Below are 66,330 nucleotides of genomic sequence, written 5' to 3'. Positions count from 1 at the left end.
ACCCGAGCTGATCTGAATGAGAGCGGGCTCAGAGGTCAATGAAAACTCCCAGCAGAACCTGCGAGGCGCGGATCGAGACCGAAAGTCCGCTCTTAACCGGTTGCATGCTGGGGAGTGTAGTTCTCACCCCGCGCGGCCGCCTCGTCGCTTTCCGGCCCCGTTAGGCGACAGCAGCATCGCCTCTGGCCGGCGTTCCACACGGGAATGTGGACGCTAGAGAACGCCTTCCGGGCCACTGCAGGCCAGGCGGAGCCCGGCCTTGCAGTACTGTGGGTCCCTCTCTTCCGCCCGGGCTTCCATGCCCCGATTTTATAACGAGGGGCAACTTAATGACCCACTGACGGCGGTCCCCTCCGAACGAACATCAGGGCCCAATCCCCGAGCGCTTAACGCTCACCGCAAGCCGGCGGTTCAAGACCCTGCGGGCTGAGCCGACCACAAACTGCTGCCCACACGAGACTAGGACCCTGCGATACAGTGTTCTTGGCTCACCGACATTTTAGCTCATCCTCTGTTTTCTGGGAATCAGTTCCTTCTCTCCCACCCTTTCTGAGGCGATTGGGAGCTTCTAGAGAACAATACCATAAATATAATAATAGCGAACACATGCGGCGCTTATGTGCCAGACACTCTTCCAAGTGTTTATCAATATTTTTTTTAAAGGTTGACTAAAGAGTTGAGGGTGATTTTTACTATGATTAGGACCATCTTCAATAGTGAAACGGAGCTAAAAAAAAAAAAAAAGCATAATTTAACCAAGTCCTTTTTCCCATTTGCTTAGGTGTGCCCTCCAAAGTCCTAGCGCAGCAGGAGGGGGAGGGAAGAACCTCACTGTGAACTAGGAGGTCTGAGTTCTTATCTGCTTCTGCTTTAAGACACGTCAAGTTCCGCTCTTCATGCCGTCCCTACTGAGAGCCTGCCATTTTGCTAGACCAGAACAGACAGGGTCAATATTTTAGTGGGAAATGCTGGAATGCCCTCCTCACAGCCATACCCACTTCACTCAGCTAACACCCATGCTCCCCAAGAAAGCTATATACTCAGATACCCTGACTGATATATTCCCTTGTTATTATCCACCTTCCAGGCGCCATGTGATTACTTTTGTTTCTCTGATTATTTGGTCAAGATGAGTCCACTCAAATGAATATAACCTCAAAAGGGTAAGGATTCTGTCATTCCTTTTCTCTACTATGGTACCACCAGTGTCTGCCGGGTTCAGGGAACCCCTCAGTGCATGAAGGGTGAATACATGGTGCAAAGAAAAAGTGTGAATGCTTTGAGAGTGTTTAAGAAAGGAATCTGAGCTGGCCTGGTTTGTCAAGAATTTTTAGTTTATTGATTTTCAGGGAGAGAGGAAAGAGAGTGAGAGAAACATTGGTTTGTTGTTCCACTGATTCATGCCGTCATTGGCTGATTCTTGTAAGTACCCTGACTGAGGATAGAACCTACAACCTTGGTGTATGGGGAGGATACTCGAACCAAGTGAGCTACCTGGCCAGGCAGGATAAATCTTTAGGATGGGGAGGAAAAAGTGCTCTGAGGCTAGGAGTGCCCTGTGTGTGACAGGGAGCAAGTGGGAGAAGAGGAGCTAGGGGAGGGTCCAAAGTCTGGAGTGAGGAAAGAGGGGCAGGCCCCTTCTTCCCTGAGAAGGAAGAAACTGAAAGAATACAAGGGAAAGGAGCCAGCAGGGGTAACGGAGTCAGGTAGTGATAATTAACTACATGCCATAGTTCTCTAAATGGGTGCTTAGAGTCACTTACAACACAAAGCAAGAATAGCAGGATCTGTATGTAGCTATGACCAATGATCTGGAAGCCCCTTCCCCCTTGCTGACTCCACCGAAAATTCCCCTCCTCTCTCCTGGAGTCCTAGGAAACCTTAAACAAAGAAATCACGTGCCCATTGCTTAGATACTGTAAATCTCATTCGGGGAGCCCATGTTTTAGAGCTACAAGTCCCACGCGCTCTGCTGGCTTTAATAAATTCTTCCTTCATTAATAAAGTTATCTAAGTATCTATCCTCTGTCGGGCCACTTCCTGCTATACAGTAGGGGCTATACAGTAGACCCACATTCTGGAACTTGAACTTTATCTCTCAAGGGCAATGGGAAACAATTGAAAGGCTTACATTTACATTTAAAAAATATAACCCTCTCTGGCCAGGTTGGTCAGTTGGTTAGACAATTTTAGGGTGCACCAAGGTTGTGGCTTTGAACCCCAGTCAGGGCACATACAAGAATGAACCAGTGAATGCATAAATAAGTAGAACAAAATCGATGTTCCTCTTTCTTTCCCTTCCTCTCTCTTTAAAATCAATAAATAAAAAAATTTAAGAAAATATTAACATTAAAAAATAATAGCCTGCCTGACCAGGCGGTGGCGCAGTGGAAAGAGCGCTGGACTGGAATGCAGAGGACCCGGGTTCGAGACCCCGAGGTCGCCAGCTTGAGTGCGGGCTCATCTGGTTTGAAGAAAAAGCTCACCAGCTTGAACCCAAGGTCGCTGGCTCCAGCAAGGGGTTACTCGGTCTGCTGAAGGCCCGCGGTCAAGGCACGTATGAGAGAGCAACCAATGAACAACTAAGGTGTTGCAATGCTCAATGAAAAACTAATGATTGATGCTTCTCATCTCTCTCTGTTCCTGTCTGTCTGTCCCTGTCTATCCCTCTCTCTGACTCTCTCTCTGTCTCTGTAAAAAAAAAAAAAAAAAAAAAAAAATTAAAAAAAAAAAAATAATAGCCTGACCCATGGTGGTGCAGTGGATAAAGTGTTGACCTGGAATGCTGAGGTTGCCTGTTCAAAACCCCGGGCTTTCCTGGTCAAGGCACACATGGGAGTTGATGCTTCCTGCTCCTCCCCCTGTTCTCTCTATCTCTTTCCTTTCTCTCTCTCTCTCTCTAAAAATGAATAAATAAATAATAATAATAAAAATAATAAAATAGCCTGACCTGTGGTGGTATAGTGGATACAGTATTGACCTAGAATGCTGAGGTTGTGGGTTTGAAACCCCAGGCTTGCCTGGTCAAGGCACATACATAGTAGAAGCAACTACTATGAGTTGATGCTTCTTGCTCTCCACCTCCTTTCTCTTTCTCTTTCTCTTTCCTCTCTAAAATGAATAAAATCTTAAATTTATCACCCAGATTCATGTTGTGAAGTTTTGCCTGCATGTAGTCAAGAACCCACATACTACTGGCTGGCGCTGGGGCCAGGTCCCCTGTCTGGTAACAAAACAACCTTGCCCTGGCTGGGGATCAACATCCCTGTTCTTGTCTACTCATTCAACAAGTGTTTATTCATATCTCATTGGGACAAACCCAATGCTCGAAATAAAACCCCACAATTCCTACCTTCAAGGGGCTCACCTCTGCCAGATACTATCTCTCAGAACACTCCTTATAATAATGACAGTGCTGTCATTTGTGCCGGGGTTGATGGGACTGGAGGAGGGGCAGGAGATAGAGACTGGGAAGGCTGGAGGGGAGGGAGAGGGGGAACATTCCAAAGGAGATTAAAGCTACTGATGCTTGAAGGCTTCCCTTCCTGGAAAAGGGGAATTTAGGGTGAGCTGAGATGGGGTGCTTTGTAAGGAGAGGAAAGAACCCAGAGAAGCCAGGTAGCGAGAACAGCACTTTCTGGGAACCACTTCTGAGTCCTAGAATGGGCACATGAGAGTGGTTGTGAGGGACCCTAGTGGGAGAAAGGGGACAGTTCTTTTTTTTTTTTTTTTTTTAAGACTTTATTTATTTTAAAGAGAAGAGAGAGAGAGACAGAGAGAGAAGGGGGAGGAGTAAGAAACATCAACTCCCATATGTGCCTTGACCAGGCAAACCCAAGGGTTTGAATGGGCGACCTCAGCGTTCCAGGTTGACACTTTATCCACTGTGCCACCACAGGTCAGGTGAGGGGTCGGTTCTTGAAGGACTTCGAACTTCCTGAAGGGTTTGGCCTTATCCTGCAGATAGTAGAGGGTGTGGAGAATGGGTGATAATAGGATCAGAATTGCCTCCTGGTAGGTGGAGGAGGAGCGGGCAAGCCTGAGGAGGGGCCATACAAGTAATCCTGGGGGGAGAAAGCCTGAGCTGAGGTGGGGGGGCGGGGCGGGGGCTCAGCAATGGCAGTAAGAGAATGACTTTGGGAGTCCTGAGGAGGCAGAGCTGATTGGATTTTGGTTACAGAGTGTCAGCTGGGGATAGGGAGAGGGAGCAGTCTAGAAAGATTCCAAGGTAATGATTTAAGTACCTGAGTGGATGGTACCATGATTTCAGCAATAGGCCTCACAGTTCTTGGAGGAATTTAATGAACTCAGTTTTGTGCTTGTGTTCTGTCTGGGGTTGGCACTCAGGAGAAAGATCTGGGGTTCATTAGCCTGAGGGTGGTAATGTCCTCTGAGTGTATGCAGAGAGTGTTTTAGGAGACTGGGTCTGGGAGCACCAGCACTGAAGCCTGGAAGTAGCAGAGGCCCATGAAGGTGGCACGGCAGGAGGCCTAATGAGAGGAGTGCCAGCCAGACCTGCACTGAAGGAAGTCACCAAAGTTGGCCCAATGAAGGTCATGTTGAATGGGAGGTGAGGAAGTAGCCACAGGTAGGCTGTGGGGAGGCAAGAGATAGCACAGAAGGTACAATATAGGCCCTGGCCACTTGGCTGAGCATAGGAGGCATCGACCAGGCATGTACAAGTCCCAGGTTCGATTCCCGGTCAGGGCACACAGGAGAAGCGCCCATCTGCTGCTTCTGCACCCCTCTCCCTTCTTTCTCTCTCTCCTTATTCTTCTTATCCTGCAGCCATGGACTGAATGGTTTGAGCAAGTTGGTCCGGGCTCTGAGGATGGCTCCATTGCCTCCACCTCAGGCACTGAAATAGCTCTGTTTGGAGCAATGGAGCAGCGGTGCCAGATGGGCAGAGCATCACCTGGTAGAGCGCTTGCCAGGTGGATCCCGGTCAGGGCATATGCGGGAGTCAATCTCTCTGCCTCCCTGCCTCTCATTTAATAAAAAAAAAAAAAAAAAAGAAAAAAGTTGCTTTAAAAATGAAGGTATGGTACAGTTCATAAGTGAGCCAAAAAGCACTTAAACAAATATTCAGTCTGACCAGGCGGTGGTGCAGTGAATAGAGCGTCGGACTGGGACACGGAGGACCCAGGTTCGAGACCCTGAGCTCGCCAGCTTGAGCGCGGGCTCATCTGGTTTCAGCAAAAGCTCGCCAGCTTGGACCCAAGGTTGCTGGCTCCAGCAAGGGGTTACTGGATCTGCTGAAGGCCCGCGGTCAAGCCACATATGAGAAAGCAATCAACGAACAACTAAGTGTTGCAACACGCAATGAAAAACTAATGATTGATGCTTCTCATCTCTCTCCGTTCCTGTCTGTCTGTCCCTGTCTATCCCTCTGACTCACTCTCTGTCTCTGTAATAAGTAAATAAATAAATAAAAATAAAAATAAAAACAAAACAACTAAAGAACCTCAATGAAGATTTGATGTTTCTCATCTCTCTCCCTTTCTGTCTGTCTGTTCGTCTCTCTGACTCTGTCTCTGCCACAAAAAAAAAAAAAAATAATAAAATATTCAGCCTGACCTGTGGTGGTGCAGTGGATAAAGATGGGGTGACCTGGAAATGCTGAGGTTGCTGGTTTAAAACCCTGGGCTCATCTGGTCAAGGCACATATGGGACTTGATGCTTCCTGCTCCTCCCCCCTTCTCTCTCTTCCCTAAAATGAGTGAATAAATAAATAATTGAATAAAATTAAAAAATTAAATAAAAAATAATAATAAAATATTCATTTTGGCCCCAAGCAGAGAACAATCCAAAGGCCAATCAACAATAGAATGGGTAAGTAGAGGTTCATTGTTTCACAGAGCAGTAAAAAGAAAACATTATGAATGAGTCTCACAATTGATGTTGAGCATAAGCCAGACACAAAAGAATACATACTACTTGATTCTGTTGATATGTTTTAAAAATGAAAAGACTGCTATTTAATTGTTGGTGATAGGCCTGACCTGTGGTGGCGCAGTGGATAAAGCATCGACCTGGAAATGCTGAGGTTGCTGGTTTGAAAATCTGGGCTTGCCTGGTCAAGGCACATATGGGAGTTGATGCTTCCAGCTCCTCCCCCCTTCTCTGTCTCTCTGACTCTCCTTTCTCTCTCTCTTCATCTCCTCTCTAAAATGAATAAATAAAAAATTTTAAAAATTTACATCAAATGTAATTGTTGGTGATAGAAGTTGGGCCACGAGGAAGACTTTTGTGAACTTGTCACATTCTTTAATTTTTCTTTTTCTTTTTTTTTTTAACAAAGTCTATTTAGAAAGTTGCAGAGGCCAGAGGTGGTGAAAGTGAGCCAGCTGGGCTCCCTAGGCTCAGGAAACAAGTCACAGAGGCCAAAGAAGGGCCCTTGGAGCTCAAGAGAGAGAAAGGCAAAGGTAAGGCCCCTTACCTTTGGAGAAGAAGCAGGAAGGGAACGGCACAGGCACTCCAGAGAGGGAGAGAGCACACCAAGTCACCATTTCTTTCTTTTCTTTGACAGAGAGAGGGACAGACAGAGGCAGACAGGCAGGAAAGGAGAGAGATGAGAAGCATCAATTCTTTCTGCAGCACCTTAGCTGTTCATTGATTGCTTTCTCATATGTGCCTTGACCACGGGCCTTCAGCAGACTGAGTAAACCCTTGCTCAAGCCACCAACCTTGAGTCCAAGCTGGTGAGCTTTTTGCTCAAACCAGTTGAGCCCACGCTCAAGCTGGCAACCTTGGGGTCTCGAACTTGGGTCCTTCGCATCCCAGTCTGACGCTCTATCCTCTGTGCCACCACCTGGTCAGGCTGATATATATATTTCAATCAAGTATTTGTTATTAATAATAAAACTGCCCTGGCCAGGTAGCTCAGTTGGTTAGAGCATCACCCTGATAACACCAGAGTTGCAGGTTTGGTCCTGTTGGTCAAATAAGTTTGTGGTGTTTTTTTTTAATCTGGTAAATAGGAATGATTCATCATCAGGACAGCAGTTGGGTACTGGTCACGGGCAGGGGAAAGGAGGGGAGGCAGGAGAGACAAGGCTCTTGTTGGGCATGTGGACATGATACCCAGGGCCCTGCCCACAATGGCAACAGGAAGGAAGGGGTAGGGCTGGGAAGGGAGACAGTAGGTGTTAGGGGTGACTGGGGTGGTCAGATAGGGCTGCCTGGCTCTCACTGCTTGTTTTTGAGCTGATTGGCCAGCCAGTCCAGGTCTTTGTACAGCCCGTCCCCACTGGTGGCACAGGTAGCCTGAATGTACCAGTTGCGATGACCCAGGGAATGCAGGCCCAGCTTGTCTGTGATCTCAGCAGCATTCATAGCACTAGGCAAATCCTGTTTGTTCGCAAAGACAAGGAGCACAGCGTCCCGGAGCTCACCCTCTGCCAGCATCCTCATCAGCTCCTCCCGGGCCTCATTTACTCACTCCCAATCATTGCTGTTGACCACAAATATCAACCCTTGGGTGTTCTGGAAGTAATGTCTCCAGAGAGGCCGAATCTTGTCCTGACCACCCCCATCCCAAACTGTGAAGCTGATGTTCTTGTACTCCACTGTCTCCACGTTGAACCCAGTGGTAGGGATTGTGGTGACGACCTCCCCCAGTTTCAGCTTATACAAGATCGGGGTCTTTCCTGCGGCACCCAGGCCCGCCATCAGGATGTGCATTTCCTTCTTCCCAATCAGGCTCTTGAGAAGATTTCCAAAGATATTACCCATGATCACACCAGCTGCTTTCTGAAGACAGTAGGGGCCAAGTGGGGACAGTGGCAGTCAGGTTTTAGCCTGGTCCTTGGGATGGAGGACTTGATCCTGTTCCGGCTTCCAAGCTCCCCCACTGCAGCCGCCGCTTCCTCCCCCCGCAGGTTCCGCTCGGCTCCCGCTCAGCTCCCTCAGCAGATCTGCTCCCCTGGCCCAGCTCCCTGATTGCCTCCTTCCTTCCTTCTCCAAATAAGTTTTTAAATATGATATATGTTTGCTCACTTATAGTTTGCATTGGGTGTGGGGACAGGCTGTAAGCAGGCAGGGTGGTTATAGCTTAAGCCTTAGTTTTAAGACTAAGCTTTTCCCCACACTCTTGATTGTTGCATGATAGGGGGTGGTGCACTCTCATGAGGAATCCTATTATGCCTCAGATAAGTGACTTTGTATCAGAGACTTCCTTGTTTGTATATTGAATTAAAGATTTTGATTTCTACACTATAAAGTGGGGCAGACCGGGAGTTGCTCTCTCTTGGTTCCTGAGATTAGCTTTAGAGAGGAGAGCAGAGAAAGGCCATGTGGAGAGGAGAAGCAGCCAAGATGGTGGAGTGCTGAAGGGGAAGCCAGTTTGTGCAGAGAGAAGGAGATGGGGAACAGAGGTGAATGAGCTAGAAACCTTTGATTCTGGGAAACTTGGATAAGTCAGTGGCTTTGGGAGCCCTGAATAGAAAGGGAAGTGTTTAAAAAAAAAAGAAAAAAAAGAAAGGGAAGTGTTTCCCACTGTGTGTATTTTTTTTTTTTTTTTTTTTACAGAGACAGAGAAAGTCTGAGAGAGGGATAGATAGGGACAGACAGGAACAGAGAGAGATGAGAAGCATCAATCATCAGCTTTTCGTTGCGACACCTTAGTTGTTCATTGATTGCTTTCTCATATGTGCCTTGACTGTGGGGCTACAGCAGAGCCAGTGACCCCTTGCTCAGCCAGCAACCTCGAGTCCAAGCTGGTGAGCTTTTGTTCAAACCAGATGAGCCTGCGTTCAAGCTGGTGACCTCGGGGTCTCAAACTTGGGTCCTCCACATCCCAGTCCAATGCTCTATAAACTGCGTCACCGCCTGGTCAGGCTCCACTGTGTGAAATTTTTGCCCGCTGGGTGCAATCTAGGATTACAGCAAATGGCCCACCAGTTCTTGGCTCCATTGTTTCATTACCATCTGTCCGAATCTAATAAAAACCTGCATGGGCCAGGCGGCTGTGATGGTAGCTGCGGCTACTGGCTTTACAATCCCAGACAAGATATATATAAAAATCAACCAATAAATGCATAGATGGCTGGAACAACAATTAATGTTTCTTTCTCTCATCCTCCCTCTCTACAGTCAATAAATAAAAAGATTTAGAAAAATGATAATGAAACTGAGACAGGATAATAAGAAGCTTGGAAAATTCCTTGGCAAGTAGATTGGGGAAACTGAGAAAAATACCTGAATAAACTGGCTAAGCAATTTACAAGGAGATACCGAAGATCACCTCCCTAAAGATACCATCTAAACCTCAATTGTATTTGGCTCCAGGCCATAGAGCAGCCCCAGATTGGGTAGCAGTTGTTGCTGCCACCCTGGCCTGGGGCTGGCCCGGGTAGGGGATGAAAAGAACACCTGGAAAAGCTAATGAATCTTCTATTGAAACCCTCTCCTCGACTCCCACTCTTAAAAACCCCTCAAAACAGCCTGACCAGGTGGTGGTGCAGTGGATAGAGTGTCGGACTGGGATGTGGAGGAGGTCGCCAGCTTGAGCATGGGATCATCTGGTTTGAGCAAGGCTCATCAGCTTAACCCCAAGGTCGCTGGCTCGAGCAAGGGGTCACTTGGTCTGCTGTAGCCCCGGGTCAAGGCACATATGAGAAATCAATCAATGAACAACTAAGGAGCTGCAAAGAAGAATTGATGTTTCTCATCTCTCTTTCTTCTTCTCTGTCTGTCCCTCTCTCTCTGACTCTGTCTCTGCCACACACAAAAAAACCCCACCAAGGCCTGACCTGTGGTGGCGCAGTGGATAAAGCGTCGACCTGGAAATGCTGAGGTCGCCGGTTCAAAACCCTGGGCTTGCCTGGTCAAGGCACATATGGGAGTTGATGCTTCCAGCTCCTCCCCCCCTTCTCTCTCTCTCTCTCTCTCTCTCTCTCTCTCTCCCTCTCCTCTCTAAAATGAATAAAAAAAAACCCACCAAAAATAAAACCCCTCTCCTGACCAGGCGGTGGTGCACTGGGTAGAGCATCAGACTGGGATGCGGAAGGACCCAGGTTCGAGACCCCAAGGTCACCAGCTTGGACCCAAGGTCACTGGCTCCAGCAAGTAGTTATTCAGTCTGCTGAAGGCCCCCTTTCTTTTTTTTATTTTTATTTTTTTTATTTATTCATGAGGAGAGAGAGAGAGAGGAGACAGAGAGAAGGGAGGGAGGAGCTGGAAGCATCAACTCCCATATGTGCCTTGACCAGGCAAGCCCAGGTTTTGAACTGGCGACCTCAGCATTTCCAGGTTGATGCTTTATCCACTGCGCCACCACAGGTCAGGCTGAAGGCCCCCTTTCAAGGCACATATGAGAGAGCAATCTATGAACAGCTAAGGTGTCGCAACGTGCAGCGAAAACCTAAATGATTGATGCTTCTCATCTCTCCGTTCCTGTCTGTCTGTCCCTGTCATCCCTCTCTCTGACTCTGTCTCTGTAAAAAATAAAAATAAAAAATTGGGAGTGGGGCCATCAGAACTAAAAGTTTGTATAAAAAAAATAATAAAATAAATAAATAAATAGATAAATAAATAAATAAAACCCCTCAAAACAAAGGACTCAGCATAGTTCCCCCTTTCCTTCAAATTAATCAATATTTTAGTGGTTTTTCTCAGACATATTTTTTTGGTTTACAAATAAGTTTACTTAATTTTAAACGAAGGTTAATATGGTTTTTTAAATACAAAGACAACAAACTTATTAAAAATGATAGGTCTTAGGTTTGCAAGGCCCCCTGTTCTCTGACTTCCCAGTATAGGCTCATTTCGTTCCCATAAATTTTCTAGAGAGCAGAAGCAGCCTGTAGGCTCTCCTGTTGCTTCTTCTATTCTAGGCCTTGTTTTACTGTCCCCAGATTTTTTTTTAATTGTCCCCAGCTTTAATAAACTTACTCTCAATATCACCTGTAATACCTGTGTTGGTCAATAAATAAGTAGGACAACAAATCAATGTTTCTTTCTCCCTCTGTCTCTAAAATCAATAAATAATAATGAAACGACCTTCCCCTGACCCCACTTTGCCCTCCAGCTGTATTCCTTCCCTTTGCAGCAAAACTCTTAAAAACTGTTTGTTGTCTCTAATCTCTCTCCTCCCATTCTCTCTCTCTCTCTTTTTTATTTAACAAAAAAATTGTAGCAGAGACAGAGAGTCAGAGAGAGGGACAGACAGATGGGAAGGGAGAGAAATGAGAAACATCAACTCTTCCTTGTGGTTCATTGATTGATTTCTCACATGTGCCTTGACCAGGGAAGGGCAGGGGGCTACAGCAGACCGAGTGACCCCTTGTTTGAGCCAGCGACCTTGGACTCAAGCTGGTGAGCCTTGCTCAAGCCCAATGAGCCCGGCCTCAAGCTAGCGAGCTCGGGGTCTCAAGCCTGGGTCTTCCACATCCCAGTCTGACGCTCTATCCCCTGCGCCACCACCTGGTCAGGCCCTCCCATTTTCTCTTGAACCCAATCCAATCAAACCTTCACAGAAATGGCCTTTGGCACATTCTTCAGGACCCTAATTTTTTGAATCCAGTAACCAAATCCCACGCCTTGTCTTACTCTGGAGGGCAGCCATCCCTGATAGCGCTAGATACAGTGGGTCACTCCCTTCCAGGAACATTTGCTTGGCTTGGCTTTCAGGATACCGTTCTCCAGGCTTTCCTCCTCTCTCCAGCTGCTCTTACAGAGAGGTCAGAGGAAGCCGTTTGTCTTCCAAGGGTGGAAACCAGACATACAGGGGGAGAGAGAACAGCACTGAGTCTCCTGGATAGGCTCTTCTGGGGCATCGTAGCCTCTTGTTTCCAGAGCAGCATAGAGCCTAGCTCGTAGGGATGAGGACAAACGTTTGTGGAGTGATGGAGGACTAAGAATTCGAAGGTCATCCTGAAGTCAGAGGCGTTAGAAGGGTCACTGAGAAGCCCTTCTTCTTCCTCCTACCCCCTCTCCCCCTTGGATGATGAACTGGACTTATATGGGCTTGGGGTAGTGAGGCAGGTCCCTATAGTCCCTTTTCTCTTTTGAAAAGGTTGAGGGCTTTCCTGCCACTATTCCCCCTGGTGGACATTGGCATAGTACCAGGGAGGCCACCAGAGGGCACTTGTTTCCTAGCAGACTATTCTGGAAAGAATTGAGGAACACTGGGAGAAAAGACAGCTATAACAGAGAGATTTGGGCTGGAAGCTAAGCACATGTGAAAAGCTGATTGCATGGCAGGGCTGTAAAGTACAGTATAAGGAAAAGAAGCTGTACTTTATTTTATTTATTTATTTATTTATTTATTTATTTATTTATTTATTTATTTTACAGGGACAGAGAGAGAGTCAGAGAGGGATAGATAGGGACAGACAGACAGGAACGGAGAGAGATGAGAAGCATCAATCATCAGTTTATCGTTGCGACACCTTAGTTGTTCATTGATTGCTTTCTCATATGTGCCTTGACCAAAATAAGCTGTACTTTATATATTGAATATACATTCAATGATATTGTAATAACTATGTATGGTACCAGGTGGATACTAGAATTATCAGGGTGATCACTTGGTAAATTATATACTGTAGATGTCTAATCACTATGATGTAGACCTGAAACTAAAATAAAAAAGTTATATATAAAAAAGAAAAACAATGTGCCCCAGTTGTTGGGGGTCTGTTTCCAGAGCCTTTTGCAGGGTAGGATATTCTCAGGGCCAGGGGCCCCAAACCTGTGTTATTAGTCTCTGCTGACCCTTTATCTTAAGTGTCAGCTTCTTGACCACTCTTGGTCTTGGTTTTACCCTTCAAGAAAATGGAAGGAATGACCCCTGATCAGTTTACCAGTCAGAGGCATTAGCAAGAGAGAACAAAGCAAGTCGTGTGAATACTCTTCGGAGGTTTGAAACAGAGTGGACTGGAGAAATGCGAGGGGCTGCTGATCCTTGCTGTCCCTTACCCTGGCCCTGTGATAACGTGACACTAATCTCATGTGCACTACTGCAAGTGAGTGCCCAGTGCTGGGTATTCTGTGAGAGGTGAGTGCCCAGCAGGTGGAGGGGATGAGGCCTGAGTTAGGTCAGAGGCAGAGGACAGGGAACGGAAACCCCTGGGGCAATAGGGAGCCAATGTAGGTTCTGGAGCAGGGAGAGGGTTTCATTCCAAAGGGTCAGGTGTTCCTGTGAGGTTTCTTGGGGTCCTCCCTCCGGAAGTCAGAGGTCCTGGAAAGCAAAAGAGTCCTTCTTACACCTTGCTCCTGGGTGCCGTGCCCTCCGCAGAATGTAATGGGAGAAGAGGAAACACTTTGCTGGGGACCAGGAAGTTGCGCCTGTGGTTTCATTGCCCTGTCCGAGTCTCTCTCAATCCCAGGACCTCTGGGAAGTGAAATTGTTCCTGGGGTTCCTTCCCATCCTGGTTGAGTTATAGCCCCTTGCATCAGTCTGGTGTTAGCTGGTTGACAAATACCCACGTTGGGCAAGATGCTGTGTGTGTTTGGGGTGTGGGTGGGAGGGGCTGGGAAATGGAGGGAAAGGGTCTTGGTTTCCGGGTCTTAACCTTTTCAGTCCTGAGCAATGCCTTCCCCAGAAAGAGTTGGGGCTGGACCCCATTCCTATCCTTTGAGCCTAAAACTCAGACTCCAAGGCATGCCCAGGCCTTTTGGGATGTCTGTATGTTCTGTGAAGAGAGGCAAATCTGAGAAGGACTCATTTAACTTAATGAATCCCTACATTCATTTCACAGATGAGGAAACATAGAGAGGCTTGTTGCCAGACCCCTGTTGATGGTCTCCGGGGTGTGGGCTGGACCTCCTTTATTTATTTATTTATTTATTTATTTATTTATTTTATTTATTTATTTTTTATTCATTTTAGAAAGAAGAGAGAGAGAGAGAAGGGGGGAGGAGCAGGAAGCATCAACTCCCATATGTGCCTTGACCAGGCAAGCCCAGGGTTTCAAACCAGCGACCTCAGCATTTCCAGGTCGACGCTTTATCCACTGCGCCACCACAGGTCAGGCCTTTTTTTTTTTTTTAGCGAGAGAGAAAGAGGAACAGACAGGATAGACAAGAAGGGACAGAGATGAGAAGCATCAACTCATAGTTGCAGCACTTTAGTTGTTCAGTGATTGTTTTCTCATATGTGCCTTGACCAAGTGGCTCCAGTCAAGCCAGTGACCCCTCGCTCAATCCAGTGACCTTAGGCTTCAAGCCAGCAACATTTGGGCTCAAGACAGCAACCGTGGAGTCCTGTCTATGACCCCACACTCAACCTGGCGACCCCATGCTCACTGGTGATCCAGCACTCAAGCTGGTGACCTTGGGGTTTTGAATCTGGGTTCTCAGCATCCTGGCCAATGCTCCATCCACTGTGCCACCACCTGGTCAGACTGGACCTCCCTTTTCTGGGCACACTCAGAGCGCTCCCCAGTGGGCTGGGAGCCAGCAGCCACAGGGCGTCTCCTCCCCACCTTCCGTGCGCCCCTGGCCTAGCTGTGTACGCTTGGGTTCTGCTGTCACAGAGTTAGAGAAGGAACAAGGCTCCTTCCTGGAAAGGTATGCTCACCTATTGCCACTGCTTACCTCCTCACTCTGCAGCTTTGCAAACTGAGGTGTAAATTGTCTACTATAAAATTCACAATTTCGTGTAGTTATGTGAGTTGTGACAAATGTATGCAATCATGTAACCACCACCACAATCAAGATATGGAATATTTTCACCTGACCAGGCAGTGGCGCAGTGGATAGAGCGTCGGACTGGGATGCGGAGGACCCAGGTTCAAGACCCCGATGTAGCCAGCTTGAGCGCAGGTTCATCTGGCTTGAGCAAAGCTCACCAGCTTGGACCGAAGGTCGCTGGCTCGAGCAAGGGGTCACTTGGTCTGTTGAAGGCCCGCGGTCAAGGCACATATGAGAAAGCAATCAATGAACAACTAAGGTGTCCCAACGAAAAATTGATGATTGATGCTTCTCATCTCTCTCCGTTTCTGTCTGTCTGTCCCTGTCTATCCCTCTCTCTAACTCTCTCTGTCCCTGTGGAAAAATAAAAAAAGATATGGAACATTTTCATTAGCCCTTATGCCCCTTTGTAATCAGTCCTCTCTTCCTTTAAAAAATTTTTTTAATTGATTTTAGAGATAGAGGTAGGAAAAGTGAGAGAGAAAAAACATCATTTTCTTGTTTCATTTATTTATGCATTCATTGATTGATCCTTGTATGTGCCCTGACCAGGGATTAAACCCACAACCTTGGCACGTCGAGATGACACTCTAACCAACAGAGCTACTTGTCCAGCGCTAATCCTCTCTTCCTAATCCTGGCCCCTGGCAGCCACTGGTCTACTTCCTCTCACTATAGCTTTGCCTTTTCTTTTTTTTTTTTTTTTTATTCATTTTAGAGAGGAGAGAGAGAGAGAGAGAGAGAGAGAGACGGGGGGAGGAGCTGGAAGCATCAACTCCCATATGTGCCTTGACCAGGCAAGCCCAGGGTTTTGAACCGGCGACCTCAGCATTTCCAGGTCGACACTTTATCCACTGAGCCACCACAGGTCAGGCAGCTTTGCCTTTTCTAGAGAGTTCACGTAAATAGAATCATACAATCCTGACCTTTTGCATCAGGAATGAACTTTGGCAGTTCACACTCCCTTATGTTGGTAAAATAGCATTCCAGTAACTTGTGTGGATGGTCCACAGTTTGATGAACCTGCTGATGGACATTTGGGTCCTCCCTGGTTTTGGACTATTACGAATAAAGCTCTTATGCACATTCTTGCATGAGTCTTTATGTGGAAGCATGCTTTCTTTTTCTTTTTTTTAAAGATATTTATTTATTTACAGAGACAGAGAGAGAGTCAGAGAGAGGGATAGATAGGGACAGACAGACAGGAACGGAGAGTTGTTCATTGATTACTTTCATTGTGGATAGAGCGTCAGACTGGGATGCGGAAGACCCAGGTTCGAGACCCTGAGGTCACCAGCTTGAGTGCGGGCTCATCTGGTTTGAGCAAAGCTCACCAGCTTGGACCTAAGGTTGCTGGCTCGAGCAAGGGGTTACTCAGTTTGCTGAAGTCCCGCAGTCAAGGCACATATGAGAGAGCAATCAATGAACAACTAAGGTGTTGCAATGAGCAATGAAAAACTAATGATGCTTCTCATCTCTCTGTCCCTGTCTGTCTGTCTCTGTCTATTCTTCTCTCTGACTCTGTCTCTCTGTCTCTGTAAAAAAAAGATAAAAAGAAGGACTCTGGCAGCCCCGGTGGGCAGAGCTCATCATGATAGCTGGCTGCACAGGGGTTCAGGGGGCCTAGGGCTGGCTGGACGTGGTGGGGCTCTGAAGAGGTAGGAGGGTGCGGTCCAGCCTTGGCTCCTGTGGAGGGAAGTGGGGGTTTTAAGTGCAAAACAGGGTGGAGAAGAGCACCTGGCTCAAGCAGATGGGAGGGGAAATAGAAGGGGATTGGGAAAGGGGGAGCCCCAGGTTGTGGTGGAGGTGGTGACAACGCTCTTGCGCCACCGACTGCAGGATCTTCTGCTGCTCTGTTCTCTTTGTTGGGTTAGTATTGGGCATGGGGGGAGTGCCCAGGGTCCCGCTGACCAGGTCAGGGCAGAGGTACTGCAGCGCAGTCCTGACCTGGCTCTTCTTTCTCTCCTCTTTGCCTCCCTCTCTTCTCTCTCTTTCTGTCTCCAAGCAAACCCCAAGGAGGCCAGCCTGACCGGGCGGTGGTGCAGTGAATAGAGTGTCGGACTGGGATGCGGAAGACTCAGGTTCGAGACCCCGAGGTTGCCAGTTTGAGTGTGAGCTCATCTGGTTTGAGCAAAAGCTCACCAGCTTGGACCCAAGGTCGCTGGCTCAAGCAAGGGGTTACTTGGTCTGCTGCAGGCCCGTGGTCAAGGCACGTATGAGAAGGCGATAGATGAACAATTAAGGTGTTGCAATGCGCAACGAAAAACTAATGATTGATGCTTCTCATCTCTCTCTTCCTGTCTGTATATCCCTCTCTCTGACTCTCTGTCTCTGTAAAAGAAAAAAAAAAAAAAACCAAAGAGGCCAGTCAGATGTACCACTCTGACAGCCGGTTCTTTCTCCTCTTCCTATTGGGCTTCTCAGCTGTGCCTGCAGCAATCTGAGTTAGGTTCATACTCACATGCTGCTGAGAGTGCCTACCAGGGAAGAATTTTTCTTTTAAATGTTCATTTATCTACCTACCTACCTACCTACCTACCTATCTATGTATCTGTTTGTCTATCTATATATTTTAAGAGACAAAAACGTTGATTTATTGTTCCACTTATTTATGCACTCGTTGGTGTATTCTTGTACATGCCCTGACCGGGTTTCAAACCTACAACCTTGCTGTATCAAGATGATATTCTAGCCCTGGCTGTTTGGCTCAGTGGTAGAGCATCAGCCTGGCATGCAGGAGTCCCGGGTTCGATTCCCAGCCAGGGCACACAGGAGAAGCGCCCATCTGCTTCTCCACCCCTCCCCCTCTCCTTCCTCTCTGTCTCTCTCTTCCCCTCCCGCAGCCGAGGCTCCATTGGAGCAAAGTTGGCCCGGGCGCTGAGGATGGCTCTGTGGCCTCTGCCTGAGGCTCTAGAATGGCAGAGCAACGCCCCAAGATGGGCAGAGCATTGCCCCCTGGTGGGCATGTCGGGTGGATCCCAGTCGGGCGCATGTGGGAGTCTGTCTGACTGCCTCCCCATTTCCAACTTTGGAAAAAAAAAAAAAAAGAAATAAAAAGATGATATTCTAACCAACTGAGCTACCGGGCCAGGGCTCCAGTGCCTCTTAATGCAATGAGTTGCAGGAGAGGTGCAGGGCTGGCCAGGGTGGTGTTTGTTGGGGTCAGTGCTGAGGGGCCCAACGAGCCCATTGGAGAGAGCTAGGAAACTTCAGATTCATTCCACTTAGTGGTGCACTCACTGGTCACCTCGCATATATGCCCTCACCTGGGATCAAACCAGCAACCTTGGCATGCTGGGACGACGCTCTATCTACTGAGCAACGTGGTCAGGACTGGAAACTGCAGATTCAGCCAGGGAAATCTCCCAACTGGAGCCAGAGCTCTGGGTCTTGCCATCAACCCTGACTTGGCAAAGGTCTCCCTGCCAAGGTCACATCCTGCCCTGGGCCTCAGTTTCCTCCTCTGCCCAGTGAGGCTCCTGTCATCCTCATAGGAGTGCCGCAAGCTCAGAGGTGGCAGATGCATGGGAATTCTGCACGAAGGACCACACACACAGTTCTCCTCCAGGGACTAGGTGGCCAGTCTGGGTAGACAACATGGCTGTCATGAGGCTGGAGTGGGGGTGGTATGTGTGTGTGCAGGATTGGCCCACAGTGCTGTTACCATGACAGTCCCAGGGGGTAGTGTTAAGGTTGTTGCTGTGGTGACAGAATGGGACCTCGCGGCCTCACTCAGTACTGTTGTCACTGGCAAATTCCTTGGAAGAAAACTTACTTCAGTGAGGTCCCTGTAGGCACACAGGTGACCATCATGGCAGGTGCTCCCTGCCCAGTGGAGAGAGTCCCTGCGTCACCAGCTGCAGGAGCAGCAGGGGGATCCAGTTTGTCTTCTAGTCGCAGCCAAAGGCTCACATCGACACAGCACGGCTCCCACCAGCCCCAGCCCTACGCCACCCACCAGCCCTCCCGGCCTCCCTCCCCTCCAACCCGCAGTCTCAGCTCCCCAGGCTCTTACTGGTGCTGTTGGTTTAAACAAGGAGATAGTTTGAACATGTTGAAGATTTATGTGCAATTTTAATAGATTTGCTTTTTTTCTTTTTATAATCAGTTTATTTATTCATTTATTTGAATTTTTCCAAAGTTAGAAGTGGGGAGGCAGTCAGACCGACTCCCACCGGGATCCACCTGGCATGCCCATGAGGGGGTGATGCTCTACCCATCTTGGGCGTTGCTCCATTGCGGCTGGAACCATTCTAGCACCTGAGGTGGAGGCCATGGAGCCTTCCTCAGCACCTGGGGCCAATCCTGCTCCAATGGAGCCCTGGCTGCAGGAGGGGAAGAGAGAGACAAAGAGGAAGGAGAGAGGGAAAGAAGGGTAGAGAAGCAGATGGGCGCTTCTCCTGTGTGCCCTGACCGGGAATTGAACCTGGAACTTCCACAGGCCAGGCCAATGCTCTACTGCTGAGCCAACTGGCCAGGGCTTTATAATCAGTTTGAGCAGATGTGGGAACATAGCCTAGGATAGTGATGGTGACACCTGGAAGAGAGAGACAGAGAAGGGGAGGCTGAGGACTCAAGGAAGGTCTGGGGTCCCTGGCACTCTGGAGACCAGGCTCCTTCCTCCAAAGTTCCCAGGCCCTGTGACTTCACTCCTCCCTGCAACTCACAGAGCTATATCATATACATTTTGGACAAATAAGTAAATTTAGTCAATTGTTTGAAAGGGTCATTTAGAACATTGATGTTTAGTCATTGACTCAGAGATTTTTTTTTGCCCAGTTGATGTTCTTCAAGTGTCCCTGGTACCCCTTGTGCTGGGTGATGTCCTAGCTGAGCTGTTCTGTCCTGGGTTCCTCTGGAGTTTGGGAATCCCACCCTTTGCAACCTCCAGACTAGCCTACCTGCCCTGCCCTGGCTCCAGACAAGCCCTCAGTGTCCTGCTCTGAGCCCCCACTAAGTCTGTTGAGGACCACTGTCCCCTCCCCTTTGTCACTACTTCCGACACCCCTGCTCATCTCCTCATGTAGCCCCGCTGGTCACCCTGCCTTTGCTCAGGCTGTTTTCCTGGCCCTGCAGCTCTCTTCTTTCTTGGGTTCGGTCCGTCCTTGACCCAGGTTCCTTCCCTGATGCTATGGCCTCTGCTACATTCTCTTACTTCTTTTTATTTATTTTTTTAATTTTTTACAGAGACAGAGAATGAGTCAGAGAGAGGGATAGATAGGGACAGACAGACAGTAACGGAGAGAGATGAGAAGCATCAATCATTAGTTTTTCATTATGTGTTGCAACACCTTAGTTGTTCATTGATTGCTTTCTCATATGTGCCTTGACCATGGGCCTTCAGCAGACTGAGCAACCCCTTGCTGGAGCCAGCGACCTTGGGTTCAAGCTGGGGGGCTTTTGCTCAAACCAGATGAGCCTGTGTTCAAGCTGGCGACCTCGGGGTCTTGAACCTGGGTCCTCTGCATCCCAGTCCGACGCTCTATCCACTGCGCCACTGCCTGGTCAGGCACATTCTCTTACTTCTTATGAGGCAGTGGCAACGCTGGGCATGCCGGCACTGGAGTGGCGACGCCTCCACAGCTGCACTGTCCTCCCGGGGCTGCAGGCCTGCGGGACCAGCCCCGTGAGGTTCCAACGGCAGGTCCACCCTTGCCCCGAGTGATGTAACCTGGCCCTTGGCATCTTATCCTGGCTGTGACAAAAAGGATGGGTGGAGGGTGGGGGCCTGGGACATAGAGGGACATGGAAAAGCATGTCCTGGAGTGGAGGCAGAATGCAGAGAGGGACATTATCCCAGTCATGGCCTCCTCCAGGGCTCTGCAACAAGGGAGCACAGGGGAAGGAGGACACCGACCAGGTTCTGAGCTGGGGCTTTATTGGGTTGGGCCAGAGCAGCCCACAGAGAGCAGTTCAGAAGGGGCTTGAGATGGGGGGGCTGTAGAAAGGGAGTGGTCAGCAGAAGGCAAGCTCTTTCCCCAAGAAAGAGGACAACCATGGCTTCCAAGGGTCTGAGTCAGCCTCCCTGTTTCACATGGCGGACACCCACCTGCACGGACCTGACCCTGGACGGGGCTCAATTCCGGAAGCTGGGAAGCCTGGTCCCTGTGCTGTGGCCCAGGTTGGGAAGGCGAGTCCCCTGGATCCACACTTCTAACTTGCATCAGAGGACCTGTGGAAGCCACTTGGGTCCTGGCTGATTCTAAGCGAAAGGAGTGTGCAGCGTTGGCCCAGGTAGAAGTCTCCTCCAGCCATGTGGGAAGGGGCTCTGAGTGCATGGGATCTGACCCGGAGGAGTGCAGGCCTGGGCAGGTATCACACCCTGGTCTAAGGACTAACAGTGATGCCTACTTCTGTCCCCTTGGGGACCCTGAAGCCAGAAAAAAAAGTAAGGGATCCAGACTGGATCTGAGGGTGGGGTGTTCTGGGCTGACCCTCCTCCCAACCACTATAAAGAGCCCTGATGTGCAAGCCCAGCTTGATCAAGAGCCCACTGGGGCAATACCTGGGCTATGAAACCAGGTTACACACAGGCCCATTTTTCCTTCCTTCTCCGCAGGCGGAGTGCACAGCCAGCTGCATTCATCCGGGCTTCCGCTTCCCGAGGTGCCCTGTCCAAGCCCCCAAGAGTCCCACAGGCCAACAGAGGCAACAGCTACCCCAGGCCTCCTGGCCACATGGCCATTCCCCAGCGGAGCTGGGGCTAGAAATGTCCTCCTGGCCTCTGGGCCCCTCTCTCCCAGCACCAGCCACCCAGCCTGGTGTCTCAACTTGAGCACTGAGCAGGGAGTCATTTGGGGTCAAATCAGAGACTTCCTGCAGGCTGTGGCAGCAAAGAGGAGGAGGTTGCCATGCCTGGTCGGAGGTCAGGGAAGGCTTCACGGGTGGGATGGGGTGCCAAGCAGAGGGGAGAAAGCGCAGGAGGCTCAGGGGGATTGGTGGGGGCCGTGGTGGCCTGCCGCATGGGGCACATGGGGCTGCAGGTGAGGGCGATGGGGAGCAGCAAGACTCCAGGCCCTGCCTGACCAGGCGGTGGCACAGTGGATAGAGCGTCAGACTGGGATGCGGAGGACCCAGGTTCAAGACCCCGAGGTTGCCAGTTCAAGCACAGGCTCATCTGGTTTGAGCAAAAAAGCTCACCAGCTTGGACCCAAGGTCACTGGCTTGAGCAAGGGGTTACTCGGTCTGCTGAAGGCCCGCGGTCAAGGCACATATGAGAAAGGAATCAATGAACAACTAAGGTATCCTAATGAAAAACTAATGATTGATGCTTCTCATCTCTCTCTGTTCCTGTCTGTCTGTCCCTATCTATCCCTCTCTCTGACTCTGTAAAAAAATAAAATAAAAATAAATGTAAAAAAATAAAAAGACCCAGGCCCTGATGCCAGCCTGGGGGGTGGGCTCCTGAGGGCTGGCGGTGAAGTGGCCACATCAGCAGTTTGAAAGAGCCCCTAGGTCATGGCGTGGAAAGTGGGCTGTTGTCGGGGGAGCCCCGAACCCGGAGAAGGTGGAGTCCGGAGCTCGTGGCTGCATGTCCAGGGAAAGATGACGATGGTAGGAGCCGGGGCAGGTGTGGTGGCAAGGTCCGAGGGGAGTGTCCCTGAGGGGAAGAAGGAGCAGGTGGGGTGCTCCCCGGGCGTTCAGCTCAGGGCTTGTGCAGCGGCACCCACCAAAACAGCAGGCCAGGTGGCCTGGGGACAGCCAGCTAGGGCTCTTCACGGGAGTCTTTTTTATTTTTTATTTTTATTTATTTATTTATTTATTTATTTATTTATTTATTTATTTATTTTATTCATTTTAGAGAGGAGAGAGAGAGGGAGAGAGAGAGAGAGAGAGTCAGGGAGAGAGAGAGACAGAGAGAGAGAGAGAGAGAGAGACAGGGGGGAGGAGCTGGAAGCATCAACTCCCATATGTGCCTTAACCAGGCAAGCCCAGGGTTTTGAACCGGAGACCTCAGCATTTCCAGGTTGACGCTTTATCCACTGCGCCACCACAGGTCAGGCCTCTTTTTTATTTTTTATTTTTTTTTAATATTTTTTTTATTCATTTTAGAGAGGAGAGAGAGCGAGAGAGAGGAGAGACAGAGAGAGAGAAGGGGGGGAGGAGCTGGAAGCATCAACTCCCATATGTGCCTTGACCAGGCAAGCCCAGGGTTTCGAACCTGGGTCCTCTGCATCCCATTCTGACGTTCTATCCACTGCACTACCGCCTGGCCAGGCTTCACGGGAGTCTTGAATGCAGAGATACAGACCAGCCGATGTCTGTCCATGATAACTGGTGTCCCCAGGGTGACGTAAGGATTGGGAAGAGAAGCGGCCTAGGATGCCACTCTGCAAGCCCTCCATATTAAGGGAAAAGTCTTGGGAGGAGACTGAGAAGGAGCGACCAGGGGGACAGGAGCAAACGCAGGAGAGCAGCCTTGGGGAGAAGGAGGCGGGGCAGTGTTAGGAGGACAGAGGGTCCCCAGGGCCTGGGTAAAGAAAGACAAGGCTTGAGACTGGCCACTGGACCCAGCACGGGCTGGCCAGCCTGCAGTGGCTTCGAGTGTGAGAGAGCAAAGAAGTGGGTCGATGTAGTTGTAGACAACCCTCCCTCAGGCTTGGCTGGGGAGGCGTCAGGACAACAGGCCACACTGGGGGTGGAATGAGGACAATTCTAGAATGAAAAGCAGTAGAAAAGAATCCAGGAGAGGGGACAGATGGAACTGAGCCCCTGAACTGACGGGGGGGCTGGGCCTAGACAACAGCATGGAGTAGCCTTGCAAGTCTCCCTCAGGACGGGCTGATGGGTAAGATGGAGGGCAGTCACCACTATTTATTCATCAAACGTGAGTGCCTACTGGGTGGCAGGCAGTGCCTAGAGCTGTGGATTTAGTGGGAGCACAGTACACTATGTTGATTCCTGAGGAGGCCGCAGTGGGGAGAAAGATGTAGGACAGGTGCCTGGCTCCCTTCCTTTCCTGGCGACACAATTTTCTTGAGCAACCTTGGCTAAAACCACCGAGGGGCCCGAGAGGTCAAGGCATTGTCAGGGCGGTGGAGAAACCATTTCTTCACCTTGCACACGAGGCAGGTCTTGCCTACGGTCCAGCAAGCCCCGTGAGGCAACAGCGGAGCTGAGGCAAGCCGCAGCCCACAGCCTGGCAGGTGGCCAGAGATAGGGCGGGTTGGGAAGGTTCCTGGCCAGGCCTTTGAAACGGGCCCAGGCTGGGCATAAAAGAGGGTCCTGAAGGCTGGGAGGAGGCAGGCTTGGGGACCATGGAGATCCAGAGGGTCAGCCTCTCCTGGGGGCGTTGGTCACTGTTGCTGCTGCTGCTGGGCCTGGCAGTGCCTCCAGCCGCTGCCCAGGCCCTCAGCTACCAAGAGGCTGTGCTCCGCGCTGTGGACGGCTTCAATAAGAGGTCCTCAGAAGATAGTCTCTACCGCCTTCTGGAGCTAGACCAGCTGCCCCCGGGAGTGAGTGAGGGTGGGGTGCTGGGGAGCGGGGCTCTGCCCCCATCAGGCTTGGCCACACTGCCACCCCCTTTTCTCATGCTGGACCTCCTATCGGAAAGGCGCTTCTCCCCTTTGGTGGGATCCCACCTGTTATAGGAAACCTTCCCTGATGACAGCCCCTGCCTTAGAAGCAGTGCGGTGCAAACAGGTGCCCTCTGCACCCGCATTCGGGCTTCAGGGATTTCTGGGCATTCCAGGGACAAGAAAGGGGTCATTGGGTCTAGGATGTGACTCCTCTGCTCTAAGTTTCCTCTGCACTCTGTTGTGTCCCGAACACGGGAGGGCTCTGCTCAGCCTTGAGGTTCCAGTGGCGACGATTTTCCTCCAGCAGGCCCCTGATTTCCCTTGGATCCCTTAGAGCTTGTCTGAGGTCCGCAGGCTCTCTGTGCTCCGGGAGGGCAGGGGCGGCTCTGTCGCTCACCTCTGCACCCCCACGCCAGACCCAGCGCCAGGGTCCAACTAGGGGCTATTGAAAGGCTGTTCTTTTGGTGGGGGGTGGGCAGGGGAGCCGATCAGAGAGGGCAAGCAGGGGCCCAATCCTGGTCTCCCTACTTTCTCTCATGGCCAGGATGACGACCCAAACACCCCAAAGATTGTGAGCTTTGCAGTGAAAGAGACTGTGTGCTCCAAGACAACGCGGCGGCCACCTGAGCAGTGTAACTTCAAGGAGAATGGGGTGAGGCTCGGGGCCTGGTGTTGGGATGCTTCCCAAGATGCTGAACCAGAGGCCTCTGGGGAACGTTTCCAGACACTGGGGTGAGGCTGGAAGGATACAGCATGGAGGTTCCAGTTTGACCCCAAGCCTCTCTTTTTTAGCTGGTGAAGCAGTGTATAGGGACAGTCTTCCTGGACCGGGATAATGGCTACTTTGACATCAGCTGCGACGAGGTGAGTGGCCCCTTCTGAGTTGTAGAAGCTGATGGTGAGTAGTGCATAGAACAGACACGGACCAATTAGCCACTGCCCCATTTAGGGCAGAGAAAGCCCCTCCTACCCTGAGCTCCTTCCTCAGCCAGAGCCCCAAGTCTCCAGGACTGGCTCTGCAGCCCCTTAGAGCAGTGCTTCTCAGAGTGTGGTCCTCCGCTGGAAACTTGTTGAAATGCAGGTTCCCAGGCCCCACTCAGACCTGCGGTCTCAGGCCCTGGGATGGGACCTGGCAATTTGTATTAAACAAGCCTTCCAGAAAGTTCTGACCCCTGCTGAAGTTTGAGAGCCACTGACTTAGCCACTGACAGTTATGGGCTTTTAGCCCATGCACTGTCATAGCTGTGCTGGGCTGTGTGACCTTGGGAAGCCACAAGCCATCTCGGGACCTGTTTTCTTGTCTGTTTATGGGTGCAGGGACTCATAAGAGTCCTAAGGTCGTAGCCAGAGGGTGAACTAGAGCCTCAAAGCTCCCAGGGTGGCCCAGGCAGGGGGTTGTCTGGGTGGGGAGGGGTCTTGACATTGGGTCCAGCCCCCACAAGGAGTCTGATTCCTCCTGGTGCACAGCTCCAGAATGTCATATTCGGCGATCTGGGCAGCAGGCTGGGCCAACTCATCCAGAAAGGCAAGCAGAAGATTGGGCGGATCATCCAGAGAATCAAGGATTTTTTTTCGAATATCAGGCCCAGGGAAGAAGAGTCCTAAGGGTCTGTTTTGCCCTGCCTGGCTCCCACTTCTGGACTCTGAAAAATAAATTCTTGTGAAAGCAATTTTTTCCAGGCTTCAATTTCACTTGTCTTGGCTTCTCCACTTACCACAGTGGGTTCTGGGGGGCTGTGTATGTGCACACCACACGCACATGGGTGGGCAAAACACAGGGGGCGGGGCAGCTGCTTCATCCAGGAGCGCATGGTGCGAGGCAGCGGGCCAAGAGGTCCAGGACAGCGTCTCCATTCTCCGGGCGGCTCCCCAAGGCCTCATCCCTCCCGCCCTCCTCACTGAATACCCTGTGGGGACTTACGGAGGTCTCCTCTGTGGGCAGCACTGGTGGGGCTGCTGCTGAGCTGTGCCTGCTCCTACAGGGGCGACAGTGGAGGGAGGGGTCCGGCTTTTTGTTAAACACAGAGACACGGTTCGGTCTCATGGCTGGCTGGGTTCTAAGGTCAGCAGGGTTCTGATGCCCATAAAGTTCCAATTCCCCTTAAAAATCTTCTCTCTGCAAAAGCCCCTCACACCTCTGGCTTTTCCTCTGGCACTGAGACACATCACTCTTTCTTTGGCTGGGCAGCAAATTTAAGTTGTGGTTCGTGTTTAGGAATCAAATGGTACAAAAATGTTGTATCATTAAAAGCAAGAATCTGCCTGACCAGGTGGTGGTACAGTGGATAGAGCGTCAGCCTGGGATGCTGAGGACTCAGGTTCGAGACCCCGAGGTTGTCAGCTTGAGCGTGGGCTCATCCAGCTTGAGTGCGGGATCCCTGGCTTGAGCGTGGGATCATAGACATGACCCCATGGTCACTGGCTTGAGCAAGGGGTCACTGGCTCAGCTAAGTTAAGTCACATGGTCACTGGCTTGAGTGCGGGGTCCCTGGCTTGAGCGTGGGATCATAGACATGACCCCATGGTCACTGGCTTGAGCAAGGGGTCACTGGCCCCCACCAGTTAAGACGTTAAGACACATATGAGAAACTAATCATCAGTATCGTAGCCAATGAGGTTTATCTGAGGTGCAATTATTGCTAATAGAAAGTAATCAATGAGTAACTAAGGTGCTGCAACTACGAGTTTATGTTTCTCATCTCTTTCTTTCTCCCTTCCTGACTGTCTGTCTGTCCCTCTCTCTCATTCTCTTTCTCTCTTGCTAAAAAACAAACAAAAAAAATCCCACCAACAATCTGTCTGACCTGGCAGTGGCACAGTGGATAGAGCATCGGACTGGGATGCAGAGGACCCAGGTTCGAGACCCTGAGGTTGCCAGCTTGAGTGCGGGCTCATCTGATTTGAGCAAAAGCTCACCAGCTTGGACCCAAGGTCACTGGCTCAAGCAAGGGCTCCCTCGGTCTGCTGAAGGCCCACAGTCAAGGCATATATGAGAAAGCAATCAATGAACAACTAAGGTATTGCAATGAAAAACTGATGATTGATGCTTCTCATCTCTCTCTGTTCCTGTCTATCCGTATTTCTCTCTCTGACTCTCTCTCTGTCTCTGTTAAAAAAAAAAAAAAAAAAAAGAATCTGACCTGTGGTGGCACAGTGGATAAAGCGTTGACCTGGAATGCTGGAGTTGCTAGTTCAAAACCCCAGGCTTGCCCAGTCAAGGCACATATGAGAAGCGAGAAGCAACTACTATGAGTGGATGCTTCCTGATCCTTCCCCCTTTTCTCTTTCTCTTCTCTCTAAAATCAATAAATAAAATCTTTAAAAAAAGAGTATTTTAAAAAATAAAGTAAATAAAGACAAGAATCCTACCCATCTACCACCATAGTGCTGCCCCCTTTCCCAGGGCCTTAGCTAAAAGTCACAGAGAGACATCTATTTTCTCTGGAGGTCGCATAGCAGGGAAAGAATGAGCTTAGAGATAAAGGTTTGTGTTTCCCCAGTAGGTAAGCATCTTGGACCTGTAAGTGCTGATTCGGGGTGAAGGAATTACAATATGGTTGGTAAAGGACGGAGATAAGACTCAGTTACAGCCTCAGGTCTAGCTGCAGTAGAATGAGTTGATTCCTCACTAATAGGGCTGTGGCTGAGCCAGATTACCAGGCTCTGAGTTACATATGCTGAACTCCCTGTAGGGCACATGCACAGCCAAGCATGACCACAGGAGGGCAGCCTTGGACAAGTTTTTTGCCGGCCTCACACCCTGTCAGCCACATTCGTACTGGGACTGTTGCTGCCCCGGGGGCGAAACCAGAGAGTTCCTCACCCCATTTCTCTCGGCTCCTCCCAGGAGCTCCTTTGCTGAGGAAGTGCAGGGAGCCCTTCTGGCAATATGCAAATTTAGACCCTGAAAAAAGTTCCATCTTCTTGGTGAATGCTTGACAACGGGTGACAGAAACCAATGAGCAAATCCCCATCCTCCTAGGCCTCTGTGGGACGCAAGAGGACCTCCAGCTAGATTGGGGCCAGCTGTCCACAGTGGTGACCAGCTCAGCACCCCATTCTTGGGTTGGCTTTCTCTTTCCTGTTTTACTCTCCTAGTCCCCACACTCCTGTGTTCTGAGATCCTAGCCCCTCTTGCCTCTCAGGAATTTTATATTAGTGACTATAAGTTATATTTATTGTAAACCAATCCCTCTCTGACTCCACTTCCTTAGCATTTATGTGTGTTCTAATTATTATTCTGAAAAAACTCTTCTGATGCCATTTTATGTGCATCTACTGTGTCTCTTTTTTTAAAAAAAAATTAGTGCAGGGAGGGGAGAGAGAGAGAGAGAGAGAGAGAAAGAGAGAGAGAGAGAGAAAGAATGGTGGAGGAGCAGGAAGCATCAACTCCCATACATGCCTCGACCTTGCCTTGACTGGGCAAGCCCGAGGTTTCATACTGGTGACCTCAGCGTCCCAGGTCAACGCTTTATTCACCACGCCACCACAGGTCAGGTTGCATCTACTGCATCTCTTCTTTAACAAATTTGGAAGTAATCCCCATTTATCCACTTTTTCCTCTTGCCCCACACCCTTCTCAACCCTCTGCAGTCTTGTTTCTGTCCTCACCACTTCGTGAACATTATGTTGACAACACCAATGATCTTTTTTTCAAGATTTGTTGATTTTACAGAGAGAGGAGGGGAGAGCAAGAAGTATCAGCACATAGTTGCTTCATTTTAGTTGTTCATTGCTTGTTTGTCACATGTGCCCTGACCAGGCAAGCCCAGGGTTTTCAACTGGCGATCCCAGCATTCCAGGTCAACACTCCATCCACTGCACCACCACAGGCCAGGCAGATTTTATTCTTTTCTAATCCCCCTTTTCCCCTCAGTCTTTATCTTTCTTGCAGCCCCAGCAGAATTAGATTACTTTTTTCTTTCCTTTTACATTATATATATATATATAAATTGATTGATTTTACAGAAAGAGGAGGGTGGGGGAGCAAGAATTACCAATTTATAGTTGTTTCAGTTTAGTTGTCCATTGATTGCTCATCATATGTGCCTTGATTGGCAAGCCCAGGGTTTTGAACCAGCCACCTTAGCATTCCAGGTCGATGCTCCATCCACTGCGCCACCACAGGCCAGGCTAGATTACTTTTCTTACTCAAACCTTCCACTAGACTCTCTTGACTGTTTTCCAGCTTCCATAGTCACCATCAGCTTTCTGTGAGATACTTCACAACTACCTCCCAGTGCTCTCCCACTTCCCTGTCTTACCATTGAACCTACACTTTGAGAACAGACACGGACTGTGGACCTGAACGTGCAGTTGGACGTGAAAAATAGCCTTTGGTACTTATTCCCGAATCTTCAATTTGTATTTCAAACCTTGATCTCTGATCCCAACTTAGCCCTTAAACCGTACTTTGAATCTCAACCTGGCCTTTGGCCTTGGACATTGACATAATCCTTGGATTTGGACCTCGGAACTAGACATCAGATCTCAATGATGTACTGGGACGGTCCTGAATCCTGGACCGAACCTTAGACATGGTCGGTCTTTGCTTATAAATATGGATTTGGACCTTAACTGCAAATATGGATCTTGAACCTGAACTTCTAATAGGACTTGGACTTCATACCTGGACCCTGGATCTGGACATGAACTTGTCCTGAACTTTGACCTAGCTCTAGACATTGAACCCGCAACTTAGACATGAATTCGACCTGCAACTTTGTACCTGACATGAGACGTGGCCATTGGATCTGGACTGGGACCTGGACCATTACTATACCTTGAACCTGGAATTTCGACCTGGACCTTCCTGTTCTATTTCTTCATTTCCTTTATTGGCTTGTGCTAATATTTTTATTATTATTATTATTATTATTTACAGAGAGTCAGGGAAAGAGGGAGACACAGAGACAGGAACATCAAGCTGTTCCTGTATGTGTCCTGACCGGGGATTGAACTGGCAACCTCTGTGCTTTGGGACAATGCTCCAACCAACTGAGCTATCCGGCCAGGGCACAAATATTTGTTTTATAAGTTCTATATCATTTTAAGGCCCCTCACTATTCCCAGTGTTGTAGATTGTCATGGTTATAACCCCAGTGATTACAGTATCCATGCCTTTAGCAGGCCACTACCAATTGGATTCTGTGCTTGGCCATGTGACTCGCTTTGGCCAATGGGATATTAGCAAACATGACACAAGCAGAAGCTTCATAAGCTTGTGAATGGGGGCCTGTCTTCTTAGAACCCTGAAACAACCATGCCATGAAGAAGCTCAAGATAAAAGACTATGTTGGGCCCAGTTGCTGAATGCAGCCACATGAGTGAGTCCAAGTGAGATCAGCAGAATCACCCAGCCAATCGACACATAATAAATCATTATTCTTTTAAGCCACTGAATGTAAAAAATTTTTAATTGATTTTAGCAAGAGAGGAGGGGGAGAGAGACAGAGAGAGAGACAAGAACATCAATCTGTTCCTGAATGTGCCCTGATCAGGGATCAAACCAGCAACCTCTGTGCTTCGGGACAATGCTCTAACCAACTGAGCTATCCAGCTAAGGCATTAAGCCAAAAAATTTTGAGGTGACTCATCATGCAGCAATTGACAACTGTCACCCTCAGCTACAACAAAGGCAAGACTACCTTTAGTGGCTTTGTGCACCTCAGAAAAAAAGTGAATCATATGCCTCTACCGGGAAGACACACCTTTGTTCAAATCAAAGCTGCCCGTTCCTCCAGGACGGAGCCCTGTGTCAGATGCACAGCATGGATCTGAGCCCACACTGAGCTCTGTTGCCGGGTGCCTTTACGCACAACCTAAGCTGCACACTGTGCGTGTGTGAACCTCCTGGGAGATCCCTACACACTTCTTTGTTCGGGTAGCACAGGGCGGAACTCGGTTTCAGGACAGGTTTAATCACTCCAGTGAAGAGTGGAGAGAAGGCACACAGGGCAGTTCTCCCAGCAGTGAGGATTCAGAATACTGCCTGCATTGTGGAAGAAGGCCAACTGTGGCTCATTCAGAGTCATTGCAGAGTCAGTTAGGCAAGCTCGTCCTTGAAAAAGGATGAATAGTTTTCAGGGAAAAAAGAGGAACTATCATCCCTCTGAACCACCCAAGAACATTCCGGTGAAGAGGTAGATAGAGTTAGATCCTGAAGGCGGTGCCGGTGAGGAGCCAGGCCCTCGGATAGGTGGTGGTGCCTCGCAGAGAGGGCGCCATGAGCCCTCCCTGGTCCTGGGAGGATGCTCTGGACAGGAAGGCTAACAATGCCACCAGCCTTCACAGACTGACAGGCCTGCCTCAGGCCGCGCAGTGGACGCCCCGTCCAGACTGGAGCGCACAGGGCCGCCGCGCAGCTGGGGCTCCTCCTCCTCATACCAGCGCTGCTCACTGAAGTCAGGGAAGAAGGCTGCAATCTCTCTCCTGGCTGAAGTCACAGAGTCTGTAAGAGGAGGTAGGATAGAGAAAGGATCCTAGCAGGGAGTGCAGAATGGGGGCAAGAGGCAGTGGAATCATGTGCAGAATCTGGGCCTCTACTGCTCCTGTCTGCTCCTCAGTCTTGGGGCCTCACCTGGCCCATAAAGATGGCACAAAAGGCCAGAAGCACATTCTGGAAAAAAAGCTCACTGGAAGGAGCTCAATGCCACCATCTGGCCTGCCCACCCACTCAAACCATCCCCCCTTATTTGTGGCTATGGACACAGACTCACCGGAGCCATGGGTGGTGTTGCGGGTGTCAGTGAGGCCAAAACTCCCACGAATTGAATCTGGGGCCACGTGGCGTGCTCGAAACACTCTGGTGGGTCCCATCAGCGTCCTCCAGAGCTGAATGGCATCCCTGTGGGCAAGGATGTAGGCTCGGATTGGCCCACTGTGAACAAAGGAGTGTGTGTCAGGACTCTGGCTATCGGGCCCGGAGGGCACGCTGTAAGCAGGATACGGATACAGGTGCACTGGACACCCTGAGAGTTTCCTTGCCTTTCTAGCTGGCTACCAATGCTGCTTCAAATAGGTGACAGAGAGCTGCTGCTGATGTCCAAGAAAGCCACAGAGATCAGTGGAGTTGCTAGGCAGCATTCAACAATACTCTTCTACAGCCACTTGATCAGTAACTACCAGGGGTCAGGTGGCCCCAGCTCAGTGCTGGCTTGACCAGAGCCCCAAGTCCATGTTTCTTCAGACACTGGATACTCATTACAACTTTAAAAGAGTGCCGAATGAGACCTGACCTGTGGTGGCGCAGTGGGATAAAGCGTCGACCTGGAACACTGAGGTTGCCGGTTCGAAACCTTGGGCTTGCCTGGTCAAGGCACATATGGGAGTTGATGCTTCCTGCTCCTCCCCCTTCTCTCTCTCTCTCTCCCCTCTATCTAAAAATCAATAAATAAAATATTAAAAAATAAATAAATAAAAGAGTGACGAATGAAATTAATGAATCTATTTAGAGGGAGAGATGTCTCAGTAGATAAACATGCTGAAACCAAAATGAGAAGTACCTGGCCATGAACTCCACCAGCCGCTGATAGAAAAATCGCCCTGCAAAGAGAGAGTACCTTCGTCAAGACACTGGTGCCCGAGAGAAACTTCCATACTTCTGCCTCCTAACGTGGAATAAAAACTGTTTTAGAGCAAAGAACAAGGACCTTGGAGTCTGATATACCTGGGTCTGAGTCCAGGCTCTGCCACTTACAACCTGTGCAATTCTGGGTGAGTCATTAACTTCCTAACTCAGTTTCCTAATCTCTATACTGGGGACATAGCAATACGTACTTCACAGGGCTGTTGGGAAAGTTACATGAAACCATTAGCATTAGGACAATGTCTGACCAAGTAAACAGTCACTAAATTTTAACCTCTGATATTATGAGGATATAAAACTAAGTTTCTGGTTGGGACTGTGAAATAGAACCTTCCTAGAAAGTGTTAAAAACAAACGAAAACCCTGATAATCATGAAAACTTTGTGTAGAGACTTTAGACTGGCTATAATTTACAGTTGGTAGTAGACAGCATGCCCTCATGTGTCCAAGTAAAATCTCTCTTGCACGCCTCTTGGGGCAGAGAAGCCTCCCATTCAGAAGGCTGTGGATCCTACCTTCATGCTCTTGGTAGAACCTCTGGCAATCTTCTTTTCTCCACACAAGCTCTCTCATTCGTACAATAAGGAACTTGTTACTCAGAATCTGCTGATGAACAGCCTGGATAACACCACCGCCAAGATAAAAATCAGTCAGAAGGGCTGTTTGAATGAGCAGGACACTCAGGCTGACCAAAAGAATAACGAAAATGCTTTGGAGCCCAGGACTTGAGGGTCTACCCATCGGTGGGTCAGAAGGGTAGAAGGTGGGTGAGGTAGAGACCCTCGGTCACACAACCAGAGAGTGAGCCTTGGTGAGAAGGGCAGGAAGTGCCGTGTCTGTCCCTCCATTCCGACAGCCCCTTGAGCTCAAGCCCAGAGGACCCACCACGAAGACCATCATAAAAGTCTCTTGATAGTGGTCCTGCCTTGCATTTCTCCCACTCTCTGTATCATCACACTTAATAAGTCAAAATCATCACAATTTAGGTCACACTCCGGTCAGAGGCTTTCACATAGTTCCTATTCTTTTTTTTTTTAATTTTATTTATTTATTCATTTTTAGAGGGGAGAGAGACAGAGAGGGGGAGACAGGAGAGCAAGACAGCGAGAGAGAAGGGGGGAGGAGCTGGAAGCATCAACTCCCCTATGTGCCTTGACCAGGCAAGCCCAGGGTTTTGAACCGGCGACCTCAGCATTTCCAGGTTGACGCTTTAGCCACTGCGCCACCACAGGTCAGGCCAGTTCCTATTCTTTGTGGAATGAAGGGCGACCACTTCACTCCAGTGCGCAAGGCTGCGTTTCCTTGCCTGCCTCCCCTTCCAGTTCTCTAGTCCCACCAGCCCGGCGCCCCTGTGGCCCTCAGACCCACCACTCCTGTCTGCCTCAGCGTCTCCCTTCTGTGGAACACCTGTTCTTCTTCTGGGCACTGCCCGAAGCCCACCCTTCCTTTGAGACCTGGCCTAGACCCAACACTTGCAGCCACTGCTCCTGATGACCCTGGTCTCCTCTGCACCGCAGCGGGCTTACTGAGCAGTGCTGCTCAGCTGCTTCCTACCGAACTATTGAAGCAGAATGCTAAAATGACCCCTCCTCAGCCCCACCAGTGTCCTTCCCTGAATCTACAGGACTGTGACTATCCTGCAAAATGACTGTTACATGACGTGACAAAAGGGATTTTGCAGGTGTAATTAAGGTTGCTATCAGTTGACTTTGCTTTAATCAAAAGGGAATTATCCAGATGTGCCCAATTAATCACAGGAACTCTTTAAAAGCAGAGTTGTGCCTGACCTGTGGTGGTGCAGTGGATAAAGCGTTGACCTAGTAATGCTGAGGTCGCCGGTTCGAAACCCTGGGCTTGCCTGGTCAAGGCACATATGGGAGTTGATGCTTCCTGCTCCTCCCCCTTCTCTCTCTCTGTCTCTGTCTCTCTTCCCACTCTCTCTCTCTCTCCTTTCTAAAATGAATACATAAAATAAAAAAACATTAAAAAAAATAAACATTAAAAGCAGAGTTGTATCTGGCTGGGAGCCAAAGAAGTCAGGGGGATTTGAAGCATTCAGATGCACTGTTACTGTTTTGAAGATGGAGTGCGTCATCTAATGAGGAATGTGAGTGGTTTCCAGACACTGAGAGCAGTCCCTGCCTAAAGGCAAGGACATGGGGACTCAGTCCTATACTTATAGGAACTGAATTTTGTCAATGACCCAAATCATGTTTCTTCCCCAGACCCTCCAGATAGGGGCCGTCAGCTGATACCTTGACTTTGGCCATGAGAGACCCTAAGAAAAGAATCCAGCTGAGCCTCCTGTACTTCAAACTCTAGAATTATGAAATAATAAACAAGCATTGTTTTAAGCTACTAAGTTTGTGGTAACTTTTATGCAGCAATAGAAAATGAACACACATACACTGTCATGAGGTTTGGTTCCTCTTATTATTGTACTGGGTTCTTTCTTATATATTTTTATCTGCCCCAATTCTCCAATAGAATTTTAGTCTTCTTAGGGACTGAGCGCATGGCTCCTAGCTTTGCCTCCATGGTATCAGCACAGGACTGCGCTGTCAGTCTTCACAAGGGGCCCTATGGCACCTGGGACAGAATAATACCCAGGGCATATGGTAGAAGTTTAGGGTTCGTTCTTACCTCCAGAATCAGTGGGTGAGCAACTGCATCAGGTTTGATCAGGGCCAGAGTAAGCTGGAGAGCCTGAGGGCTTCGCAAGACCGAGGCCATCTTGCTCCTGCCATCAGAGTGGATTAGGGACATATCAGAGCTGTACTCTCCACCCTTCCTTCTCTGGAAGGCTTTGCAAGATCGGGGCCATCTTGCTTCTGCCATTAGAGTGGATTAGGGACACATCAGAGCTGTACTCTCCACCCTTCCTTCTCTGGAGGGCTTTGCAAGGTCGGAGCCATCTTGCTCCTGCCATCAGAGTGGACTAGGGACACATCAGAGCTGTATTTCCCACCCTTCCTTCTCTGGAGCCTGAAGCTTTACAAGAAAATCAGTGCTCTCACTCCTGACACACATAAAGCACATGACAGTTACAAAGGAAGATTTTATACATTGTTACTGTACACACTTATATACTGTTTTGTTTAATGGTTCACTTGTGCTCATGGGGTTGAGGGGAGTGGTAATGGGGGCACTCAGGTTGCCCTGTGGAATAATACCTTATCAGGGGTCCCCAAACTTTCTACACAGGGGGCCAGTTCACTGTCCCTCAGACTGTTGGAGGGCCACCACATACAGTGCTCCTCTCACTGACCACCAATGAAAGAGGTGCCCCTTCCAGAAGTGCGGCGGGGGCCGGATAAATTAGTCAGGAGAAATTCAAGATTTTTTTTGTGTTTTTTTTTTTAGAGACAGAGAGAGATTCAGAGAAAGGGAGGGATAGACAGGGACAGACAGACAGGGACGGAGAGAGATAAGAAGAATCAATCATCAGTTTTTCGTTGTGGCACCTTAGTTGTTCATTGATTGCTTTCTCATATGTACCTTGACCGTGGGGCTACAGCAGCGACCTTGGGTCCAAGCTGGTGAGTTTTGCTCAAACTAGATGAGCCTGCGCTCAAGCTGGTGACCTCGGGGTCTCGAACCTGGGTCCTCTGCATCCCAGTCTGACGCTCTATCCACTGCGCCACTGCCTGGTCAGGCGAGAAATTCAAATTTTAACACTACCCGTATCTCCCAATATTCTTTCAATTCCTAACTGTCCTTTGTGTTTTACAGAGTATTTACAACTTACTTCTCAACAGCCAGACCACAGGGTAGAATAAGCCTTTCCACTCCAAAGGCCCTCTATCCTATAGTGCTTTTCCATCAATTCTAGAATTCGAAGATTGGATGGACAAGAACTGGAATGTTGGCAGGATACCAAAAAGTCTGCTTGAGCCTGACCTGTGGTGGCACAGTGGATAAAGTGTCAACCTAGAATTCTGAGGTCACTGGTTTGAAACCTTGCCCAATCAAGGCTTATATAAGAAGTATGAGTTGATGCTTACTGCACCTCCCCTACCCTCTCTCCTCTCTCTCTCTAAAAAAAAAAAAAAAAAGAAAAGGAAATCAATCAATAAAAAGAAAATCTCCAAAAGTCTGCTGGATACATAGTCTCTTATCTACTCTTATAGATAGGTTAGGATTTTTTCTGCCCAAATCAAACCCTTTAATACACTCAGCTGTCCTCAATGGCAAAGCTTCCAGTCGTGTAACTCCCAAGTTCAGGGACTTGTAACCATGCTGTATGTGAAGCGGCTGAAACAGTATCTGGCACAAGAGTGCTTGGTCAATTTTATCAGCTAAATGAACCTATGTAGTCTTTTCTATTCATATTTGCATTTCCAGTGTCTAACACACTGGAAGAACTCAATAAATAATTGTGGAACTAATAGAAAGAACATAAAAGTATTTTTTTTTTTTTTTGAAGCTGGAAACGGGGAGAGACAGTCAGACAGACTCCCGCATGCGCCCGACCGGGATCCACCTGGAGGGGCGTCGCTCTGCCGAGACCAGAGCCACTCTAGCGCCTGGGGCAGAGACCAAGGAGCCATCCCCAGCGCCCGGGTCATCTTTGCTCCAATGGAGCCTTGGCTGCGGGAGGGGAAGAGAGAGACAGAGAGGAAGGAGGGGGTGGGGGTGGAGAAGCAAATGGGCGCTTCTCCTATGTGCCCTGGCCGGGAATCGAACCCGGGTCCCCCGCACGCCAGGCCGACGCTCTACCGCTGAGCCAACCGGCCAGGGCCCATAAAAGTATTTTATACCCTGCCTGGACTAAGTGAATTTGAGGTCTCTTCCAATTGTGAAATTCTATTGTGAAATTCAATATTTACATGTGAGATACTGGTCATCTCTGCAGGACTAAGGACTAGGTCTCAAAAGATTATCTGATGGAACCCCAAAATTTGCCAACAAATAGAGAACACACAAGGGCAGTCTGGCCAACACTCTCGTTTCTCTTAGTCCCAAAGTAGCCTGACAATCACATTAAAGGCGGTGTTAGGGTCTGGCTCAAGTGAAGAAACTACGCCAACATCTCTTCTACTCATGTCCTTTCTACAGCTTTCAGCTTGATGCTCCATTCAGACTACAAAGTTAAGCCCAGTCTAACCAACCAGTACAAGATCAGCCAACCCATTCTCCTTAATATCTCAGGTGGTGGATCTTCACCATATATCCAGGGAGAGACATCCTTGACATCTCCTCTCTCTCACCTTCCAAATCCACACCATCACTAAAGTCTGGCAATTTTACCTAACTGATACATCGCAAAGCCATACAATTCACTCCTCTCAACCACCATCACCGGAGGCCAAGACATTGTGCAAGTCCAAGAGAATATCCGCCCTCCCTACATTTCTGCAACAGTCTCCTCTGTGGTCTCCCAGTTTCTACTCATGCCACCACAGGGGTCCCTAAACTACGGCCCCGCGGGCCGCATGCGGCCCCCTGAGGCCATTTATCTGGCCTCCACTGCACTTCCAGAAGGAGCACTTCTTTCATTGGTGGTCAGTGAGAGGAGCATAGTTCCCATTGAAATACTGGTCAGTTTGTTGATTTAAATTTACTCGTTCTTTATTTTAAATATTGTATTTGTTCCCGTTTTGTATTTTTACTTTAAAATAAGATATGTGCAGTGTGCATAGGGATTTGTTCATAGTTTTTTTTTATAGTCCGGCCCTCCAACAGTCTGAGGGACAGTGAACTGGCGCCCTGTGTAAAAAGTTTGGGGACCCCTGCTCTACTATCTGTTCTCCACATAGCAGTCAGAGAATTAAAAATGCAAATCTAGGCCCTGGCCGCTTGGCTCAGCGGTAGAGCATCGGGTTCGATTCCCCGGCCAGGGCACATAGGAGAAGCGCCCATCTGCTTCTCCACCCCCACCCCCTCCTTCCTCTCTCTCTCTTCCCCTCCCGCAGCCAAGGCTCCATTGGAGCAAAGATGGCCCGGGCGCTGGGGATGGCTCCTTGGCCTCTGCCCCAGGCGCTAGAGTGGCTCTGGTCGCGGCAGAGCAACGCCCCGGAGGGGCAGAGCGTCGCCCCTGGTGGGCGTGCCGGGTGGATCCCGGTTGGGCGCATGCGGGAGTCTGTCTGACTGTCTCTCCCCGTTTCCAGCTTCAGAAAAGTACAAAAAAAGGAAAAAAAAAAAATGCAAATCTACTTATCATTCCCCTCCTTGACCCTTTCAAGTATGCCATGCTTCTACAGTAAAACCCCAAATCCTTATCGTGGCCTACTAGGCTTTGCATCATCTGAACGCTGCATACCTCTCTAGCCTTATCTCCAACCGCACATTCCTAAGCTTTCTTTGCTCCAGCCTCATGTGCCTTACAGAGCCAAGACTTTCTGGCCTGACAGCTTTTGGGTGAGAGGTTTTCGCAGCCAGAATGTGCTTCCTCTTACTCGCCTACTAGATCTTAGCGCCCCTCTGCAGAGAAAGCTCATGGCTCTTTGCACATGTTCTTCAGTTATGTCTTCCCCGCTAGAAGGTCAGCTCCATGAAAACAGGGGTCTGTTTTGTTCACCATCATATCCTTCGTACCTATGTACAGTGCCTACCTAGCACATAGCTCGCTAGCAACGTATTTGTTCAACGAAATTAATCAATGAACCTGATCCAGCTATTCCAAGGCCAGGCTGCTAGTGGTCTCCAGGGGAGGGCGTGGTTCCTTTCCTAATACAAGCTATGGCTGCGGTGGTACTTGGTTTATAACAAATGATGACCAGTCGACAAACTTGCTAGACTTATAGGTCACTCCATCATAGAATTACAAATTTTAGCCTGACCAGGCGGTGGCGCAGTGGATAGAGCGTCGGACTGGGTTGCCGAGGACCCCGAGGTCACCAGCTTGAGCTCGGGATCATCTGGTTTGACCAAAAAGCTCACCAGCTTGGACCCAAGGTTGCTGGCTCCAGCAAGGGGTCACTCAGGCTGCTGAAGGCCCGCAGTCAAGGCACATATGAGAAAGCAATCAATGAACAACTAAGATGTCGCGATTTGTAACAAAAAACTAATGATTGATGCTTCTCATCTCTCTTCGTTCCTGTCTGTCCCTGTCTATCCCTCTCTCTCTCTGCCTCTGTAAAAAAAATAAAAATAAAAATAATGAATTACCAATTTTAGAAGCTGCCTGGGTATTTGCCTCCACAACTGAGGCAACTAATCCTCTGCTTCCGGAAGGCACATTCCAAGGCCCCGGTCCTTGCAAGTGCGTCGTGGACCCTCAAGCCTTCATCTCAGCCTCGAGTCCCCAACACCTGAGCTCCGCCCCCCAGACTCCCAGGATCCCAAGCTCATCTCTTGACACTGTCCCCTCTACCCGGTTCGCCTCCATTTCTCCAGGCCGGCAGCCGCGCGACCCCTACCGCCTGTACCCCGGGACTAAGTCAACGACAGATTCTGGGCTCCTCAGAACCCCGGTCCAGCTGGAGTCTGGAGTCCGGAGTCCGGGTCCGGATTCACCTAGTCCTCCAGCCGCGTCGCTCGGCCACCAGGCGCCGTGCTAGCTAACCCGTGCGCCCGAGCGGGGTCCTTCAGGCGGCCGGCGGGCAGTCCCCCTGGGGTCCTTGCCGTGGGACCGCGAGCCAAGCCGGAAGCGGAGCGAGGCGGCGTGTGGGCTCTGGGGTTGAGCACGTCGTCGGGCCCAGCGGGGCTGAAGGCGGAGGCAGAGACAGCTTGCAGCAGCAGGGTCGCCTGCCAGTGGTCCTTGTCTCTCTCCAGCACTCGGCCCGGCCCGCCAGGACGCTCTCCTGCGGGAGGGGGTCCTCGGGACCGGGTGGGCGGTCCAGGGTCGCAGCCTGGCAGAGGGCGGGGCCCGCCAGTGGGGCCACCGGCGTGCACCTGGCCCGACTCTGCCATTCTTTGTGTCGAACGTTTGGTGCCCAGGGCTTGTCAGAGGCGCGCTCGATCGCAAGGACAGAGGCGGGCAGCGTGGAAACACTGGGCGCGGAGCGAAAACATAGACACCGGGGAACACAGCTAATATGGCGGTTGGCGAGGCAGGCTTCTTGGCTGGGGTCCTGGAGTACATAGGGCGTGAGGGAAACGAGTCCTAAGGGTCTTGAACATGTCGCTGAGGAATTTGGGGCCCCAGGGCTGCTTTGAGGTGGGCTCTCATGACATAGCTTCCTCTGGTCCCTGTTGATAGTCTTCAGTCACTGCCTTCTGCTGTTGAGTTATTTGGGCCCAGGACACCTGCCTCCCGGAAAGGAAGGGGCTCCATACATTGCAGTTGAGAATTTCTATTGCCAGGTTTCTTTTTGTTTTTGGCTGAAGCTGCTGTTCTCGCTTATAAAGTCTGTTCCCCAGAGACCCGGTAAGAAAGGAAACCTTTGCCATGTATTCCTCAACTTATGGATGTGTCTGGTGAGGAGGAGATTTCTTTCAGACACTTCTCTTTTGGCATTTTTCTCTCTGTTGTTCTCCTGTTCCTTTCCGGAAGGCTCACTGAGTTTCGAACATTTTATTGTTGAGAGGCTACAGAAAGAAGAAATGAGCCTCTTTAATATTTGCCTCTTATTCTGGCCGGTGGTGCAGTGGATAGAGCACTGTCCTGGAGCGCCAGTACCCGGATCCTGAGGGTGCCAGTTTGAGTTGGAGGACCCCCCTGGGTCCCCAAGGTCACTAGTTCAAGCCCTCGTCAGGGCACATATGAGAAGCAATCAATGGCACAACTAAGTGGAACAACAAGTTGATGCTTCTTTTTCTCTCTCAAAAAATAAAAGATTGTCTCAAGAAAAATCTCTCCTTGTTTTCATTTTTGCACTGCTTCTAATCTGATAGAGTAGGTTTAGAAAGCTCCGCTTTTCTTCCTGGACTTCCTGAGCAGATGTGATTCCTCAAGACAGTGTTCCAGGCACCGGCTTTCCTCATTGTCTTAACCTTTGGGACTGTGGTAATTTCATTGAGTGTTTTTTCTACGTCAGTCTAAGATGATGACATTTAATTTGTACTAAAGGCATTGTTTCTTTTTTATAAATAAAAAGCTACGACCTTTTTATAATTGAAGCTGCTGTGTAAATTTCAGAAGTATAAAACTATAACCAGAGTAATTGGCAAACTAGTAGGTGGGCAGGGATCCTTAAACCCTGCAGAAAATACCATGAGTTCCTCTAGTTTTGTCCTTTGGCCTTGAGTTTTGCTCAGAACAGCGTAAGGGATGGGATTTGGAACAGCCTTTCCATGCTACTTAGGCTGGGATTAACAAAAGTCTGGTGCTTACACACTTGTGTACCTTATTATATGTGCCACTTAATTGTGGTTTAAAGCTCTTGGCTTGTCGAACTAGCTACAGAACGTAGTAAAGGGCCAAATGTTTTGCCCCTGGTATCTAAAAGGCCTATATAGGGAAATACTTCCTGATAGTCAAATCTATGTCACAGTCAGGCCTGCTTCCTGAGGTCCCCTCTGCTGCTTATGGTCTGAAGATGCCCCACAAGGGAAGGCAGTGGGTCTATGCTAAGACCAAGACCAGGGTTGGCATAGTTAAGGGTCATACTGCAACCAACTGCAGTACCTCCCAGATGTTAGTCCTCACATGTTAAAACCATAGTTCTTGCACAAAGGCAGTGCCTTTGCTGAACCATGTAACTAGCATTGGCTAAGGTACTCATTCATCCTTACCTCTATAAAATTATTATTATTTTTATTTCTGAAGCTGGAAACGGGGAGAGACAGTCAGACAGACTCCCGCATGCGCCCGACCGGGATCCACCCGGCACCAGGGGGCGATGCTCTGCCCCACCGGGGCGTTGCTCTGCCGCGAGCGACCAGAGCCACTCTAGCGCCTGGGGCAGAGGCCAAGGAGCCATCCCCAGCGCCCGGGCCATCTTTGCTCCAATGGAGCCTTGGCTGCGGGAGGGGAAGAGAGAGACAGAGAGGAAGGAGGAGGTGGGGGGTGGAGAAGCAAATGGGTGCTTCTCCTATGTGCCCTGGCCGGGAATCGAACCAGGGTCCCCCGCACGCCAGGCCGACGCTCTACTGCTGAGCCAACCGGCCAGGGCTCTATAAAATCATTTATAAAAACACTTGCCTATAAACACAGTGGCAATATTTAACATAGGTAATTTGAAAAGCCATTGAAATGCCTCAAGCTCTGGTCCCATCATAACCAAGTTTCAAGGGATGTTGTGATGCCCACATTTCCCACCTGGTCTCTCTTTTTTACATTCTGTGCCGTATCATCAGATCTTAACATTCCTTTGAATAAAACTTATCCTCCATACCTGCCAAAAGGTAGAGCAAAATTTCCAACACAGAGCAGCAGGATCTGTGGACAACTGGTTCCCAAAATAAGGGAGGAAAGAAGAGGCCAAGTTATATAAGCCTGGCTTTCAGTCCCTGGATCCACATGTCGTATTTCTTCATCCTTTCTCAGTTTAATGTGTGCATGTGTATATATCAGTTCCCCTAGGACCATAACCAAATGTTATTTATTAGAATCTGTGTAATTCATTCTAATAAAATCCTTACTGTGGATTGTGTGAAACTCTAAGCCTCTGTTTCTTTGCCTATAAAATGAGGCTGTACTTAAGGTTGTTGTGAAACTTAAATGAGTTAGTGCTAGTAAGTATTTAGAAACCTTGGAGTAGTGTAGGCACTGCTCCAAAGTATTGTGCTCAATAAGTTTTCTTTGAATGAAATTCTGAATCTCATGGTATGGATAAAATTTCTCAAACCAGACTCTGATGTATTGAAAACCATATCACTCACCTTACATTTATTCAGCATAACAATGGCCAAAGCCCTTATATTATAAATATTGCTGCTCTTGAGGCACCTGTTCCTTTGTGGAGATTTCTGTGGTCATTTTCTCACCATCTATAGAAGAACAGAGGGAGCCCATGGCACAAGTCATGTTTGGGGATGAGAACACAGAATAGCTGATATTTTAAAAAGATTCTTATTAACCAAGAAAAACGTTTGCCAGCCAGATTTTCTGCTGAGAATCATTTACTGAAGAAGCAAGCCAATGAGTTTGATCCGGTTGATTTCCTCCAGTGCCAGTGCTCTCCTCTGAAGGGATATAGTTTAGGAGGCAACCATCATGTTTCACTTGATCATCTGGGGATTCAACACATTCTATCATTTTTCTTGGTAAATTCAGGAGTTTTCCTGCAAAAGAAGAATCTGCTTAGAGAAATCAAATTTGAGAAAATTAAGAGAAAAACTACATTGGTAACGACACCCACAGTCCATCAGGAAGAATGCTAACGATTGTTCCATGAAGTCAGGCAGACTGGAGACATTCTAATTTCATTGGAGAAGAAAACAAGCACAGAGTGGAAGTGGGCAGAGAAGAGGAAGGCTAATGACGAGGGTGCCTTTGGGACCCCAGAGGGACCTTGGGGCAGAAAAGGTGGAGGGCAGTCATAAAACTTAAGTCATAATCTAGAAGTGTGGACTTTCTCTCCATATGATCTTAGCTATCCTCTGGTTAAGGTTTTGGGGTTTGTTTGTTTTTTTAACAGAGAGTCAGAGAGAGGGACAGATAGGGACAGATAGACAGGAACGGAGAGAGATGAGAAGCATCAATCATCAGTTTTTCGTTGCGACACCTTAGTTGTTCATTGATTGCTTTCTCATATGTGCCTTGATGAGGGGGGGACTACAGCAGACCGAGTAACCCCTTGCTCAAACCAGCGACCTTGGGTCCAAGTTGGTGAGCTTTGCTCAAACTAGCTGAGCCCATGCTCAAGCTGGCGACCTCGGGGTCTCGAACCTGAATCCTTCTGCATCCCAGTCCAACGCTCTATCCACTGCGCCACTGCCTGGTCAGGCTCCTCTGGTTGAGTTTTAAAGTTTTGGGAAGTATATGAGAAAGGTTAATTTCTAGATACTTCATAGCTTTTGTTCCTTTTTTTTTAATTTTTATTTTTATTTATTTATTTTTATTTATTCATTTTAGAGAGGAGAGGGAGAGACAGGGAAAGAGAGAGAGAGGAGAGACAGAGAGAGAGAAGGGGGGAGGAGCTGGAAGCATCAACTCCCATATGTGCCTTGACCAGGCAAGCCCAGGGTTTCGAACCGGTGACCTCAGCATTTCCAGGTTGACACTTTATCCACTGCACCACCACAGGTCAGGCCTTTTGTTCCTTTTTTGAGTGATGTATTGTTTCTGTGTTTGTTTTTAATTTTTAAAAAGAGAGATAGATAGGGACAAACAGGAAGAGAGGAGAAGCATCAACTCATTGTTGTGGCACTTGAGTTGTTCATACGTGCCCTGACCTGAGGGCTCCAGCCAATCCAGTGATGCCTTGCTCAAGCCAGCAACTTTGGGCTCAAGCCAGTGACCATGAGGTCATTTCTATGATCCCACACTCAAGTCGGTGTCCCTACACTCAAGCCAGTGACCTCGGTGTTTTGAACCTGGGTTCTTGGTGTCCCAGGTCAATACTTTATCACTGTGCCATCACCTGGGCAGGTGAGTGATGTATTGTTTTTAATTTTATTTTCCTATTGGGTGTTACTGCTATAAGGAAATTGAGTTGTAGGCTCCTCATGCATCCAGCAGGATTTCAGAACCCTCTGGGTATTAATATATAGTTTGTGATTCAACCCACTCCTGAATTGATGAGTATAGTATCTTCATTTTTGTCTTAGACAGACTGAAGTATAATCTTATAAACAGACAAAAATGGAAAGGCTTGACTAAAATAACTTCATTGCTTTTTCAAAGTACCTACTTTGCAGGTGTCTTCTGACTAAGTGGTTCCAGGTACAGGCTTTGTGAGGGTTAATTTTACATATCACCTTGGCTGGACTATGGTACCCAGATATTTGGTCAGACATTCTGATATTTCTGAGAAGGTATTTTTGGATGAGATTATCATTTAAATCAGAGGACTTTTTGTTTTTAAATTTTTTATTTTATTGATTTTACAGAGAGAGGAGAGGGGTAGTGAGAAGTATCAACTCATAGTTGCTTCACTTTAGTTGTTCATTGATTGCTTGTTGTGTGTGCCTTGACCGAGCAAGCCCAGGGTTTGAACTGGCAATCTCAGTGTTCCAGGTTGGCACTCTATCTACTGTGCCACCACAGGCCAGGCAAAATCAGAGGATTCTAAGTAAAGCAGATTGCCCTCCAGAATATGGAGGCCTGAATAGATCAAAAGACTGACTTCCCCAAGGAAAGAGAAATTCTGCCAGAAGACAGCCTTTGGACACAATTTTGTGAATATCTTCCAATTTAAAAGTTTTGTGTTTCTTTTTTTTTAAGTTAGAAGTTTGAAATAGCCCTGGCTGGGTGGCTTAGTGGCTAAAGTTTTATTCCAGTGCACCAAGATCGTGGGTTCGATCCCTGGTCAGGGCATATACAAGAAACTCATCGAGTGCAAAGCTAAATGAAACAGCTAACTGGAACAGCTAAGCAACGAGTTGATGCCTCTCTCTCCCCCCCTTCTCTCTTTCAAATCAACGGAAAAAAAAAGTTTAAAATGGACATAAGACCAGAAGTTTATTTGAGAATAAATATGTGGCCCAGATATAAGAGGAAGGGAATTCAGAAGGTTTTCTATGAATTAGCCCAAGTCAAAAGAATCTGACAGAAGTAAAGATGATGTGAGGTTTCAGTAAAATTACCCCCATGTCATGAAAAGTCTTTTTTTTGTTTGTTTGTTTGTTTGTTTTCCTGAAGCTGGAAACGGGGAGAGACAGCCAGACAGACTCCCGCATGCGCCCGACCGGGATCCACCCGGCACGCCCACCAGGGGGCGACGCTCCGCCGAGACCAGAGCCACTCCAGCGCCCCGGGCAGAGGCCAAGGAGCCATCCCCAGCGCCCAGGCCATCCCAGCTCCAATGGAGCCTCAGCTGCGGGAGGGGAAGAGAGAGACAGAGAGGAAGGAGGGGAGGGGGGTGGAGAAGCAAATGGGCGCTTCTCCTATGTGCCCTGGCCGGGAATCGAACCCGGGTCCCCCGCATGCCAGGCCGACGCTCTACCGCTGAGCCAACCGGCCAGGGCCTGAAAAGTCTTTATGATTTCTATTTAGTGGAAATAGAGAACATTCAAGTTATAGATCATCAAGTGAGTAATATGTATGCTAGTCTGTCAATCAGATGAACCTTGTGAACTTGTTATTGAGATTGTGTCAGAAGATATTGTCATAAAATTATTATTATTATTTCTTTTACAGAGACACAGAGAGAGTCAGAGAGAGGGATAGATAGGGACAGACAGACAGTAACGGAGAGAGATGAGAAGCATCAATCATCAGTTTTTCGTTGTGACACCTTAGTAGTTCATTGATTGCTTTCTCACATGTGCCTTGACCGTGGGGCTACAGCAGACTGAGTAACCCCTTGCTCGAGCCAGTGACCTTGGGTCCAAGTTGGTGAGCTTTGCTCAAACCAGATGAACCTGTGTTCAAGCTGGCGACCTCGGGGTCTCAAACCTGGGTCCTCTGCATCCCAGTCCGACACTCTGTCCACTGTGCCACCACCTGGTCAGGCTTGTCATAAAATTATTACAAAATTGGCCTTGGTGGGTTGGTTCAGTGGTAGAGCATCAGCCTGGTGTGTGGATGTACTGGGTTGGATTCCCAGTCAGGGAACATAGAAAAAGCAACTATCTGTTTCTCCACCCCCTCCTCCTTCTTTCTCTCTCTCTCCCCCTCCTGCAGCTATGGCTTTATTGGTTCAAGTCTATTGGCCCCAGGCTCTGAGAATGACTCCATGGAGCCTCTGCCTCAGATGCTAAAAATAGTTTGGTTGTTAGCATGGCCCCAGATGGGTACAGCATCAGCTCCAGACAGGGGTCGCTGGGTAGATTCTGGTCGGGGCACATGCGGAAATCTGTCTCTGTATCTCCCCTCCTCTCACTTGGAAAAGAAAAAAAATTATTACAAAATTATATAATTGTCTTTTTATCTGATTTACTCTCTACCTTCTTTATTTTCTCTTCCAAGATTTGTCAGTCCCATTTTCATGCCTCAAAACACTATGGTATCAGCTGAGCTAAGACCCCTGAATTCAAAGACATAATATATAGCTAGAGCAGGGCTAAGCAAGGACTGGACCATTCACTCTCAGAATATCCTTCCACTGCCACTTAGTGCCTTTGGACAATATCCCAGAAATTAAACATGGCAGGGAAGAAAAATGGTGAAATAGATGTTCTTTTTTTTTTTTTTTTTTTTTTTTTTTTAAGATTTTTGCCTGATCAGGCAGTGGCATTGGATTAGAATAGAGCATTGGATTGGGATGCAGACGACCCAGGTTCGAATTCCTGAGGTCGCCGGCTTGAGCAAGGGGTCACTCAGTCTGCTGAGCCCCCCAGTCAAGGCACATATGAGAAAGTAATCAATGAACAATTAAGGAGCCACCATGAAGAATCGATGCTTCTTATCTCTCTTCCTTCCTGTCTGTCTGTCCCCCTCTCTCTATCTCTCTCTGTCCCTGTTTCTCTCGGTTAGAGAGAGAGAAAGGCAGGGGTAGGAGCGGGAAGCCTTGACCGGGCAAGCCCAGGGCTTTGAACTGGCAATCTCAGCATTCTAGGTTGATGCTTCATCCCCTTATTAGGCCAAAATAAACTGCTTTTCCTAGAAGATGTTATTTTTGGGCTGGCTGGGAAAATTTGAACATGAAATATGTGTTAGAAGATGACAAGGAACTAATTAGGTGTAAAACAGCACTGTCAGTCTATAAGGAAATGTTCACATTTCTTAGAGACACGCTGACGTGTGCAGGAGTGAAAAGGCATGAAGTCTGAGATTTGTGTTAATAAACTTCAGCAAAGAAAAAAGAAATAATAGAAGAAAGCAATGTGGCAGACACTTAGCACCTTGCGGAATCTATACGAGTGGCATGTGAAGTTCTTATAATATTGGCTTTAACTTTATGTATGCTTGAAATATTGAAAGCTCTACAACAGTGAGCTCTTAACTATATTTGGTTTACTCCTAAAAAATGAAAAGTAAAAGTGACTTTACTTACACATGGTCCATCATGAAGTTTTGTTATGTTCAGCCTTTCATTTCTGAAAGAAATGATGTTTTGCAATAATTATTTTTGTCCTATGATATATTGTAATTTATGACTAAGTTTTCCTTGATGATCTTTAGCTAAGTTTGAAAGGGAAACATTCTGCTAATAGCGAATTCTTTTTTTTAATTCATTTTTTAGAGAGGAGAGAGAGAGACAGAGAGGGAGAGAGAGGAGAGAGAGACAGAGAGAGAGAAGGGGGGAGGAGCTGGAAGCATCAACTCCCATATGTGCCTTGATCAGGCAAGCCCAGGGTTTTGAACCAGCGACCTCAGCATTTCCAGGTCGACGCTCCATCCACTGCACCACCACAGGTCAGGCGCGAATTCTTTTTTAATATTTAAAATATCTACTATGTAGATCTTTGTCAAAGATTGAATGTATAAAACATACTCAGCCTTAAATCAAATGTAGAAAATTCAAAGTAATCTTGAATATTTAAGTAGAAATACAGAGTATTAGAGAGAGAATGTACATTAAAAATATTTATTTATTTATTTATTTATTTATTTATTTATTTATTTTTACAGAGACAGAGAGAGAGTCAGTGAGAGGGATAGACAGGGACAGACAGACAGGAACGGAGACATAAGAAGCATCAATCAGCCTGACCAGGCGGTTGCGCAGTGGATAGAGCGTCGGACTGGGATGCAGAGGACCCAGGTTCAAGACCCCGAGGTCGCCAGCTTCAGTGCGGGCTCATCTGGTTTGAGGAAAAGCCCACAAGCCTGAACCCAAGGTCGCTGGCTCCAGCAAGGGGTTACTCAGTCTGCTGAAGGCCCGCGGTTAAGGCACATATGAGAAAGCAATCTATGAACAACTAAGGTGTTGCAACGCGCAATGAAGAACTAATGATTGATGCTTCTCATCTCTCTCCATTCCTGTCTGTCTGTCCCTGTCTATCCCTCTCTCTGACTCACTCTCCATCTCTGTAAAAAATTAAAAAATTAAAAAAAAAAAGAAGCATCAATCATTAGTTTTTCATTGCATATTGCGACACTTTAGTTGTTCATTAAATGCTTTCTCATATGTGCCCTGACCGTGGGGCTACAGCAGACCGAGTAACCCCTTGCTCGAGCCAGTGACCTTGGGTCCAAGCTGGTGAGCTTTTGCTCAAACCAGATGAGCCTGCGCTCAAGTTGGCGACCTCGGGTCTCGAACCTGGGTCTTCTGCATCCCAGTCTGACGCTCTATCCACTGCACCACTGCCCAGTCAGGCAAGGAAGTCATTCTTATGTTGGCCACCTTTAGCTTCCTGACAGGAGAGAAGGGAGAATAGAATCAGGACTTACATAATTCTGAAGCAGAGGTGGCATTCACCATTGTAGGTAACCTGATCACTGCCACATATGGGCTCACTTGGCTTGATGTAGGAGAGAAACCAGCATTGATTTATACTGTTGATGCATTTGACCTGAAGGTGGGTGAGACACAGATTATTGCTTTAGATGCCTTCCTCCGGGTCCTCTATTATCGGGGGTGGGGGGTGGGAGGGAGGAGTAAAGAGAACTAGACCAGGAGCTCAGGGACTAGGCTTCAGAAGCCTAAGAGTTTGACCCCTGGCATTTACCACCAACGATATACAATACAAAACAATGCCTTGTAACATAACATATAACCTGTGAACTTCCCAGTCTGACTTATACATTCCTTATGAGGATGAAAATCTTTGTCCTACCAACCATAAATTACAATTGTTAGGTTTCAGAGGGGGAAATATCTCTCCAGTTTAGAATTTTCTTATGAACATTACTAAGTGACTTGTGCGTGGAGTTTCAGACAGCAGTGGGCTGCAACTTGTCACAGCAGAGTTAGGATGTGGAAGGAAGGGGACACAGTGACCACGCTGGGGGCCTTGGCGTGTGGGAGAGGCAGGATGTGTGTCTCAGTATATCCCCAGTTGGATGTTCTCCATAGCATAAGGCAGACCTCAGTTTGAGCCAATTTGAGCCATGACTCCCATCATCCATTTAATGATGCAAAATACGTGCCTTCTACTCCACAAGAGAGTTGTATGAACTGCCTGGGATCACGAATGGGAAGAGGGCTGTGGTGCTATTATTCCCACGCCAGTCCCCCTGGCCGCCAGAAGAAGCTGGGGCTATTAGGGAAACTTATTTCCTCCCCATTACTGTTCTTGAGAAGCGAGGAAGCAGAACTCACCTTTGTCTCTTGGAGGCTAGCCCCTTCGCCTGTGGGAAGCGGGAAGTCTGGAAGACAAAAACAGCTTCAGAAGGGTTGCTGCTATGTCTTCCGCCCTCAGGGAAAAGTTAGGATAAGGGAGACCCTGGTTGGCACACAGGAAGCTTTGAATTCCATCAGAAGAGGCTGAAGTTCCTCTCTGATGCATGCTGCCCTCTACAGTGGAGACGTGGGCCCGGGTCAGTGGTGCAAAGTATTGTCCAGAAACACTGAGGTCACCTGCTGGATCACGAGGGCTCTGACTCAACCCTGATGTCGCCAGTTCAAGCCCGGGTCAGGGCATGTATGAGAAGCAATCAATGGGTGCACAACTAAGTGGAACAACAAGTTGATGCTCCTGTCCCTCTCTCTCCCCTGCCACCGCTCTCAAAAAAATTGAAGACTTGGGCAGCTTCTGCCCCTTTCCCCCATGTAAAGTGGAGATCTTTATTTTTTTTAAAAAAGATTGCATTTATTGGTTTTAGAGAAAGGAGAGTGCGAGAGAGAGAGAAAAGAAGGCAGAAGGGAGGGGAGCGAGAAGCAGCAATTTGTAGTTGCTTCTCATATGTTACTGGGCAAGCCCAGGGTTTCAAACCAGCGACCTCAGGGTTCCAGGTTGACACTTTATCCACTGCACCCCCACGGGTCAGGCCCCACACATATCTTTAACTTACCAGACTGTACCTCACTCAGATCTATACTACATTAATTCATATGACATTTAGAAATGTTACTCCTATGTAACTCTATTCCTCCTCCCCTCCTTTCTGATTTTGGGTTTCAGTTTCTACAGCTGTAACATGAGGTATGAGGCTTCCAAAAAAACTGAGTGCTACTTCCACACGTACCTCTAACTTCCCCATGAACCTGGATAGATCAATACTGCAGAAAAGGTAGGCAGAGAAAGGCCATGCAACTCACCAACCGCAAAGGCAGCCCACACGGAGATGGCCAGCACAAGTACAGTGTTCAGGAACGCCCCCTTCATGCTGACGAAGAGCCGTGGGAATGACGCAGCTTTCGGTAGGACAGGAGGAGACTCGACGTGAAGGACAAACTCTCACAGAGATCCCTCATTGATCAAGACACGAAGTCTAAATACCTCAAGTTTGTTCTTCCCTCGGGTTATCTGGAGTGACTGCAGTCTCATGCAATTAAATTGCTTCATTCATTTGCTTAGAATAATTAAGCATTAGAAAAAAAGGATCTTGAAAATAGAATTTTAGAAGATGCCAGGAGAAAAAGGTCATAACGACTCTCTGCAAGTGATCCTTTATTAAAGAAGAAGCACCAAAAACGTTTCAGTGAAATGTTTAAAGTTGGTATTTTTCTCTGAGGTAAGAAGGGCAGTCACTAGAAAGTTCAGTGGCACAGTTAAGTCAACAGTGAGAAACGGGAAGGGACAAAACACCACCCACGCATGCCCACATTCCTAATCTTCCAGGACATTGTTACTTTGGTGCTCACATTTAGTAACTGATAACAATACTGAAATGAAAACCATAGAGGATTTATAAACAGCTTACTTGAATTACTAAAAATGTTACAGTACAGGCTGATTGGTATTATCTGCATGTTTCTATACATTTTCCAGGTAAATTTTGTATCTAGGTAATTCCCCCCCCCCAACCTTCCCTGAGTAAAAACAAATAATAAAGAATATAACCCTTTTCTTACTCAAAAGTTTGCAAATTAATAAGGCCACTTTACCTGCTGTGACTCCTACAGTTTTTCTGAGAAACTGGCTGGACAAGATACTTTTTATTTTCTGTTTGCTAATAATGAAATAACAATGTGTGTTGGAAGGCGGGGCATAGTGTCTTTTCAAGGTTGTGTGATGCGTGGCAGCGGAAGAGAGTGAACTTTAAAGTCAGGAACTGGAGACACAACTCGAGCCTATTCCTTCTGACTCCAAATTCTGTGATGCCTAAATCTGGGGGTTCCTGTCTCAGTTTTCTGTGGGTGGTTTGTACTGTCCACAACTACACCAAAATCTGGTTATTCTTGCTATAAACCTGGACTTATCATTTTAGAGATGTCGTACCCAATTTTTGAATTCCTACATTTTTATCTCTATTTCAATGATTATATTCGGGATTGCTTTAGATATTTACACAACACTATAGCTGCTACATCTGCAGGTTAGTTAGGGGAGGCCTCTCCAATAAACCAGTAGAGTCTCACGCAGGTTACACACAGAGCGGGAGCTTAGCAGCAGAAGCAGCCGAGCCAGTGTAGGTGCAGAGTCCTGGACACTGGAGGATTCTGCAAGTGGAGAGTGGGGTGTGGGTCTTGAGCCAGGCAGCCAGTGTGGCTGCGCGTGTCAGGTGGAGTGGAACTCCAGCAGGGCCCCCGTGAGACCAATGGTACAGCCAGGCTGGAGCTGTGTGGTTGGAGCCCTGAGCTGGTAGAGCCCACAAGGGGTGGAGGCCCCCACGCATAGGTGTCCAGATGGAGTCCTAATCTGAGTGTCCAGACTTGTAGTTTGGGTGTTCTGGACCCCTCCCAAGGGTGTTTCCATTACGCCCTTTACCCCAGTCTTGACAAAACACTTGACATAACTGTCATGGCTGACAGTGACTCCATATTGGATTGTCAGAGGTATCCAGAAAGTCCGCTTTGTTCTTGCTCTGTACAGACAATGTCCGTGCCACTGGGTGCAAACTTCCCTCTTCCAAACTTCCAGCAGGGCCTGGCCCTCAACCCAGAGCTCACAGTGCCCGGTCCTCAAGCTGCCAGGACGACGGGTCTCCAGCGCCCTCCCCCACCCCTCCTGCCCCCACCTGTCCGAGTGGGGCGGGAGTCTCGGTGTTGGGTCTCTCCTCCTCCCAACAGGCAGGTTGGGAACAGCCCGTCCTGCCCCGCCACGCCACTCTGCTCCTTCCCTTTGCCGCCCCCCACCATCCGCTCTCCAGTTCCCCCACCCCCCTCCTGAGTCCTGCTAAGTCCTGCCCAGAGTCAAGGCCAAACTGCCCCTTCCCGTCTTCACTGTGTGATCTTGGGCAAGTTACTTGGCTTCTCTGTGCCTTGGATTACCTGTGTGGAAACTGCGCACAACAAAAGCACCTGCTCCCTAGAGGCCTCGTGAGAATTCAGTGAGACCCCTGCGCGAGGAGCTAGAGCAGGCGCGGCGCTGGGCGCTTGGCCATCGCTCGAGTGGGCGGCACCTTCGCCCCAAGCTCTTACCGCCGCGGGGGGCGAGGGACTCCTCTTCCTCCAATGTTCTTCCAGACTCTAGACAGGGTGAGTCCCTTCCCAGGCACCCTGCTGAGAAGGGTACTGAAAGGTTTTGTTACTGGCTGGCTAGTGTGGGGGAAGAGGTGCTATCCCCTCAACCCCATCCCTAACCCCAGCCCAGACAGGAAGCTGCCAGGGGACTGTTCGGGCCCCTGGCCCCTGGGGCCGCTTAGGGAACGGTAAGGGGGAGGGGCCGGACTGGTCACAGGCTTGCAGGGTGCCGGCCAAGGTAAATGAGATGACTTGTGGATAGCCGGAGGCACTTCCTCCACAGGGAGCTGCGTCCATCTCTGCACCCCTTTCAGGAGCTGGGCAGCCTCTGTTTGCCCCGTTTACTTACTAAGGCACAGCTGAGGCCAACTTCCCCAGAGCTGGGAGCAGGACCCCAAAGAGGAGCGCCCCTTCCATTCCCAGCACCTGAGTGGTTGGGGCACCCCCTGCCTACACCCTAGAGCCAAGGGATTCCCCAGACTAGACCCCAAATCCAGGGTGCTCCCTCCTACCCTGGTCGCCCCCCGAAGAGTCCAGACGGGCATCCTCTCTCACCTCCACGGACCACTGTGGCCCAGGCTCCCTGTTTCCCCACCCACCCATCCACTCCACTCATTCTGCGACCCCTACATTCAACCCTCACAAGAGGGTGAGTCCAGGTTTGGGGGCTGTGAAGCTTAAACAATATAAAGCCGTGTTTAAGGCAAAGAATGCGAAGACACAAATACCAAATTATGTTAAGATAGTCTGCAGCTCTGGCTACTGGGAAAGGTTACAGCATGGGCGCGTCACCTGCTGCCTGCCTGGCTGCTGCAGAGGGGCCAGGTGCTCCGTGCCAGGGAGACCCCAGTGCAGGGAAAAAATGATGGCTGGCACCTGGGGAGCCAGCAGGTTACAAAGTGCCCCACAGCGCATTGCCCGGGTTCATCTCCTGCCGCTTGTTCACAGTGCGTCCCTGGCACACTGTTGGGACATGACTCCGGAATGCACTAGTGGATAACCCCCAACTCAGGAAGCCTTGGGAGAACCCACCCATGCTTCTAGGAGGCGGCAGCTCCAGCAGAATCTGCAAGGTGGGCACTGTGGCCTTGGCCCCTTCCTCCTATCTGGGCACTCCTGTCCTGGGAGGGGGGGTGAGAACAGTGTTGGCATGTTGGCAGGTCAGCCTCGAGGGGCCCCACAGGCCCAGGGCTCCTGAAGTCCAGGTGGTGTGCAAGGACCCCCCAGGCTGCTTGGGGCGGGAGAGGTCCGCTTCCCCGGCTGTGCGGACTTCCCAGGGGCGCGGTTCTGCCGCAGCTGCTCACACTGAATGTTGGTTTCCAAAACATGTTCCTTCTAAGCAGAGTCACACCTGTTAGTCACGGAATCCTCGGCTGCCTGCAGTCAGCCCCTCTGACCTGTGGTGGAGGGGAGGTCAGGGTCAGGGGACGCAGGTGGCAGGCAGACAATGCTTCCGACACCGTGGGGTGCGTGGGGACTAGGGATCGTCCTCCGGGGACAGCCAGAGTCCCGCCACTAGTCCCCAGAGTCACTGCCCTCAGGGTCTGTGTGCGCCACCCCATGTGGGTGGTTTGGTGACCCATGGAAACTTAAAGAAGAAAGTTAGCTTCTATGGGATTTGCCAAGCTTGATCTTATTTAGTAGAATAGAAGAATTTTAGGATGGCGTGCTCATTCCCTTAAATGGTACCGCTTTCTACCACTTGGAACAAAAAGTCCTTCAAAACACCAACTTCCTTTAAAGAGAAACTTCAGAGGTTATTGGGTGACATAAATTCAGTTCCCAGTCCTGAATGAATGGCCTTAACTGGGGACATGAGGTATAGTTCTGAGAAGTCAGTGTACTTTCTCAGACCAGCTCTGAACAACCAGTGTCTATGTCTTCAAAATCTTTGCTTTCAATTCCTCTGCATCTGGTCCCCACTAATATATATATATATATATTTTTTTTTTTTTTACAGAGACAGAGAGTGAGTCAGAGAGAGGGACAGACAGGAATGGAGAGAGATGAGAAGCATCAATCATTAGTTTTTCATTGCGCGTTGCAACACCTTACATGTGCCTCTCACATGTGCCTTGACCACGGGCCTTCAGCAGACCGAGTAACCCCTTGCTGGAGCCAGCGACCCTGGGTTCAAGCTGGTGGGCTTTTTCCTCAAACCAGATGAACCCGCACTCAAGCTGGCGACCTCAGGGTCCCGAACCCGGGTCCTCTGCATCACAGTCTGATGCTCTATCCACTGCGCCACGGCCTGGTCAGGCCCCACTAATATATTTTTAAAGTGACACATAAAATTCTTCATCATAAGTTTAGATAGTTATTTACATATAATTGAATTTCTGGCTTATTCTACGCTGAGATAACCTCTTCAGAGTGACTGTCCCTGACTCAATGTATGGTTTCTTCCAGTATTCTAATCTCTCATCTTGCTTTATATATCTCTACTTCAGTGGTGACCTCCATGGAAAATTTAGGATGCATTTATTTATCTACTTGGTTAGTGTCTACTTCCTCTACGAGATGAGACAGTAAACTCTGTAAAGGAGTAGACACCCTTGTTACTACTGTTCTTGACTTCTTCTCTCAAGGTTTAAAATTGAGACATCAAAAGTTTGGTAATTAGCCCTGGCCGGTTGGCTCAGTGGTAGAGCGTCGGCCTGGCGTGCAGGAGTCCCGGGTTCGATTTCCGGCCAGGGCACACAGGAGAAGCGCCCATCTGCTTCTCCACCCCTCCCCCTCTCCTTCCTCTCTGTCTCTCTCTTCCCCTCCCGCAGCCAAGGCTCCATTGGAGCAAAGTTGGCCCAGGCACTGAGGATGGCTCTATGGCCTCTGCCTCAGGCACTAGAATGGCTCTGGTTGCAACAGAGCAACACCCCAAGATGGGCACAGCATCGCCCCCTGGTGGGCATGCCGGGTGGATCCCGGTCAGGCGCGTGCGGGAGTCTGACTGCCTCCGTTTCCAACTTCAGAAAAATACAAGAAAAAAAAAAAAAGTTTGGTAATTTATAGGTGAATCATAATCATGGTGGAGTAATCATGGATTAATTCTTACCCTTCTGAAACATGTTCAAGTTTTCCCACTCCCTTACTCATGCTACAGTGGACAGTTGTTTGTCAAAACGAGTAAGATCCCTTTAAGATAGTTCTCACCACATCTCTCCTTTGATTTGCCTATCCAGTCCAGCAGGTAGAAGCCAAGGAGGAAGGACAGTGCTTGCCTGGGGCGGAGTGTTCAGGCAGTTTAGTCAGTGCTGTCTGATTTTTCATATGAGTGGTAGAGTCAAGAATTTACTTAGCTGGCCCTGGCTGGTTGCCTCAATTGGGTACAGCATCGACCCAATTGGGTGCAGATGTTCCAGGTTCAATCTCTGGTCAGAGCACACATGAGAAGTGACCATCTGCTTTTCTTCCCTTCCTTCCTCTCCCCTGTCTATCCCTCTTCCCTTCCTGCAGCCAGTGGCTCAACTGGTTTGAGCATCACCCTGGGCCCTGAAGATAGCTTGGTTGGTCCAAGCATGTCAGCCTCAGGTGCTAAAAATAGCTCAGTTGATTCAAGCATCGGCCCAAGACAGGGGTTGCTGGGTGGATCCTGGTCAGGGTGCATGAGGCAATCTGTCTCTCTATCTCCCCTCCTCTCACTTAAAAGAAAAGGAAAAAAGAAAAAGCTGTGTAGTGACTTTTTAATTTTATTTTTGTGGTGACAGAGACAGAGAGAGTCAGAGAGAGGGACAGATAGGGACAGACAGACAGGAAGGGAGAGAGATGAGAAACATCAATTCTTTGTGTGGCTCATTAGTTGTTCATTGATTGCTTTCTCATATGTGCCTTGACCGGAGGGCTACAGCAGACTGAGTAACCCCTTGCTCAAGCCAGCAAACTTGGGTCCAAGCTGGTGAGCTTTGCTCAAACCAGATGAGCCCGCGCTCAAGCTGGCGACCTCGGGGTCTCGAAACTGGGTCCTCCACATCCCAGTCTGACGCTCTATCCACTGTGCCACTGCCTGGTCAGGCCGTGCAGTGACTTTTAGTAGTCACTTGAGAAAGTCCCACAGAGACATCTTTAACTCCATGGTACATCAAATATCTATCTGAAAAAATGTAGATCTGTTTAGGAAAAGGGTAGGCTGGAATTGTACAGCAAATCACATTATATATTTTTGGATATTTTATCACATTTTTTTTTTTATTCATTTTAGAGAGGAGAGGGAGAGACAGAGAGAGAGAGAAGGGGGGGGAGGAGCTGGAAGCATCAACTCCCATATGTGCCTTGACCAGGCAAGCCCAGGGTTTCGAACCGGCGACCTCAGCATTTCCAGGTCGACGCTTTATCCACTGCGCCACCACAGGTCAGGCAAAAACCCTGTTGCCATTTTTTTATTTATTCATTTTAGAGAGGAGAGAGAGAGAGAGAGAGAAGGGGGGAGGAGCTGGAAGCATCAACTCCCATATGTGCCTTGACCAGGCAAGCCCAGGGTTTTGAACCAGTGACCTCAGCATTTCCAGTTCGATGCTTTATCCACTGCGCCACCACAGGTCAGGCTATTTTATCACATTCTGTTGAGCAAAAGTATCAAATTCTGTTATCTTTTTCCTCCTGAAAGGGTGGGAAAATATAAATAAAACACGACTAAACTTCTTCCAACTCATGTATCTGGAGTTCTGATTGCTGTGTCATGCTTCATGTATTGCTTCTGGGACCAATGAGCGTGTTTAGAATATGTCTGTTTTTAGTTTTATTTCTTAATTGAATATGTTGGGGTAACAGTGGTTAATAAAATTAGATAGGTTTCAGGTGGACAATTCTATAATACATCATCTGTATGTTTATTGTATTGTGTGTTCACCACTCCACATAGAATATGTCTAAAATTCATGTATCCTCAAGAGAAGTAATCGTTTCCTACCTGACAAAGTGCCAGGGAAATATGATTTAGAACAAAATCTGCCAATCCAGAAAACCTCTCCACAAAGGTAGAAGAAATAAATTTTTATTATTGAGTAAGCATTAAGCCAGAATGTGATGCGTGTCCCAGGCAATTTACTAAGAGATTGAAAAGACAAAGAACTCTCACCCTTTGAGGTGGCTGAGCAGATACAACCCATTATGTAAGTGTCCTCCAACTAATCAATGAATCCTCAAGCAAGAGGATTTGATGGCACCAGTTTTTACACGTGCTTCATTCTAGAGTGACCCAGTTATTGGGGTGACTATGTTAGTTCATTATTTTTTTAATATTTTATTTATTGAATTTTTAGAGAGAGAGGAGTGAGAGAGAGAGACAGAGAGAGAGAGAAGGGGGAGGAGCAGGAAGCATCAACTCCCATATGTGCCTTGACCAGGCAAGCCCAAGGTTTCGAACCGGCGACCTCAGTGTTCCAGGTCGACGCTTTATCCCACTGCGCCACCACAGGTCAGGCCAGTTCATTACTTTTATACAAAGGAAAAGTAAACTCTCTTTATTACAGGAGATAATTCTGCAGCTGGGAGCCCCGAAGTTAGGCCCCTAACCTCCCATGAACACTGGGAGATACAGGCGCTGTCTCCCTGGATGTTTGCATTTCAAAGAGATGGCTCCCAGGTCCTTTAGAAAGACATTGCTGGGTCATTAAACTGTCAAGAGGCTTATTTAGTTTCTGATAAAGAATTTACAATGACGAGATTTTTAAAGTAAAGGCTCTAAGAAAAGAGAAGGAAAGGACTTGCTTCCTTATCTTCTCCAGTGAAAATGGAGCCTGTGGTTTCAGCCGGACTTGCCCTTGTATCAAGCAGGAGCTCTGTGTGTTCATCGTGGTTGTCAGGAAGAACGGCACTCGGAGCAACTTGCAGTTCTCATCAGCTTAGAATGTACTCAGCCATTCCTTCATTTATCTTATTATAATTAAATCTTATGTTTCCAGAAACAAGCCTGGACTATGATTCAGAAGTGAGTCAGAGAGACAGACTCCTTTCATCAAAGGAATTATATTCCATAGAGGGAGAGAGACAATGAACAGATAAAGAAATATGTTTATTTAATTTATTTCCAATTTAATTACAGAGCCTTTTTTTTTTTTTTTTTTTTTTTTACAGAGAGAGAGTGAGTCAGAGATGAGAGAGAGGGATAGACAGGGACAGACAGACAGGAATGGAGAGAGATGAGAAGCATCAATCATTAGTTCTTCATTGCGCGTTGCAACACCTTAGTTGTTCATAGATTGCTTTCTCGTATGTGCCTTGACCTCACGCCTTCAGCAGACCGAGTAACCCCTTGTTGGACCCAGTGACCTTGGGTTCAAGCTGGTAGGCTTTTTGTATTTTTCTGAAGCTGGAAACGGGGAGAGACAGTCAGACAGACTCCCGCATGCGCTCGACCGGGATCCACCCGGCACAAGCTGGTGGGCTTTTGCTCAAACCAGTTGAGCCCGCACTCAAGCTGGCGACCTCGGGGTCTCGAACCTGGGTCCTCTGCATCCCAGTCCAACGCTCTATCCACTGCACCACAGCCTGGTCAGGCAATTACAGGGACTCTTAAGGGCAATGAAGATAGATAAAATAGCATAAAGAGATAAAGAGCTGAACTTGATGGGAAGTATTTTAATATTTTAGGGGAAGCTTGATGTGGCTGGAGGTAGTATTTGAGCTGAGATGTGAAGGAACTAAGAGAAGAAGATGCTCTCAAGCAAGGAGACATCGAGAAAACTGAGATTTCTGGCCTAGCAAGAAGATGAATGCGACGTTACTATGTGTGGGAATACAGGAAAAATGTACATTTGTGGGGCTAGAATAAATTCTGTTTTTTATTTTATTTTATTAAGTGAGAGGCAGGGAGGCAGTGAGACAGACTCCTACATGCACCCTGACCAGGATCCACCTGGCAAGCCCCCTACAGGGCGATGCTCTGCTCATCTGGGACCACTGCTCTGTTGCTTGGCAACAGAGCTATTTTAGCACTTAAGGACAGGCCGAGGCCAACTTGCTTGAATTGTTTGAGCCATGGCTGTGGGAGGAGAAGAGAGAGAGAGAAGGGGGAAGGGGAGGGGCAGAGAAGCAGATGGTCGCTTCTCCTTAGTGCCCTGACTGGGAATCAAACCCGGGACTTCAGCACGCTGGGTCAACGCTCTACCCACTGAGCCATCCAGCAAAAGCCAAGAATTCTGTTTTAAGCCTAGAAGTCTGAGATGCCTTTAAACATCGCAGTACAGATGTTAAGAGGACCTCAGGTTTAAAATCACATGCCAGAGAAGGACGTCTAAATAGGGGAGTCGTCAGTACACAGGCATCATCTGAATCAGGAATCCAGACATCCTGTCCCACCTGTGATGGAGTAGCTTGCGGGAGACTCATACTCCCAGGAAAAACAGATTAAAAGGAACATAACAATGTTTTGAAAATCGGTATGACATCATCAGAGAGCTGCCTAGGCCACTAGGGCAGATGCCAAAAGGAAGTGAACCAGAGTGGAGAGCCAAAATTCTTGATCTGATTTTGGCCTGTTGGCATCGGGCTGTAATGACACGAGGGAGCCTGGAAATCCAGGCACAGAGAGGTCTGGGCAGAGTTGTTGCTAAGTGACAGAAAAGTGAGCAAAATACAATGGCAACATTGAAATTTGTGGACCACGAGGGAGCCAGGATTTGGATGGCCACTGCTGCGGAATGTTGTAGTAATCTATGGTTATAGTAATTAAATATATAGAAATATAAAAATATGGAAGATATATAAAAGTAACTAAAAGGATATTAAAAATAATTATTAAAATTAAGTAAAGTGATGCCAATTGGATAGAAATTAATATAGTGGCTTAGTGCCATAACTCTGTAATGTGATAAACAGACTCTGACTTACAAGCAGAGCCCAGTTAGTATGTGTGTGAAGTTATACATAGATAAGAAGTGGCTTGGTGTTATTTACATTAACTTTGTAAATTAATGAAAATAAGAATGTCTTAAGTGGTTTAATGTAAACATTTCAGTAGATTGACATAAAGGGGGTTCCCTGTGAGGTACTCCCAAAAAGGTGGTTTGAGGTGATAATCCTATAGATTGACACCTGTTAGAAGGCGTTGGCCAGAAAGGGTATTAAAGCTGAGGGGCCCCCTGCTGCAGTAGTCGCCCAGACTCCAGCATTGATGTGGACTGTCTCCATGCCACTCTGAGCTCTGACCAAAGCCAGCCGAGAGGAGCACGCCGATGGGGCCCCCTTAAGCTGTACCCAGGCACGCCAAAAGGATTTGTGAGTAATAAATGGCCTGTGTGATTATTGCAACTAATTTGTGTGTTGGTCGTGTCTGTCCTCCGGTGGCACTTAACAGTAGCATCCTCATAGCCGCCTCAAGAGCAGTCTCGAAGAGGCTGCCAGCCCTGCTAATAATAAGCAGGAGTGTCCCACTGCACGGGAAGTTGAATCAGGGACGCCTGATCGACCTAGAGCTTGGGCTCTACTAGGACAACGGGGAAGGAGGCAAATGACGAGACCCCAACATATGATCGGGTTTTTCCCTGAGGCACTTGCCAGTGTCTTGGACTGCACTGAGTAGGGGAGTCAGTGGAGGTTGGACAGAAAGCCTCCAAAATATCCCACAGTCTCTCAGAGCAAAGAGGAAAAACATCAAATCTCAAGATCTAGTAGAGAGATCCTTGGTAAATACACTACATTTTGGTTAGAATGTCTCAAGCGGCATATCACATGTCACATCTAGGTGATTCAGAAGAGGACAGAGAAGCTTAAAATACTGCACATCTGCCCTCCAGTCATCTCTGTCTCTTATCTGATTAGAATAATCTTTCCTTGTCTCCATGAAGAAATGGACAAACTCATTACTTACAGAGATCAACAGAGCAGAATAGAGCCACTGCCCACCCATGCAATGTTCACATTACCTGCTCGCCCTCCTTGGTCTTCCCTGAGCACCTTCAGTGGCACCAGCCGGGCAAGGACACGTGTGGTGCTTCTTCCTGAGGCTCAGGACGGATGGGTTTTCCTCTGAGCTTCTTGGAGCAAAGATACTCCAAACCAAACAACTGCCCAGCCTGGAAGAGCCTTTGCTTCACATTCCACCTGGATCCTTACAACTGGGAACAATGGGCGGAGGAGCTTGGGTCAGGCTCTTAAATTCTCTCTTGTGAATGCAAAAGGGGCCACATGCTGCACAGGTGTAGCCCACCGTTCAGGTCTTACAAACTCGGTGACCACAAGTATCCACACAGGACATAAAAATTCCTAACTAAGCGGACCATGGCAGGTAGTCACGTCCTAGGCGCGTAGCTTCCTTGACCAAGGGCAATCTCTTCCTTAAGTGAGCCCAGTCTGTTGTCTTCATTCATCTAAGATAAGGTAACTTTGAAATGTCAGAGTAATTTTCTTTTCCAGACCCCCTGAAGGCACACAAGACCAAAGAACCACTCGTTGTTATCTCGTTCCTCAAATACCATCTCTATTTGCTGTAAAAGTTACTACCCATCCTGTAACCACCAGTGTAAAAGAAGTATGTGTCTCTCCATTTTACCTTTTACACAGTCCCACAGATTTCCCTGCTTTGCTTTCTCCCATCTCCTTAATCTACCACCAGTGGATTTCATGTAACCCTCCTAAGTCTCTTCCTTTTATTTTAATGTAGAAAATACGCTACAAAACTCTTTCCAGTTATGTCCTCAAGTTTTTGGCTCCAATAAACTCTTACTAGACTTCTATAGGCTGGACGTCCTTTCCTTGCCACTCTAGGTCTTTTTTTTTTTTTTTTTTTTTTTAATTAATTAAACCTTTATTTGCCTTCATGAGAAAAACGTCATAAGCACATTTCTGATGCAATATTTCAAGAGTGGTTCCCTTATCCCCAAATGTGTTTATTAGCAAAAGGACTCAAACTACTTAAAAAAGAGATTGTGGCCCTGGCCGGTTGGCTCAGTGGTAGAGTGTTGGCCTGGTTCGGTAGGAGTCCCAGGTTCGATTCCTGGCCAGGGCACACAGGAGAAGCGCCTATCTGCTTCTCCACCCCTCTCCCTCTCCTTCCTCTCTGTCTCTTTCTTCCCCTCCGCAGCCAGGGCTCCATTGGAGCAAAGTTGTCTTGGGCGCTGAGGATGGTTCTATGGCCTCTGCCTCAGGCGCTAAAATGGCCCTGGTTGCAACAGAGCAACACCCAGATGGGCGGAGCATCACCCCCTGGTGGGCATGCCGGGTGGATTCCGGTCGGGCGCATGCGGGAGTCTGTCTGACTGCCTCCCCATTTCCAACTTCAGAAAAATACAAAAAAAAAAGAGATTGTGAATTAAGTGAATGTGTTTGCTGCTAACACCACAGTAGGACCCTGAAGTAACTTGAGCCGGAACTTACCATGGTTTGACACAAATATATTATTTCCTGTGGAAAGATTTTTGGTCCCTGATTATGAAGGAGACAAAGAATACACAGTCACTACTTATTACAAGTGGCTTCAGAAACATAAAGGCCTCTAAATTTTCCAACTAGAAATTGTTAAACAAAACCAACAACTGAAAGCTCTCTTAATGGCATATGTGCATATGCACATAAAGACATACAGATGAACATCTATTAAAGGACTGTGGCTTCGTGTTTTCAAGGAGAAATTCAATGGCATATGGATGATTTGAAAAGAGCATTCCAGGTAAACAGCGTTGGGTGAAGACTTGAGGGCTGGGCGTGGGCACAACATGGTGTACAGAGATGCGGCGTAGCGTTCTGCACCTTAACCCCCCGCAGGGCCCAGATTTCTTCTACAAACATAGCTGCCTCTAGGAGAAGAGCCCGAACCAGGTAGAGGTAATGGGCCAGGGCTTGCAGCCAGCTGGAGCCAGGTTTGAATCTCACCCCCACCATTTTCCAGCCGTGTAATGTAGGCACCTGGGTCATCAGCATCGTGCTCACCATTGTTGTCTCAGCCCGTTTCATTGTATGGGATGATGACCCCAGGGGGAAGGTTAGAAAGCAAGGCGGCGGGTGTGTGTGTGTGTGTGTGTGTGTGTGTGTGTGTGTGTTTCCACATGGGCTGGCAGCCGGTGTCGAAGGGTCTGCTCCTCTAGGTCTTTCTCTCTTCGATTCCATCTCCATGTGTCTGAGTTTGTCCTCTTATTTCTTCATCTTTACTATCTTTTCTCTTCTCTCGCATACGAGCATGTATTCATTTATCCAATCAATCATTCGTTCAACAAATATTGCCAGGCACTGTGCCAGTCCCATGACAGATCAGTGGAAGCCTCGCGAGGCTGGGCTGGCCTCTTAGAGCCACCCTGACCACACACTGTGTCTCTGACTCTTCTAGGCTAGTCAGCGATCAGGAAAGTAAAACCCAAGTCCTTTCCCCGGTGAGTTCTAGGGCTTAGAAAAGGAACTACAGTCTGACCGGGCGGTGGCGCAGTGGATGGAGAGTCGGACTGGGATGCGGAAGACCCAGGTTCGAGACCCTGAGGTCGCTAGCTTGAGCACGGGCTCATCTGGTTTGAGCAAAAGCTCACCAGCTTAAGCCCAAGCTCGCTAACTCGAGCAAAGGGTTACTCGGTCTGTTGAAGGCCCGCGGTCAAGGCACATATGAGAAGGCAATCAATGAACAATTAAGGTGTTGCAATGCGCAATGAAAAACTAATGATTGATGCTTCTCATCTCTCTGTTCCTGTCTGTCTGTCCCTGTCTATCCCTCTCTCTGACTCTCTCTGTCTCAGTAAAAACAAACAAACAAAAAAAAAAAAAAAGAAAGGAACTACAGAGTCAGCACACATTAAATATTTGCCAAATAAATGAAGAATCGTAGAGCTGAACATGTGACTGAAGGGACATATTTTAGAGTCACAGCAGGTGTGAGAGCATGAATGTAGGGGCCTTGCTTCTGTTTTTGCTTCTCGAGGCATAAAATAGGGATTGCAAATCTTGGAATCTCCTTCCGCCCCTATGGCAGATCTTTGGTGTCTCTGAGAAAGGAGCTTTTGCACCAGCCTGGCGCCTAGCTTTTGTGTCTGCTACCCAGAGGACACATCTCTTGACAGCCTGACTCTGGGGACTAATGGGACTTGTATTCACAGTTCAATGAGACAGTAGCAAAGAAACAGTTCTTTTTTTTTTTTCTTCTTTTTTCCAAGTGACGAAGGGGAGATAGAGAGAAAGACTCCCGCATGCGCCCCAACCAGGATCCACTCGGCAATCCCTGTCTGAGGCTGATGCTCTGCCCATCTGTGGCCATGCTCACAACTGAGCTATTTTTAGCACCTGAGGTGGAGGC

General features: G+C 48.4%; 3 protein-coding genes and 1 pseudogene across 13 annotated transcripts; 1 reads left to right on the top strand and 3 right to left on the bottom strand.

The window, feature by feature from the left end:
* Window positions 1-7,036: 7,036 nt before the first annotated feature.
* On the bottom strand, window positions 7,037-7,885 carry LOC136314227 (ADP-ribosylation factor 3 pseudogene; annotated as a pseudogene).
* A 15,973-nt stretch (window positions 7,886-23,858) lies between these two features.
* On the top strand, window positions 23,859-25,819 carry CAMP (cathelicidin antimicrobial peptide). The gene is made up of 4 exons (XM_066245083.1): window positions 23,859-24,092; window positions 24,700-24,807; window positions 24,948-25,019; window positions 25,623-25,819. Exons 1-4 carry the CDS (start codon window positions 23,895-23,897, stop codon window positions 25,758-25,760), a joined length of 516 nt encoding a protein of 171 aa, XP_066101180.1. The 5' UTR covers window positions 23,859-23,894; the 3' UTR covers window positions 25,761-25,819.
* A 4,733-nt stretch (window positions 25,820-30,552) lies between these two features.
* Window positions 30,553-41,446, bottom strand: NME6 (NME/NM23 nucleoside diphosphate kinase 6). Of its 10 annotated transcripts, none has more exons than XM_066244685.1 (7): window positions 40,104-41,446; window positions 36,491-36,642; window positions 35,386-35,482; window positions 33,258-33,360; window positions 32,660-32,699; window positions 31,874-32,034; window positions 30,553-31,605 (listed from the first exon to the last, which is right to left on the bottom strand). In XM_066244685.1, the coding sequence occupies exons 3-7, from the start codon at window positions 35,473-35,475 to the stop codon at window positions 31,424-31,426; spliced, it is 576 nt and encodes a 191-aa protein (XP_066100782.1). In that variant the 5' UTR covers window positions 35,476-35,482; window positions 36,491-36,642; window positions 40,104-41,446; the 3' UTR covers window positions 30,553-31,423. The 10 variants fall into 10 exon arrangements, with proteins under 10 accessions (XP_066100782.1, XP_066100784.1, XP_066100785.1 ...); XM_066244687.1 differs by having other exon boundaries at window positions 40,113-41,446; XM_066244688.1 differs by having other exon boundaries at window positions 40,201-41,446.
* A 2,015-nt stretch (window positions 41,447-43,461) lies between these two features.
* SPINK8 (serine peptidase inhibitor Kazal type 8 (putative)) lies at window positions 43,462-52,671 on the bottom strand. 2 transcript variants are annotated; one of them, XM_066244937.1, is made up of 6 exons: window positions 52,608-52,671; window positions 51,819-51,914; window positions 50,880-50,926; window positions 50,009-50,130; window positions 48,669-48,711; window positions 43,462-43,851 (listed from the first exon to the last, which is right to left on the bottom strand). In XM_066244937.1, exons 2-6 carry the CDS (start codon window positions 51,883-51,885, stop codon window positions 43,840-43,842), a joined length of 291 nt encoding a protein of 96 aa, XP_066101034.1. In that variant the 5' UTR covers window positions 51,886-51,914; window positions 52,608-52,671; the 3' UTR covers window positions 43,462-43,839. The 2 variants fall into 2 exon arrangements, 1 of the variants encoding a protein (XP_066101034.1); XR_010727292.1 differs by lacking the exon at window positions 52,608-52,671 and having other exon boundaries at window positions 43,480-43,557; window positions 43,648-43,851; window positions 51,819-52,250.
* Between the last annotated feature and the right edge of the window lie 13,659 nt (window positions 52,672-66,330).

This window comes from Saccopteryx bilineata, chromosome 10, assembly GCF_036850765.1.
Source record: "Saccopteryx bilineata isolate mSacBil1 chromosome 10, mSacBil1_pri_phased_curated, whole genome shotgun sequence".
Taxonomy (NCBI): Eukaryota; Metazoa; Chordata; class Mammalia; order Chiroptera; family Emballonuridae; genus Saccopteryx; species Saccopteryx bilineata.
Note: the sequence above shows the minus strand (reverse complement) of the source record. Positions and strands in the feature narration are given on the sequence as shown.

What these genes read in the sequence shown, in the direction of transcription:
- CAMP (XM_066245083.1), top strand. Translation starts at nt 23,895, where the DNA reads ATGGAGATCCAGAGGGTCAGCCTCTCCTGGGGGCGTTGGTCACTGTTG. An exon ending in GTAACTTCAAGGAGAATGGG is followed by an intron (nt 24,808 to 24,947) that starts GTGAGGCTCGGG and finishes TCTCTTTTTTAG; the next exon opens with CTGGTGAAGCAGTGTATAGG. An exon ending in TTGACATCAGCTGCGACGAG is followed by an intron (nt 25,020 to 25,622) that starts GTGAGTGGCCCC and finishes CCTGGTGCACAG; the next exon opens with CTCCAGAATGTCATATTCGG.
- NME6 (XM_066244685.1), bottom strand. Translation starts at nt 35,475, where the DNA reads ATGGCCTCGGTCTTGCGAAGCCCTCAGGCTCTCCAGCTTACTCTGGCC. An exon ending in CTCACCCACTGATTCTGGAG is followed by an intron (nt 33,361 to 35,385) that starts GTAAGAACGAAC and finishes GGTGTTATCCAG; the next exon opens with GCTGTTCATCAGCAGATTCT. An exon ending in CAACACCACCCATGGCTCCG is followed by an intron (nt 31,606 to 31,873) that starts GTGAGTCTGTGT and finishes CTCCTCTTACAG; the next exon opens with ACTCTGTGACTTCAGCCAGG.
- SPINK8 (XM_066244937.1), bottom strand. Translation starts at nt 51,885, where the DNA reads ATGAAGGGGGCGTTCCTGAACACTGTACTTGTGCTGGCCATCTCCGTG. An exon ending in CTAGCCTCCAAGAGACAAAG is followed by an intron (nt 50,131 to 50,879) that starts GTGAGTTCTGCT and finishes ACCCACCTTCAG; the next exon opens with GTCAAATGCATCAACAGTAT. An exon ending in CACCTCTGCTTCAGAATTAT is followed by an intron (nt 48,712 to 50,008) that starts GTAAGTCCTGAT and finishes CATTTCTTTCAG; the next exon opens with AAATGAAAGGCTGAACATAA.